Source organism: Vitis riparia, chromosome 9 (assembly GCF_004353265.1).
Source record: "Vitis riparia cultivar Riparia Gloire de Montpellier isolate 1030 chromosome 9, EGFV_Vit.rip_1.0, whole genome shotgun sequence".
NCBI classification, from domain to species: Eukaryota; Viridiplantae; Streptophyta; class Magnoliopsida; order Vitales; family Vitaceae; genus Vitis; species Vitis riparia.
Window position 1 is genome coordinate 13,412,851 of NC_048439.1, and position 72,089 is coordinate 13,484,939.

The 72,089-nt window shown below is 33.8% G+C and overlaps 4 protein-coding genes across 8 annotated transcripts; 2 read left to right on the forward strand and 2 right to left on the reverse strand.

Moving 5' to 3' along the window:
- The first annotated feature begins 24,440 nt into the window (after positions 1–24,440).
- Positions 24,441–35,321, forward strand: LOC117922501 (30S ribosomal protein S17-like). Of its 3 annotated transcripts, none has more exons than XM_034840630.1 (5): positions 24,441–24,679; positions 26,639–26,728; positions 28,057–28,246; positions 28,339–28,477; positions 34,929–35,321. In XM_034840630.1, exons 3-4 carry the CDS (start codon positions 28,085–28,087, stop codon positions 28,474–28,476), a joined length of 300 nt encoding a protein of 99 aa, XP_034696521.1. In that variant the 5' UTR covers positions 24,441–24,679; positions 26,639–26,728; positions 28,057–28,084; the 3' UTR covers position 28,477; positions 34,929–35,321. The 3 variants fall into 3 exon arrangements, with proteins under 3 accessions (XP_034696521.1, XP_034696520.1, XP_034696522.1); XM_034840629.1 differs by having other exon boundaries at positions 28,062–28,246; XM_034840631.1 differs by having other exon boundaries at positions 28,065–28,246.
- A 927-nt stretch (positions 35,322–36,248) lies between these two features.
- LOC117922068 (pentatricopeptide repeat-containing protein At4g31070, mitochondrial) lies at positions 36,249–40,382 on the reverse strand. 2 transcript variants are annotated; one of them, XM_034840069.1, is made up of 3 exons: positions 39,440–40,382; positions 39,158–39,294; positions 36,249–38,916 (listed from the first exon to the last, which is right to left on the reverse strand). In XM_034840069.1, exon 3 carries the CDS (start codon positions 38,655–38,657, stop codon positions 36,696–36,698), a length of 1,962 nt encoding a protein of 653 aa, XP_034695960.1. In that variant the 5' UTR covers positions 38,658–38,916; positions 39,158–39,294; positions 39,440–40,382; the 3' UTR covers positions 36,249–36,695. The 2 variants fall into 2 exon arrangements, with proteins under 2 accessions (XP_034695960.1, XP_034695959.1); XM_034840068.1 differs by having other exon boundaries at positions 39,417–40,382.
- On the forward strand, positions 40,343–42,255 carry LOC117922069 (3-ketoacyl-CoA synthase 15-like). Its single transcript, XM_034840070.1, has 3 exons — positions 40,343–40,768; positions 40,909–41,493; positions 41,607–42,255. The coding sequence occupies exons 1-3, from the start codon at positions 40,373–40,375 to the stop codon at positions 42,144–42,146; spliced, it is 1,521 nt and encodes a 506-aa protein (XP_034695961.1). The 5' UTR covers positions 40,343–40,372; the 3' UTR covers positions 42,147–42,255.
- A 693-nt stretch (positions 42,256–42,948) lies between these two features.
- Positions 42,949–47,645, reverse strand: LOC117922071 (glucan endo-1,3-beta-glucosidase 6). Of its 2 annotated transcripts, XM_034840072.1 has the most exons (3): positions 47,084–47,645; positions 46,423–46,959; positions 42,949–44,585 (listed from the first exon to the last, which is right to left on the reverse strand). In XM_034840072.1, the coding sequence occupies exons 2-3, from the start codon at positions 46,755–46,757 to the stop codon at positions 43,469–43,471; spliced, it is 1,452 nt and encodes a 483-aa protein (XP_034695963.1). In that variant the 5' UTR covers positions 46,758–46,959; positions 47,084–47,645; the 3' UTR covers positions 42,949–43,468. The 2 variants fall into 2 exon arrangements, with proteins under 2 accessions (XP_034695963.1, XP_034695962.1); XM_034840071.1 differs by having other exon boundaries at positions 46,423–47,645.
- Positions 47,646–72,089: the final 24,444 nt, after the last annotated feature.

The window sequence follows — 72,089 nt, forward strand, 5'->3', positions numbered from 1 at the left end:
AATTATGAGAAATATTTTTAACCCTAGCTATGGTGCTAACTAAGAGAGAATTTGGCTTGGGGTAGGGCAGTATCAAAATTCTTTTAATATAAGTTTAGGCTATCAAAAAAGTAGATGGGACAGGAAGCTTTAGGATAAATATAATAACTTCTCATACTTGTTATGTTATGTTTCATTTTAGTTTTTAATTTTTAAAAAAATTATATTAAATATAAATATATTTTATAATTAAATTGATATTGTAAATTTTATACCTTAGCTTTTTCACAAGTGAATTTGCTATAATTCTATATACATATTAAAAATAAAAAATAGAAAGAAAAAATATTAAAAAATGTAATATCTAACTCTGGCCTAAATTTGTCCTGAGTTCCAAAAAAATCTAAAACCTAACTCTAATAGATGTATTTTCATTCTAAAATATATAAATCTATTCTCATTTTTGTCCCAACAAAAAATTAGATGGGACAAGACGTGGTAGGACAAGTATAATAACTTCTCATACTTGTTATGTCATATTCCATTTTAGTTTTTTTTTTAAATTTAAATTATATTAAACATAAATATATTTTATAATTAAATTGATATTATAAATTTTATAACTTATTTTTTCACAAGTGAATTTTCTATAATTTTATATAGCTATTAAAAACAAAAAATAGAAAAAAAAAATTAAAAAGGCAATATCTAACTCTGCCCTAAATTCGATCTGATTTCCAAAAAAATCTCAAACATAACTCTAATAAATGTAATTTTATTCTAAAATATATAAATCTATTATCATTTTTGTCCCAACAAAAAATTTGATGGGACAGTGCGCAGTAGGACAAGTATAATAACTTCTCATACTTGTTATGTCATGTTCCATTTTAGTTTTTTAAAAAAATTTAATTATATTAAAAATAAATATATATTATAATTAAATTGATATTATGAATTTTATAACTTATTTTTATCACAAGTGAATTTTCTATAATTCTATATAGATATTAAAAACAAAAAATAGAAAAAAAAAATTAAAAAGGCAATATCTAACTCTGTCCTAAATTCGGACCGATTTAAAAAAAAATCTTAAACCTGACTCTAATAAATGTATTTTCATTATAAAATATATAAATCTATTCTCATTTTCGTGCCAACAAAAAATTAGATGAGAGAGGACGTGGTAGGACAAGTATAATAACTTCTCATATTTGTTATGTCATGTTCCATTTTAGTTTTTTTTTTTTAATTTTAAATTATATTAAATGTAAATATATTTTATAATTAAATTGATATTATAAATTTTATAACTTATTTTTTTCACAACTGAATTAGCTATAATTCTATATACACATTAAAAACAAAAAATAGAAAAAAAAAATTATAAAGGCAATATCTAACTCTGTCCTAAATTCAACCTGATTTCCAAAAAAATCTCAAACATGACTCTAATAAATGTATTTTCATTCTAAATTCATTTAATTAGAGGAAATGTGACCATATGAACAAAGTTCCTCATTAAAAATGTAGATTTAAGAATAAGTTAATTATTTTTACTTATTACTTAAAGTTGTTTTTTACTTTAAGTTATATTATTGAGTTATTTTTATTAAACATACTTAATTTACTTAATAACTGAAATTAAATTATTATATCACTTTAAATTATTAAGTTGGTTTACCAAATATCCACTAAGATTAGGTACAAACATTGACTTAGAGCATGTGATCAATTTTAGAGCAAATTTCCACTATTATATGTATGTATGCATATGCAAAATCGGAAAGCAATTGGGAGGCAAAGATGGATCATGGACCATGCATTAATCAAAACCTTGCCAAGACAACCTTCATATGCCTAAATTTTCTTTCAATTCATGGACTACCAATTCCTAGCCATCAAACTCAATATCATGAGAGAGTAGAGTGAATTAATAGTACTAACAATTAAAGGAAGACTAATAAGGCGAGACATAAGACATGGAGACCAACAAATTAAGCCAAATAAGCAACATGGGAGTACAACTCGGCCTCTACTTAATTTTAAATCAATTGGCATCCACCACCATTGACCTTTGCTTCCCTTTGCTTTTTCGTGTTATCTTCAATGCCAAAAAGGATGGAAACTAGTAAAAACGCCAACACAAGTTCCCATTTTCAACATTTCTCTTAGTAGGCTATGGTGCTAACTAAGAGAGAATTTGGCTTGGGGTAGGGTAGTATCAAAATTCTTTTAATATAAGTTTAGGATATCAAAAAAGTAGATGGGACAGGACGCCGTGGAATAAATATAATAACATCTCATACTTGTTATGTTATGTTCCATTTTAGTTTTTAATTTTTTTAAAAATTATATTAAATATAAATATATTTTATAATTAAATTGATATTGTAAATTTTATACCTGAGCTTTTTCACAAGTGAATTTGCTATAATTCTATATACATATTAAAAATAAAAAATAGAAAGAAAAAATATTCAAAAATGCAATATCTAACTCTGGCCTAAATTTGTCTTGAGTTCTAAAAAAATCTAAAACATAACTCTAATAGATGTATTTTCATTCTAAAATATATAAATCTATTCTCATTTTTGTCCTAACAAAAAATTAGATGGGACAGGACGTGGTAGGACAAGTATAATAATTTCTCATACTTGTTATGTCATATTCCATTTTAGTTTTTTTTTTTTAATTTTAAATTATATTAAACATAAATATATTTTATAATTAAATTGATATTATAAATTTTATAACTTATTTTTTCACAAGTGAATTTGCTATAATTCTATATAGATATTAAAAACAAAAAATAGAAAAAAAAAATTAAAAAGGCAATATCTAACTCTGCCCTAAATTTGATCGGATTTCCAAAAAAATCTCAGACATAACTCTAATAAATGTAATTTTATTCTAAAATATATAAATCTATTATCATTATTGTCCTAACAAAAAATTAGATGGGACAGTACGCAGTAGGACAAGTATAATAACTTCTCATACTTGTTATGTCATGTTCCATTTTAGTTTTTTTAAAAAAATTAATTATATTAAATATAAATATATATTATAATTAAATTGATATTATGAATTTTATAACTTATTTTTATCACAAGTGAATTTGCTATAATTCTATATACATATTAAAAACAAAAAATAGAAAAAAAAATTAAAAAGGCAATATCTAACTCTGTCCTAAATTCGAACCGATTTAAAAAAAAAAATCTGAAACCTATCTCTAATAAATGTATTTTCATTATAAAATATATAAATCTATTCTCATTTTCGTGCCATCCTAAATTCGAACCGATTTAAAAAAAAAAATCTCAAACCTAACTCGAATAAATGTATTTTCATTATAAAATATATAAATATTCTCATTTTCGTGCCAACAAAAAATTAGATGAGAGAGGACGTGGTAGGACAAGTATAATAACTTCTCATATTTGTTATGTCATGTTCCATTTTAGTTTTTTTTTTAATTTTAAATTATATTAAATGTAAATATATTTTATAATTAAATTGATATTATAAATTTTATAACTTATTTTTTTCACAATTGAATTAGCTATAATTCTATATACACATTAAAAACAAAAATAGAAAAAAATATTATAAAGGCAATATCTAACTCTGTCCTAAATTCAACCTGATTTCCAAAAAAATCTCAAACATAACTCTAATAAATGTATTTTCATTCTAAATTCATTTAATTAGAGGAAATGTGACCATATGAACAAAGTTCCTCATTAAAAATGTAGATTTAAGAATAAGTTAATTATTTTTACTTATTGCCTAAAGTTGTTTTTTACTTTAAGTTATATTATTGAGTTATTTTTATTAAACATACTTAATTTACTTAATAACTTAAATAAAATTATTATATCACTTTAAATTATTAAGTTGATTTACCAAATATCCACTAAGATCAGGTACAAACATTAACTTAGAGCATGTGATCAATTTTAGAGCAAATTTCCACTATTATATGTGTGTATGCATATGCAAAATCGGAAAGCAATTGGGAGGCAAAGATGGATCATGGACCATGCATTAATCAAAACCTTGCCAAGACAACTTTCATATGCCTAAATTTTCTTTCAATTCATGGACTACCAATTCCTAGCCATCAAACTCAATATCATGAGAGAGTAGAGTGAATTAATAGTACTAACAATTTAAGGAAGACTAATAAGGCGAGACATAAGACATGGAGACCAACAAATTAAGCCAAATAAGCAACATGGGAGTACAACTCGGCCTCTACTTAATTTTAAATCAATTGGCATCCACCACCATTGACCTTTGCTTTTTTCGTGTTATCTTCAATGCCAAAAAGGATGGAAACTAGTAAAAACGCCAACACAAGTTCCCATTTTCAACATTTCTCTTAGTAGGCTATGGTGCTAACTAAGAGAGAATTTGGCTTGGGGTAGGGCAGTATCAAAATTCTTTTAATATAAGTTTAGGCTATCAAAAAAGTAGATGGGACAGTACGCTGTGGAATAAATATAATAACTTCTCATACTTGCTATGTATATGTTATGTTTCATTTTAGTTTTTATTTTTAAAAAAAATTATATTAAATATAAATATATTTTATAATTAAATTGATATTGTAAATTTTATACCTTAGCTTTGTCACAAGTGAATTTGCTATAATTCTATATACATATTAAAAATAAAAAATAGAAAGAAAAAATATTCAAAAATGCAATATCTAACTCTGGCCTAAATTTGTCTTGAGTTCTAAAAAAATCTAGAACATAACTCTAATAGATGTATTTTCATTCTAAAATATATAAATCTATTCTCATTTTTGTCCTAACAAAAAATTAGATGGGACAGGACGTGGTAGGACAAGTATAATAACTTCTCATACTTGTTATGTCATATTCCATTTTAGTTTTTTTAAAAAAAATTAAATTATATTAAACATAAATATATTTTATAATTAAATTGATATTATAAATTTTATAACTTATTTTTTCACAAGTGAATTTGCTATAATTCTATATAGATATTAAAAGCAAAAAATAGAAAAAAAAATTAAAAAGGCAATATCTAACTCTGCCCTAAATTCGATGGGATTTCCAAAAAAATCTCAAACATAACTCTAATAAATGTAATTTTATTCTAAAATATATAAATCTATTATCATTATTGTCCCAACAAAAAATTAGATGGGACAGTACGCAGTAAGACAAGTATAATAACTTTTCATACTTGTTATGTCATGTTCCATTTTAGTTTTTCTAAAAAAATTTAATTTTATTAAATATAAATATATATTATAATTAAATTGATATTATGAATTTTATAACTTATTTTTATCACAAGTGAATTTGCTATAATTCTATATACATATTAAAAACAAAAAATAGAAAGAAAAAAATTAAAAAGGCAATATCTAACTCTATCCTAAATTCGAACCGATTTAAAAAAAAAATCTCAAACCTAACTCGAATAAATGTATTTTCATTATAAAATATATAAATATTCTCATTTTCGTGCCAACAAAAAATTAGATGAGAGAGGACGTGGTAAGACAAGTATAATAACTTCTCATATTTGTTATATCATTTTCCATTTTAGTTTTTTTTTTTTAATTTTAAATTATATTAAATGTAAATATATTTTATAATTAAATTGATATTATAAATTTTATAACTTATTTTTTTCACAACTGAATTTGCTATAATTCTATATACACATTAGAAACAAAAAATAGAAAAAAAAATTATAAAGGCAATATCTAACTCTGTCCGAAATTCAACTTGATTTTAAAAAATAATCTCAAACATAACTCTAATAAATGTATTTTCATTCTAAATTCATTTAATTAGAGGAAATGTGACCATATGAACAAAGTTCCTCATTAAAGATGTAGATTTAAGAATAAATTAATTGTTTTTACTTATTACTTAAAGTTGTTTTTTACTTTAAATTATCTGATTAAGTTATTTTATCAAACATACTTAATTTACTTAATAACTTAAATAAAATTATTAAATCACTTTAAATTATTAAGTTGGTTTACCAAATACCCATTAAGACTTGGTGCAAACATTAACTCAAAGCATGTGATAAGTTTTAGAGCAAATTTTCACTATTATATCTATGTATGCATGCAAAATCCGAAAGCAATTGGGAGGCAAAGATAGATCATGGATCATGCATTAATTAAAACCTTGCCAAAACAACTTTGATATACCTAAATTTTCCTTCAATTCATGGACTACCAATTCTTAGCCATCAAACTCAGATATCATGAGAGAGTAGAGTGAATTAATAGTACTAACAATTTAAGGAAGACTAATAAGGCGAGACATGTGACATGGAGACCAACAAATTAAGCCAAATAAGCAACATGGGAGTACAACTCGGCCTCTACTTAATTTTAAATCGATTGGCATCCACCACCATTGACCTTTGCTTCCCTTTGCTTTTTCATGTTATCTTCAATGCCAAAAAGGATGGAAACTAGTAAAAGCGCCAACACAAGTTCCCATTTTCAACATTTCTCTTAGTAGGCTATGGTGCTAAGCAAGAGAGAATTTGGCTTTGGGTAGGGCAGTTAAGGGCGCTTAGGGCGCTTAGGGCTTAAAAATTTAGACCCTCCTTGGTTGTTTTAAGTTTTTAACTTCTACTAGGTTGGTTCCATGCGCAAGGCACGTGGGCAAGTTAGGTAATAAAATTAATGTTATATAAATAGGATTTATTTGATAAGTTTTTTTTAATTATTAATTTTGTTTGAATGGGTTTTTTTTTCAACACAACATTTCATAAATTTGTAGAAAACTAAAATAGTAATTTTATTTATATGAGAAATCTAACTATTATTAAATTAAAATATAAAGACTATATTTTAATTTGTATTTATAAACGTTGCAAAAAGATAAATCCCACTTTTATGACATTGTCATAATTATAAAATAACTAAATCTTGAATTTCTAATTAATTTATCTTTATTTATAATTCTATATAAATAAATAAATTATTTATATAAAACAAAGGAAAAAATAATTGGATAAAATTTTTAAAATTTTATTACATTTGCATAGGAATAGAAGATAAAATATGAGAATTAATTCTTTATTCTAAAGCATGTATTAAAAAGCCATACCTTTAGAGAGAGAGAGAGAGAGAGAGAGATGTTTGTAGGACACTAAATAAACTTTTTGCCTTCAATGTTTGATCTCTGTAGTGAAAACTTCTAAATTTTATTTATAGAACTTGTCCCATAGTAGTAAAAAAAATGGTAAACATATGAGAGAACAAATGTATAGTTTTGAGGTAAAGGGTATTTCTGTCTGTTTTTTCTTTTCTTTTCTTTTCTGCTTTAGTTATTTAGAAAGCAACCTTATTTTGGAATTTGAAAATTTTGATAAGATTAATAATATTTATTTATTTGAAATATATTAATAAAATATAATTTTAATTTTTTTTTTTAACAGAATTCATGACTATAATATTTAAAGATCACGACCCCAATAAATTTCGTAAATATTAAAGTTATGTTTGGTTCCAGAAAATTCATATAACTTATTACAAAAGTCTATGTTCAAAAAATTATTAAACTATGGAAAGAAAAAGATTAAAAAAAAAACTTTAAACTTTTTATTTTATAATAATAAAAAATAAACTTTAAAATAATTTTTAGTATAAAAGAAAAAAAATAGTAAATATATTTATTTTAAATAGTGTTTTAATCATTAAATTATTTACTTGTAAAATGTAAAAAATAATTTTTATTCATTTAAATTAATATTTTTTTCAAAAGTATGTTCCAAAATAATTTTTGAATCATTAATATAATTTTTATTTATTTATAATTTAAAAATAGAAAATAATGTTGATTTTTCAATTATTTTTAAAGGAGTTTAAAAAATAAAAAAAATGATTAAATAAAAGAGAATTTTATGGATGGGGCATGTAAAGAGTGGTGGTATAAAGACAAAATGATGGGTGTAAGTAAAAAGGGGTATTTTTGTCTATTCCAATCTTATATCCTTATAATCAATTATAAGTGTTTGAAGGATCTTTTATTAATTTTTGGGCCTAGGCCCAAAACACAATTCTCCCTAAAATTAATGTTATATAAATAGGATTTATTTGATAAGTTTTTTTTTAATTATTAATTTTGTTTGAATAGGTTTTTTTTCAACACAACGTTTCATAAATTTGTAGAAAACTAAAATAGTAATTTTATTTATATGAGAAATCTATCTGTTATTAAATTAAAATATAAAGACTATATTTTAATCTGTATTTATAAACGTTGCAAAAAGATAAATCCCACTTTTATGACATTGTCATAATTATAAAATAACTAAATCTTGAATTTCTAATTAATTTATCTTTATTTATAATTCTATATAAATAAATAAATAAATTATTTATATAAAACAAAGGAAAAAATAATTGGATAAAATTTTTAAAATTTTATTACATTTGCATAGGAATAGAAGATAAAATATGAGAATTAATTCTTTATTCTAAAGCATGTATTAAAAAGCCATACCTTTATAGAGAGAGAGAGAGAGAGAGAGAGAGAGAGAGAGAGAGAGAGAGAGAGAGAGAGAGAGAGAGAGAGAGAGAGAGAGAGAGAGAGAGAGAGATGTTTGTAGGACACTAAATAAACTTTTTGCCTTCAACGTTTGATCTCTGTAGTGAAAACTTCTAAATTTTATTTATAGAACTTGTCCCATAGTAGTAAAAAAAAATGGTAAACATATGAGAGAACAAATGTATGGTTTTGAGGTAAAGGGTATTTCTGTCTGTTTTTTCTTTTCTTTTCTTTTCTGCTTTAGTTATTTAGAAAGCAACCTTATTTTGGAATTTGAAAATTTTGATAAGATTAATAATATTTATTTATTTGAAATATATTAATAAAATATAATTAAATTTTTTTTTTAACAGAATTCATGACTATAATATTTAAAGATCACGACCCCAATAAATTTCGTAAATATTAAAGTTATGTTTGGTTCCAAAAAATTTAAAGGAAAATGTAAGGGAAAGAAAATACAAAGGAAAAGTAGAAAGAAAGAAAAAGTGAAAGAAAATAAAAAAAAAAATAGATTAAAAATTGATAAATTATTTTTTTTGTTACTCCAAACTTATTTTCTTTATTTTAACTCATTAGTAGAAAGATTAAATAATTTAAAAATATATAAGTTTCTAATTAATTTTAATTATATTTCATTTTCTTTAATATTTTTTATAGGACAATTAAACATGAAAAAATTATTTTTCTTTATATTTTTTTTTTCCTTAGTATTTTTTGGAACCAAACATAACTTAAAAGTATCATTAATTCCGATATGCAAATAAATGAGATTAGGTATGAAAAATGGACTATGATGCAAGATGACGGGCTGTAAGTCGAGTATGATTATAATTGACTCATTTTTATGCATCTATTTAGTAATATAGTTGACCCTAATGGGAAAACAATTTTCTCGGTAACCAAACAAATTGGAGAGAGCTGATGTCAATGGCTTAACAAAACAAACAGAGGTGTGTAACAGCAGATATGGTCAATATTGTTGTAACTTTGTAACTACTTTGATTTGATTTGTATTTGAATAAGTTTGAATTTCTGTTACTGTATTTTAGGAATAGTTTGTTTCCTTTGTTTCAAACTGATATTATGTACTCTATAAATATTCGATAATATCAATAACAAAGCATGCAATATTATTCATATCTGCATCTCTTTCATGGTATCAGAGCAATCTTAACTCTAGTCTCTTCCTCATTTTTTTTTTATTTCTTCTTTTTCTCCTCTATAAGCTATCAACATGACAACCAACTCTGCCACCATCCATAATACCAATGATCCCCATCACACACTGATCACCATTAATATTACAGCTCAAGCTCCCCTCAAACTCACTGCCAACAACTACGTGTCATGGAAACTCCAGTTTCAGACGTTGTTCATAGGTTATGACCTCCTTGGCTACATTGATGGATCAACGCCATGTCCATCACGCACCATCTCTCATAACGGCGCCACAATACCGAATCCAGCCCATATCGTTTGGATCCGACAGGATCAATTAATTCTCAATGCACTTATTGGCTCCTTATCTCCCACCATTATTCCGTTCATTGCTCAGGCTACAACTTCACGAGAAGCTTGGACCATTTTAGCCAACACCTATGCCAAACCGTCTCGCGGACACATCAAGCAAATAAAGACACATCTCAAACACATCACCAAAGGGTCACAAAGCATCTCTGAGTATTTACAAGCAATCAAATCCTGTGCTGATGAACTCGCCATTCTTGGAGCATCGCTTGATGAAGATGATCTGACTGATAAAATTCTAGACAACCTCGGAGATGATTACAAGGAATTGGTACGGGCTGTTCAGGCTCATGATTCTTCCATCTCTTTCGATGAACTTCACAAGAAGTTTTTGAACTTTGAAGCTTCTCTTCAAGCTGGAAAACCAGATCCAGTTTACTTTCTTGCCTCAACTAATATAGCACATCGACACAGTGGCAATAGGAATGCACCAGGTCGGCGTCCCTCATCAAACAATCACAACAGCAATACAGGTTGGCGCCAATCACAACAATCAATGGATTCTTCTCCTACACCAACCACCGTTGGATCCACTCCTCCGGGAAATCAACCTCCTTCACGACCTTATCTTGGTTACTGTCAAATCTGTGGCATTCAAGGTCACATAGCGAAGCGGTGTCCATCATTTCGTCTTGTTCCAAATCAACCTCCGCTTCTTCCAAATGTCCCACAGCCTAACACCGCCACTTCATGGCAGCCCTGGGCTCATTTTGCTGCAAACACTGCTTCTAATACTTCGTGGCTCTTGGATAGTGGTGCTTCTCACCACGTTACTTCCGACTTGAGTAACCTGTCACTTCATGCTCCATACATTGGCACCGACGACATTATGATCGGCGATGGCTCGGGTCTTCCCATTACTCATACTGGTTCCACTTCACTCAAAACTCCTCAAACAACTTTTCACTTAAACAATGTTCTTTGTGTTCCCAGCATGAAAAAGAATTTAATTTCCATTTCTCAATTCTGTATATCAAATAATGTTTCCATCGAATTCTTACCATCTTCTTTTCTTGTGAAGGACCTTCACACAGGGACAACACTTCTGAGGGGCTCCACTAAAGATGGAGTATATGAGTGGCCTATATCTTCTCCATTGCTCGCTTTCTCGAGTCTCAAAGCTTCGTCATTTGAGTGGCATCATCGGTTGGGACATCTAGCATTTCCAATTCTAAAACACATTATTTCCAATCATAAATTATGTTTATCCTCAACTTTGTCGTCTGAGTATTCATGTAATGTATGTCTTTCCAATAAAAGCCACAAATTGTCTTTTTCCACTTCGACCATTGTCTCATTTCAACCGCTTGAAATAGTATTTTCTGATGTTTGGACTTCCCCAATAATTTCTCCTGATGGCTTTCACTACTATGTCATCTTCATCGATCACTTCACAAAATATATGTGGTTTTACCCTCTCAAACAAAAATCAGAAGTTAAAGATGTTTTCATTAGATTCAAAGCCATTGTTGAAAACTATTTTGATACAAACATCAAAACTCTTTACTCTGATAATGGTGGTGAATACATATCTCTTGCTACATTTCTGGCCACAAATGGTATATCTCATAAGACTACACCACCTCACACTCCTGAACACAATGGGTTTTCTGAACGCCGTCACCTTCACATAGTCGAAACAGGTTTAGCATTACTCACTCATGCATCACTTCCTACAGTTTATTGGCCTCATGCTTTTGCCACTGCTGTATATTTAATCAATCGCATGCCAACTCCGTCCCTCAGTCTCTCCTCTCCTTATGAATTTTTTTTTGGTTTTGCTCCCAATTACTCCAAACTACGAGTCTTTGGTTGTCTTTGTTACCCTTGGCTTAGACCATACACCTCTCACAAACTTGAATCACTCTCCAAACCTTGTATCTTTCTTGGATACTCTTTAACTCAAAGTGCCTACTATTGTCTTGATCCTTCCACGTCAAAAATATATGTATCTAGGCATGTCAAGTTTGTTGAATCCTTGTTTCCCTTCACTTCTCTTACTCAAAAGTCTGATTGTTCCCAACCCAACACCATTAACTCTTGGCTTCCACCGCAACTTTGTGTCACCACTAATCCCTCAATATCACCACTCAATACGTCAACTGAAGTAGAGGCTCCTCAGCAGTCCCCATGTGAAGTTCTATCACCCTCCACCATATCCATGCCCTCACCTATTCCATCTCCCACTCCTAACCCACCCTTACCCACACCCACTTTAACCTCTCCTCATTCACACCAAAATTCCCATCCTCCTCCATTGAACCCCCCACCTCCTTCTCACCCTATGACCACCCGAGCTAAGAATAATATCCACAAACCAATCCAAAAGTTAACCCTCCATACACAACTCTCAACAACAATTGCCCTTGAACCAACCACAGTGACCCAAGCTCTCAAAGATCCACAATGGCGTCGGGCCATGTCTGAAGAATATGATGCTCTTGTTCGGAATGGGACTTGGGAGCTCGTACTTGCTGATCCTAGTCACAATGTTGTTGGTTGTAAATGGATTTTTCGTATTAAACGACACTCTGATGGTTCTGTTGACAGGTTTAAAGCTCGCTTGGTTGCCAAAGGCTTTCATCAATGTCGGGGAGTCGATTATCATGATACTTTTAGTCCTGTTGTTAAACCCATAACTATTCGTCTTATTCTAAGCCTAGCTGTGAGTCAAGGATGGAAGCTTCGCCAACTTGATGTTAATAATGCATTCCTACAACCACAAGGTTTTCTTGATAAAGATCATCCATTCCATGTGTGCAAACTCACCAAAGCAATTTATGGCTTAAAACAAGCTCCTCGCGCCTGGTATCAAGAACTTCGTACTTTTTTACTCCACTCTGGCTTTCGGAACTCTCATGCTGATACTTCATTATTTGTTCTTCACTCTAATGGGCATTTACTCTATCTACTTGTGTATGTGGATGACTTGATTATTACTAGAGATAGTACTTCTTTGGTGGACTGGTTTGTTAACCTTTTAGCTAACAGATTTTCTCTCAAAGATCTTGGTTTGCTATCTTATTTTCTTGGTGTGGAAGTTGTTCCCAACACCAACGGTCTCTTCCTCTCTCAACGCCGTTATCTGCTGGATATCCTTGCTCGAACTAATATGACTCAAGCTAAACCAGTGGCCACTCCTCTCCCGACAGGTTCCTCCAGTCTAACACTGCATTCTGGCACTACTCTTTCCAATCCTACTGAATTTCGGGCAGTACTTGGGACTCTTCAATATCTCCTCCTTACTCGTCCTGATATTGCATTTGCGGTCAATAAGTTGTCTCAATTTATGCATAGGCCTATATCTGAACACTGGGCTCTTGTTAAGCGACTCCTTCGTTATCTTTGCAGCACTATAGATGATGGTCTTCAGCTATTTAAAAATTCTCCTTTCACTTTACATGCCTTTTCTGATGCTGATTGGGTTGGTAATCAAGATGATTTTTCCTCCACAAGTGCTCACATTGTTTATCTTGGTCGAAATGCCATTTCTTGGAGTTCAAAGAAGCAGCGCACGATTGCTCGTTCCTCTACTAAGGTAGAGTATCGCTCTGTTGCTACCACCACAGCAGAACTTAACTGGATTTGCCTCTTATTACATGATCTTGGTATCTCTCTCTCTACAAGTCCTGTTGTTTATTGTGATAATGTCGGCGCTACTCAGCTTTGTTCCAATCCACTCTTCCATTCCAGAATGAAACATGTAGCCATTGATTTTCATTTCATTCGTGATCAAGTTCAACGTGGTTCTCTTCGAGTTGCTCATGTTGCCTCTGCTGATCAACTCGCTGATGCTCTTACCAAACCACTTCCCCAACCTCGGTTTCTTCTTCTAAAGGCCAAGATTGGACTTCTCTCCCGAACTCCAACTTGAGGGGGCGTAACAGCAGATATGGTCAATATTGTTGTAACTTTGTAACTACTTTGATTTGATTTGTATTTGAATAAGTTTGAATTTCTATTACTGTGTTTTAGGAATAGTTTGTTTCCTTTGTTTCAAACTGATATTATGTACTCTATAAATATTCGATAATATCAATAACAAAGCATGCAATATTATTCATATCTGCATCTCTGTCAGTGTGTAGAACCAGAATAGAAATATTATTATTTTTTATTAGTCTTTCACAAATCAGCTATTGACCTATGTAGGAGAGACTGTTATTTCATGGGACTTGATGCTCCTATTGATATTCATATTCAATACTTGTTATTTAAATTTATATATTTTTAATTTAAAAATAAGTTTTTTTTTTGAAGTATGGTGTCATAAAATTGGATTTACCTTATTATTATTATTATTATTATTATTATTATAAATACTACTACTTTCATGCCTAGTTTTAATACCTTTTTAAAGAAAATTATGATTAAAGTATAATTTCTTTTTATTTTAATTTGAGAAGAGTTGAAAATCTCATCCAAATATGATTATTATTTTACTTTTTTAAAAAGTTTAGAAAATACTGTGTGATTAATATTTTATTATTTTTTTGAAGTTTGAAAAAAAAATCTTAACAAGCAAATTTTATTTAATTAGATCATACTCATCAACAAACACTTCGAAAAATAATAAAATATACTTGTTTATTAAATAATAAACAATTAATTAGATATATTTATATTAGTTATAATTAATTAAATTAATTAAAAATAATTAATTACTTTTTATTTGATATGTAAATTTTTATTAGAAAATAAATATGCGCATATAGCTATCATTATACAATATATTTTTAAACTTGAATATTTTAGAGTTTACAAGTTTGATTTCATTTTTTACTAGAATATGTTTTAAAAAATTTATTAGATGGTCCTATTTGAGCTGATGCTAGCTTTAATACTTTTTTAGAGAAAATTATGATTAAAGTATAATTTATTTTTATTCTAATTTGGCAAGAGTTGAAAATTTCACCTAAATATGATTATTATTTACTTTTATAAAAGTTTTTTTTTCTTTTTCTTTTTCATATTGCATGAAGTAATATTTCATTCTTCTCAAATATGCGTGTGATTGGCTTACCTTATTTTAATTGTATAATTCTGTTTTTGAATTTTCAATTATATCATTCTTACTTTAATTTTAATTATATGTTTTTGCATGAGATCATGGATTGTGCATGAACTGAATCTGAGCACTCCTATGGGTCGATTTTTAATAAAGAAATATCGCGGTTGTATGAGAGATTCTTTGGGAGGATAGAATCAAAGACGTCATACATAGGTAGCCATGATTGGAAAATTTGGATACAATTGAGAAAAGAAACACTCACTTTGATACAATAAAACTCTCAAAGTTACAAAATAAGAACAAGAAGAAGAAGAACATAAGAAAGACTCAAACAAGTTCTTGGAACTTTGTCCAAAAACTCTATTTCCTTCCACCCCTAGAAATCTTTAGGGAACTAATGGAAATAGTCTTGGGATTGATCAAGCCTTTTCACTTTTCTGCATAAGATTTCAAAACGAAGAAAAGTCATATAAAGCACTCTTAGGGTTGAAAAATGGTTACAAGGATGAGAAAAAAACCCATTGTCTTCCTCAATCTCTTCATCTTTGTAGCATTCAAAAAATTAAATCATATGTTTAATTCACACATTAAACATGATTTAATCTCAAATGTGTAACTCTCTTACACTTAACCTCTTAAGTTTTATAAAGTTACAAAGATAAGAAGACTCATTGTCTTCCTTAACCTTTCAAGTTTTGTAACATTTCAAAACTTAATCATATGTGTAAATACCTCTTAAGTTTTGTAACATTCCAAAACTTAATCATGTGTTTAATTCATACATTAAAAGTGTAACCCTTCTTACACTTTATTTTCAAAAGTTATTTTTCAAAAAGTGTAACTCTTCTTACACTTTATTTTTAACCAACAATATATATATATATATATATATATATATATATATATATATATATATATATATATATATATATATATATATATAAATATAAATATAACAATCCCCCACTTGGTTAAAAATAAACATCAACCCTTATAACCTCAACAGTGAAAATACATAAAATAAAATATCTTTCGATTTGAATTTTACCTTAGTGTAATTGTCACAAAGCTCCGTTGAAATCCCAGGTTGCTTGTAGCATTGAACCAGTTATTCCTTGTAACGAAACCGGTAACAACACACACACTTCCACTAACCACACGAGTGCCCATTATTTTCTTGCTTAGCACTTTTATGGCCATGTGCTCTATCCATTCATGAACTTTCTTGAAAGAAACTCCAACTCTCATGAGAGGCGGCACCACCCCTAAGTTCACATAGGTGAACTTCTTCCAGCATCCTTGTTACCTTTAAGATGCTTGTCACACATAGACTGAATTTCATTAAAAGCTTTAAGCTTAGCCCTCCAATGGTAACAACCAGCATTAAACATCACAGATGGAACTCACATGTTCTAATGCTGCCACAACCCACTTATCAATGACTTGTTTTTACCTATTGAACTTAAGACTAGTCATTTCGTAGTATTAAGTTGGGTTACCATCATTGGTGAATTTTATTTAAGGAGTTTTAGTCCCATCCCTCTAGATGTTATCCTTACTAAATCTCTTGTAAGAGGTTTAGTAAAAGGATCCGCCAAGTTTCCACTTGACCTCACAAATGAGATTGAGATGATTCCATTTTGAATCAATTGTCTCACATACTCATGTCTAATGCTTATATGTCTAGACTTCCCATTGTACACTCCATTGTACGCACGAGCTAGAGTGGCTTGACTGTCACAATGTATTGACACTGTTGACACATTATTTGCAGTAAAATGGATGTCCATCATGAGATCCCTAAGCCACTCAACTTCTTTTCCAGTTGCAGCTAGAGCTATAAACTCTGCCTCCATGGTTGAGTGTGATATACAAGTCTGTTTCTTGGATCCCCAAGAGACAGCCCCACCACCAAGTGTAAACACCCAACCTATGGTAGATAAATTATCTCCCACACTTGATATCCAGCTTGCATCTGAATACCCTTCAAGTATAGCAGGAAACTTTGAATATTGGAGGCTTAGTTCTTTGGTATTCTTTAGGTAACCAAGAACTCTACCAATAGCTTTCCAATGTTCCACGCTTGGATTGCTAATAAACCTACTTAGTTTACTAACTGCAAATGAAATGTCAGCCCTAGTACACTGAGCAGCATACATAAGACTTCCAATAGCACTTGCATACTCAAGTTGAGCCACCGATCTACCATCATTCTTTTCAAGTTTTATACTTGAATCAAATGGAGTATTAGCATCTTTAATCTTGAGATGACTAAATTTGCTAACTACTTTCTCAATATAGTGGGTTTGGTTCAAAGCATAACCCCCACTATTTCTTTTCACTTTGATACCCAATATAGTATCAACTTTTCCAAGATTTTTCATCTTGAAGGTTGAGGATAGAAACCTTTTCGTTTTTATTATTCCTTTCATGTCATCACTCAAGATTAACATGTCATCCACATATAGACACACTATGACCATATAGTCATCACAAGTCTTAGAATATAAGCACTTGTCCACATTGTTGTGTCTAAATCCATCCGAAAAAATAGCATGATCAAATTTTCGTGCCATTGTTTGGGAGCTTGTTTTAAACCATATAATGATTTGACAAGCTTACACACTTTGTTTTCATTCCCCAGTAGAACAAAACCTTCCGGTTGTTCCATGTAGACCTCCTCATTGAGATCCCCATTCAAGAATGCCGTTTTGACATCCATTTGATGAACAAATAGATTATGAATTGATGTCAAAGCAAACAATATCCTAATCGATGTTGTTCTAGCCACCGGCGCATATGTATCAAAATAATCAATACATTCTCTTTGTTTAAACCCCTTAGCTACTAATCTAGCCTTAAAGGTTTGAATCATGCCATCGGTGTGATATTTCCTTCGAAATACCCACTTGCAACCTATTGGTTTAGATCCTGGTGGAAGGTCTACCAATTCCCATGTTTGGTTGGACATAATTGAATCCATTTCATCATTGATAGCCCCTTTCCAAAAAGCAACATCTCTAGAAGCCATAGCTTCTTTGTATGTTTTGGGATCCTCCTCTATTTGAAGTACTATAGGAATTTTTCTTTTAATATCTTCTCTATTTCCTTCTACTAAGTAAAAGGAAATTCTTTGAGAATCAATCTCATCTGATCCCAACACTTTCTCTTTTCTAGCTCTTTGGCTTTTCCGAGGCACAATGGGTTGCTCAACAACCTTTGAAGGTGTCTCCTCTTGAGACTCTCCAACACTAGTAGGCACTTGAGAATTGCTATCACTCAACAAATTCTCAAAGAACTCTACTTCTCTTGATTCAATTATCACATTAGACTCCAAGTCTAATAGCCTATAAGCTTTGTTATTTGAGGCATAGCCTACAAATGCACACTTAATGGCTCTTGGACCCAATTTTGTTTTATTTGGATTCTTTTTCTTGCAATAAGCAAGACACCCCCACACTTTGAAGTAACCTATATTAGGCTTCCTTCCTTTCCATAACTCATATGGAGATATCTCATTTTTCTTCATAGGAATTCTATTCAAAATATGGCAAGCAGTCAACAAAGCTTCACCCCACAAATTGAAATTCAATTTAGCATGCAATAACATAGCATTCACCATTTCCAAGAATGTTATATTCTTTCTCTCCGCTATGCCATTGTGTTGAGGTGTATAGGGTGCGGTGCACTCATGTATTATGCCATATTCTTCACAAAAAGAATTGAATTCACTAGAGAAATATTCACCACCTCTATCACTTCTAAGCACCTTAATATTTTTTCCTAGTTGATTTTCAACTTCGGCTTTGTAAACTTTAAAGGCATTGAAAGTTTCACTTTTGTTTTTCAACAAAAATACATAGGTAAATCTAGAACAATCATCTATGAATGTAAGAAAATACCTATTTCCACCTCTTGTTAACATGCCATTAAGTTCACAAAGATCACTATGTATTAAATCAAGCAAATTAGATGATCTCTCAACACTATGAAAAGGCTTTTTAATCATCTTTGATTTAACACATATTTCACACTTTTCAAATTTCTTGGTATCACAAGCAATCAAACCACATTTCACAATCCTTTTAATAGTGCTTAAACCAACATGTGCAAGCCTATTATGCCACAAAAATAAAGAATTTGAATCACATATAAGCGGAAGTAGACGCCATTTTATTGATATTGTCATTGGTACAAAGTTTGATCATCCCATCACAAGAATACCCCTTTCCCACAAAGTTCCCCGATTTGGATAAAATTAGCTTACCGGATTCAAACACCGCTTTGATACCCGGTTTGCCAAGGAAATCCCCACTAACCAAATTTTTATTCATATCGGTGACATACAATACATTTATAAGGGTAACCTTTTTGCCGGAGGTAAAAACAACTTCAATAGTGCCCTTGCCAAGCACCTTGGATCTTCCTTCATTGCCCATTTGAACCTCTTGATCTCCCTTTGCATCTTCAAAGGTCTTGAAAAGAGATTTGTCATAGGTAACATGAACTATGGCACAAGTATCATACCACCATCCTTGTACATTTCCTTGGACAATGCACACATCGCTTAGTGTTGCAATGATCTCCTCATCAATTGCATTCACCACAGCCCCTTTTAGGTCTTTTCGGTACCTACACTCCCTAGCATAATGCCCGGGTTTTCCACACACAAAACAAAGACCTTTCTTGCCCTTAAATTGCTCTTGATTTTTCTTGGGGCTCATATAATTTCCAGAATTCCTTTTGTCGTTGTTATTTTTACCTCTAGAATGATTGGCCTTTGAAACCACATTGGCTTTGTTAGTCCCACCATTGGACTCTTCCACCATTTTGTCTCTTGATCTCGATTCTTCCTCAATGCGAAGATGTTTTTGAATCTCTTCCAAGGAGTAATCTTCACTCTTGTGGAGAATCCTCTTCCGGTAACCTTTCCAACTTGATGGTAATTTAGCCACAATAGCACCAACTTGGAAGGCATCCGGAAGTTCAATTTTGAGAACTTTCAACTTATTCACAATTACTTGCAACTCATGAATTTGTGGTAAGAGAGGCTTTTCATCAAAAAATTTGAAATCTATATATTGAGAAATAAGAAACTTTTTGGTACCTTCTTCCTCGGCTTTGTACTTGTTTTCAAGAACCTCCCAAATCTCCCTCGCGGAATTGGTGTTGGTGTAGAGATCATATAGCCTATTGGATAAGGCGTTCAAAATATGACCCCTACATATGAGCTGATCCTCCTCCTTCTTCTTTCTTGCCGCCACCACTTGAGGTGTGTCATTTTCCTTTGGTTCCGGTAATGGTGCCAAGGTAGGATCAAGGATGTAGAAAATCTTGAGTACTGTGAGAAGGAATCTTACCTTGTCTTGCCACTTAGTGAAGTTGGAACCATCAAAACGATCCAACCTCACAAGGTTTTGGTTCATAATCTTGATAGTCTCTCCTTCCATTGAAGTTAGAGTCTTTGATTGATTGGAAAATTTGGATACAATGGAGAAAAGAACTCTCAAACACTCACTTTGATACAATAAAACTCTTAAAGTTACAAAATAAGAACAAGAAGAAGAAGAACACAAGAAAGGCTCAAACAAGTTCTTGGAACTTTGTCCAAAGACTCTATTTCCTTCCACCTCCAGAAATCTTTAGGGAACTAATGGAAATAGTCTTGGGATTGATCAAGCCTTTTCACTTTTCTGCATAAGATTTCAAAAAGAAGAAAAGTCATATAAAGCACTCTTAGGGTTGAAAAATGGTTACAAGGATGAGAAAAAAAACCCATTGTCTTCCTCAATCTCTTCATCTTTGTAACATTCAAAAAATTAAATCATATGTTTAATTCACACATTAAACATGATTTAATCTCAAATGTGTAACTCTCTTACACTTAACCTCTTAAGTTTTATAAAGTTACAAAGATGAGAAGACTCATTGTCTTCCTTAACCTTTCAAGTTTTGTAACATTTCAAAACTTAATCATGTGTAAATATCTCTTAAGTTTTGTAACATTCCAAAACTTAATCATGTGTTTAATTCACACATTAAAAGTGTAACCCTTCTTACACTTTATTTTCAAAAGTTATTTTTCAAAAAGTGTAACTCTTCTTACACTTTATTTTTAACCAACAATATATATATATATATATATATATATATAACAAGCCATGCATTCCATATTGGCAGCCATACTTTCCATTCTGGAAAGGCCATCACACGCATAATTAAAAAGGTAAGGCATCGAAGAAAAACAAAAACAAAAAAAATGCAGAGGGGGAGCAAGATATGGGGGGCGGAGAGAGGTTTTGGGCAAAAAAATGAAGGAAAATGGAAAAAGAAAATAAAGGGGATTTTCCTTCAACATAAAGGGTTTTTTTTTTTTAGGGATTCGGGAAGAGATGAGAGAAAAAGAGGAACATGGTATTTGACGGATTTTGGGGGAAGTACACAAGAGGGGGGAAGTAGCAATTACAACCAAGACTGTCTAGGTATGCTTCTTGTTACTCTCGGTGTTCTTACCCATATTTGATTCCTTCATTTGGTCGTTTCTTAATGTTCAGTTTTTGCTGTTTGGTGTGGACACAGGTTGTTCTGTTGAGATTGGTTGTTTATTTGCTTGCCCTGTTTTGATTTCAATTCTTTTATATGTCATTGATGTCTTCTGAAATATATGACTTCATGCCTGAATTTGATCATACTTTGTTTTCGTTTAAATCCTATTCTGCATTTTTCCCTCTGTCCAACCCATGGATTAATATTTGAAGTGGGGTTATTTATGTTTATTGATCGACATCTTCTACTCTTTCCTTCTTCGAGTTTTACTTCGTTTTTATTTGTTCTCTATTCCTTTTCCTGCACGATGTTCGAATCCCTGTCTTTGTATTTGTGTATACATTGGGGAATGACGAAAGTGTTGATATGAGGGATGAAGCGTGCAACAATCTCAATATGCTCGCTCAAACATTGGATAGTTGATTCCAAGGTATTGTAGTGAATTGGAGGAACTGAAGGTAGCATTCCATTGGCAACAAATTTACCCATTGGCCAGAAAACAAAGGAAGATAGTGTTTGATTAAGCCCCATCAAGCTGACTTTAAGCTTTTCCCAGCAATTCATGGTTGCTCTTTTGCAACCCGATTACACCTGTATACATTCCCAATCACCCTACTGAGGGATCTCATATCTTATGGTCTATTATTTTCTTGGTGCAAGTGGGCAGAATAGCAATGGGAGGAAGTGGATCAGGAAGATTTAGTAAGTTTGGAGCATTCTTCAAGTCCTAATTTTACTCCAGAAATGGTGCCTGATATGAAGATGGTGGTTTGGAACGGGAATCACTACTTTCTGATACTAGTGAACCATTAAGAAGAAAAACATTGGTAAACAGAGATTAATAGTGTTAAATATTAAGTTGTTTGTTTTTGTAGTATTTTATTTTTATTAAGTATTAAAAAGTAAAAAAAAAAAACTAATATATTATTTCTTTTATTTAGAAAAAACTACATATTTTGATTTTTTTTATTTAGTAAAAAGTTTACAATATGTCATGAAAAAGTAGAAAAATAAACAATCTAAATTTTGAAAACAAATTGCTTTCAACAAAAAATCAAAAAAATAAGAGACTAACTTTTTTTTTCTTTTTTTAACTCCAAAGATATTTGGATGGCTAGGATCAAAACTTTTAAATCTAATGGCCCATATGTATTTTTGGTATAACATCGCTTAGGTATCGGAGGATTTTCCTAAAAATAATTCCGTTGAACACTTTCCCCTTGGAGGCATGATAATCAAATAAATACAAGACTAAACAAGTGATATAATAAGGGGTAGTTTGGGAAAATAAGTTTACAAGCTCTTCGTAATTTTATTTGTAATGAATATATAAATAGATTATGACTCACAATAAATTTAGAAATGTATATTTTGATATGCATTTTTAAAAAAGAAATACAAAAGAAATCCAATCCAAACTTTGTAAATTTAATTATTATAAGTAATTTGTATACATTTTTTAATCAAAAGTAGTACTTTTGATTGTTCGAATACTACTTTGACTTAAATTACTAGTAGTTTTAACATGAAAGTACATAAAATTTAAATTATTTTTAGTAATCACTTTTGTCATTCTTATGTGTTAAGATACCGCAACTTTATTTATTTTTCATTCTCAAAATGTCAAATAATGTATATATGAGGAAGTAATTTAAAATTAAGGCTATGTTTAGTTACGAGAAAGTTTGAATGAAAATTTGGTTCTCGGAAAATGATAAGGAAAGAAAAAAATTGTTAAGGAAAATAATTTTCTCATGTTTGGTTTCAACATGAAAAGTTGGAAAGAAAATTAAATATAATTAAAATTAGATAGAAATTTTTATATTTTAAAATTATTTAGAGTGTATTTGGTAATGATTTTATGAAATATTTCTAACCTTTATAACACTTGAAAATTTTAATTCTTCAAGTACTAAAAATACTAGAAATACTTCATATAATCATTGTTAAACGCACTCTTAATCTTTATATAGAAAAAGAAAAATAAGTGAAGTGAGTTTGAAGTAGTATATAAATTTTTTTTATTGATTCTTCTACATTTTTTTTTTTGTTTTTTTTTTACTTTTCCTCTCTAATTTTTCCCTTATATTTTCCTTCAAATATTTCGGGATCAAACATAACATAAAAATTAAGGTTATGTTTAATTCTTAAAAGGTTTGAAAAGAAATAATAGGAAAAGAAAATAGATTGAAAAAGTATATAAAAAATAAAAAAAATAAAAAAATTTAAAGTGAAATAACATCATTGACATCAATCTCTAACAAGATATTTAATTTTGGTGAGTAGGATTGTGTTTGGTTAATGAAGGGAAAACTTGTTATGGGCTTTTGATCCCAAAAAATTAGGATTTTCATCAGGAAAATCAAGAAGTCCACGCTGATGCCAAAAATATTTGCGATTCCATACACTTTGCACTGAGGTGTGCTTTCATTCCCAAAATGCCCTCCCCTTTCGTCCAACTGAGCCTCCACATCTGAATACCCAAAAAACCTTAAAAGCCAAAAAAAAAAAAAAAAAATGTCTCACGTTTTTCATCCGATAATAAGGTGGTATTTATTTTTTACTTAATTCTAAATACAACCTTAATACTTAATAATGTTAAATATTAAGTTATTTATTTTTATAATATTTTATTTTTATTAAATATTAAAAAGTAAAGAAAAATCAATATATTATTTTTTATTTAGAAAAAGTTATATATTTTGATTTTTTTTTATTTAGTAAAAAATTTATAATAAAGTAGAAAAAAAAAACTAGCTTAATGAAAAACAAATTGCTTTTAAAAAAAATTAACACCACCTAGCTCTCTTAACGGAAACCCAAAACTCCGTTTGCACTTGTCCCTCCCGGAACCCTAAAGTGTTGGAACCCTAACCTCTGCCTCGTCTTTCTCTTCATCTTGGAAACCCAAATCCTTGAAAGCCTAACCTCATTTGCGTAAATATCATTTCGTGGAGTTCCATTCTTTTCGTTGGGTTAATCAATGGCTTGGTACAGTATGTAATCTGTTACAATTTTCAAGAATTTCAGAGGTAGCTTTCAGGTTCGTGAGCCTTTTGTTCTTTGATTTCTTGCAATTGAACTGGTCTCCCTTGTTTATATATATATATTGCTTTGAAATTATAGTTTCCTGAACCGGTGTCTCCCTTGTTTATTTCATTTTTTTTAATTATAGTTTTTTGAGGAGACATTTTGTGGGTAGGATTTAGTTCTTATGTAGGCATTGCCTGCATTGTAGCAGAGAGCGATTCTACCTAAACGTGTGGCCTTCTCATTTTTCAAAAAGAAAGGGGTGATTGACTAAAAATCAAACTAATGGATGGTTGATGTTGCTTCAAGTATTCAGTTCGTTTTATGTTTCTATAGAAGAAATTTGATATATTTTTGACATTTTAATTTTGAGGTGTTTCAATTTATTGAGTTGGATGTTGGGATAATTGGTGATTTTCAATTTATGCTCTCCTGGTAAGAATCAAGTTTTCTACTTTGTTCTCCTACTCGGATAGGTCTTTGTTTTTGCCTTTAGCTCAAGGAAGAAGCCATAATTCTCAAAGCGCAATATTGATCTTATAACATAAGATAGTTTCCCATATAAGCTAAAATAAAGCTTCTACGAGAAATTAACATTTTCCCGGATTTCAATTATGTAGCTTTTAACTCTTTTTAAAAAAATTAGTTAAGCTCTTATTCAGTTTAAAAAGAGTTTTTGGCTTCTTAAAGGCCTTTTCAAAGAAGGAATTAATTTGGTTGTTTCACCTATGGACTTATTTACTAATACAATGATCTAAACATTTATTAGGTCAAATGATTTACCCAATTGTTAGAAAGGTAATTACATATCAAAACAAACTGCAAAGCATTTTGTTTCCTTCGTTTAGGGAGGGAAAGCGAGATATGAATAATTAATATATTATATTTTCTTTTTCCATCTCTGTGATAATATGGATTTATCATCCTTTGGTATCTACTAATTTTGTTCCCATTATGCATTATATTTCATCCATAAAATTAGCAAGTTTTTACTAAGTGCTATGTTCATCGAACCCAATCTAAGAGCAGTTGTTTCTCATACTGAAACTACAGTTTTAAATCATTAAGCTGTGTAATAATCATGGTTTTAAGGATTGTTTTTATTCAGAGTGTGAGGCCTCCTCAGTTCAACTCAATATTGGTGATATGACTGTATCAATTAATATCCTTCCAATCCAGTCGGTTAATCCATCTTTTTTGATCCCTTATCATATGCGAAATGAATTTGCATGAGCAATTATTATTGCATTGCAGGCATACCTGATTTAGTAGTTTAGTTTTGTCATAGAATGCAGAGACCAGGTTGAACTGGAAGGATCAAATATGTGGTTGCTTCATGTTTGCCTGCCAGCAATGGTTGTCTGATGCATTTTAATTATAAATGGTGCTTTACATCCCCATATTCTATTTTTTCTTTTTTCAGATGAACCACCTTTTGTTGGAATCATTTATTACCCGATATCTCAATTTAAATGTCGATGGAGTTGGACATGCTTATTATTATTTGGTTGATGGATGCATTGCTCTGTTTTATTCTGCTGAATTTTTTTACTGTCTTGACCAAGTAGGCATTGGGAAATGTCTTTGGGAAAATAGGTTTAATTTAAGATAGTTTTCATTCATTGTGTTTCTTCATCTTTTGTTGATCATCTCTTTTCCGATGTTTCAAGTATCTTAGTTGATTTGGACAAGATTTATATTATGAAACATCAAATAGTGGTTTACAGCTTATGTTCTATTTGAAGTGCTTGGCTTGAAGTTTGATGGAGTTTTTTTGTCTTTTGAAGAGTTCATATCTAGTTATTTTAGTGATGTGCAGACCCCCCACCCCACAAAAGTAGGAACCAGATAACCTCATAAGTCCTAATAGTGAAACTTAAACTAATAATATTTTCATCTTGAGGTTAAATTTAGAGATTTTTTCAAGTTCATTACTTTCTTCTTGAAGATTGACTTTCTGGGGGTTGTCTAGGATTTAACAAGACACAGCCTGGAGGTTTCTGGAGTTACTAGTGATTTTTGCTCGCCTCTCAACCTTCCATTGATAAAACAGAACAAAGAGGTATTTTTTCCATTTTATTTTGTCATACTTCCACTTAGATGATCATCGTGGATTCTTTTGGCTAATAAACTGTCATTCTGGACTTCTTTAATCATAGAAGAATGATGAGATTTGGTTCTTTATTTATTTTTATTGCTTTGGCTAAGAAATAAAATATTCATATAGAGCACTTGTTTAATTTTATCTGCATAATCTTGTTTAGCAAGTGTCTTAGCTTTGAGGAGATTTTGATTCAATATTCAGGGTCTTTTTCTGGCCTGGGTTTTCTATCATTGTACTTATTTGGAATATACGAGCATTTGACAATAGAGGCCATGTTGCAAAACTTTGCATTGTGTTTCTTCCCCTACTCATTGCATCTCTTGTTGGCATTTCTCGAGTGAAGCCTACTAGCAGAGACTATCATTAAATGCAAAATAATCCACCAACATTATGAATAACCAACTCTTCAAATTTAAAATTTCAAAATGAGAAGCACAGTCAAGAATATCAATTACTTGAAATGGGATCAAATCAACAAAACTTTGTCTAGTCTCTCCATGCAACATCGAATTGTACTCCTCCACCGATTCAAGCAATCTTGGCTGTGCGAACTCCATTTACATCCTACAAAAAGGATTGACTTGAAGATGACTGACATCCATTAAAAAAATACAGAAGGATGAAAAAAAAAGAAGAAGAAAAAACTTGAGAGAAAAGCATTGATCCAAAGAGCTGAATGAGAAAGAAAAGAGACCATGAGAGGAAGAGATGCGGCAACCCTAACTTGGCCAAACACCTTTTCCCTTGCCTTTCATCCACGGTTTCTTCAAATTTTCTCGCACTTTCTCCCTGTTTATCATTGTTTCTGGTCTCTATAGATTGAAAAAATGGCAATAGTGGGAGTTCTTCTATTCAATAATGTTGCATTGACTTTTGAAAATGTCGGAAAGATGTTTGACACTTCCATTTTAGGTCATCTTTCCTTCTGGGTCTGTTTGGTTGCCCAGAAAATAATATCACAATCCTCTAAATCTTCATAAACATTGGGGTAAAAGCCAAAATATTAATTAAAAAAAAGAAAGAGATATTGGTATTTGGAGATTTTTTCTCTTTTCTATTTTCAGATGCGCAAGGCTTGGCTGGCAAGGTGGAGGGCATTTTTGGTTTTAAAGTACACATCAGCTCAAAGAGCATAATTCTCCAAATATTTTCCAATTGAATTATAAACTTTAAAATATGGAAAGTAGGGTTTCTATTTTGCTGATATTTTTTTTACTATCAAAAAAATTTTGCTGATATTTTTATATCAGCATATCAAAACATAAGTTTCCCTTATATATCATCAGTATAGAAGTTTAGGGTTTCGGTAGCGAGATGAAGCCAGTGGTGGGGATGGTGGTGTCAAACAAGATGCAGAAATCAGTAGTGGTGGCAGTGGACCGTCTCTTCCACAACAAGCTCTTCAACCGCTATGTCAAACGAACCAGCAAGTTCATGGCTCATGACGAACACAACCTCTGCAACATTGGTGACCGAGTCAGTTGTTAAAGCAATTGGTTCCTTCCTTTCTCCACTTCTGCTTTTTCATAATGGATAAAATAACTTGTGAAACAACATTATCATTCCAGGTTAGGTTGGATCCTTCTAGGCCCTTGAGCAAGCACAAGCATTGGGTTGTTGCTGAAATTCTGAAGAAAGCTCGAATCTATGTGCCACCTGAACCTATTGCCAAGACTCAAGGTCCAGCACCACCATCATCATCTTAAGGTTTGACTTCTGTTAATGTGACTCCTTTCTCTGGAATATAATGTTATATGTGTAAAGTGTGTCCTAGCATGACTTAAATCATTCCTTTCACCCTGCTAATGATTTGGGTTTTCTAACTTTACATGACAAAAATAGGTGACTGCAATTTAAAGCATGCATGATTTAAGACAAATCTAAACCTTTCAGTAGCTTGCATAATTGTAACATTAATTGGGGATGCATACCGAGAAACTTATTAACAGTAAGCTGATACAGTGTTGATTTCTGTTATGCCAATTCACATTTCTTGTTGTTTTCTTTTATTTATTTTTGGTGGATGAAATACATAATAATTCAAATACTACCATACTTGTTAGTATTAGACCACACGGGAATAGGAAGGGGGAAGGAAAAGAGAAAGCCTTCGACAGGGAGGGAGGACCAACAGACCAACAAGTTTGTTTTTTGGACCTATATCCTATATGAGCTTTAAAACCTAGATTAGGAAGAAGACGAAAAATGGAAGACATACCTGATTTATGATCTATGAAATGATGCTTAAGTTCAGGGGAGTGAATCAGATACATCAGATAAGGTGTACCTTATGGGGAATGGATAGAATGCTTGAGTTTAGTTAGGTTTGTCCATCATGAATATTGGGCTTGTTAAGTATAGTGAGAATTTTATTTCCATGAGTCGTGGTAGTGTAAAGCCTTTGGATAAGGCATGCTTCAAGAGAAAGCTTAAACCAAGATTCAAAGTTCTTAGTGACATGTAGAATCTAGTTTATAGGTTAATGAGGCTAAAGAGTTCGTATAAAGATCATTAGTTGGAATATTTGAGGGTTGGACTCTAGAAAGAAAAGAAGGGTTGTTCAGGATTTCCTTTGTCATGAATCTCTAGACATTGTAATGCTTCAAGAAACAAAAAGAGAGATGTGTGATAGGAGGTTCATGAGAAGTGTGTGATCATCTAGGACAAGGAGTGGGCTTATCTTACGACATGTGGGACATCAGGAGGGAGTTTGATTATTTGAGACTCAAATAAGTATAGTTGCACAAAGGTGGAAGTAGGATCCTTTTTAGTTATGGTCAAATTGTTTTTAGACGAAGTTGGGATTTTCTAGCCCACCTTAGTGTATGGACCCAATTTTTCCTCCCTTATAAAGGATTTTTAGATGGAGCTTCTAGATCTTTTTGGTTTAACCTTTATGAAATGGTGTGTGAGAGTGGATTTTAACTTTATAGGACTTTCAAAGAAGTTAGGTGTTTCTAGATTAACCCTTAGTATGAGGGAATGCTTTGTTTACTTGGCCAAATATGCAAGGATCCCCCCCTATATGCAAAAAATTTGGTAGATTTTTGTTTTCAAACGAGTGGTAGCAAAGCTTCCCACAAAGTCTCCATGAAGTTCTACCTTGGTTGACCTTTGATTGTTGCCCAATTGTTCTGGACGCCAACCCTTTCAAGTGGGTTCTAACCCTTTTTGAAAATATGTGGTTGCTCCACCTAAACTTGAAGGAAAAATTTAGCATTTGGTGGAGAGAGTTTCAAAGTGAAGGGTAGGAAGGACATAAATTCATGAAGAGGCTTCAATTTGTTAAATCAAATCTGAAAGAATGGAATAAGGTGTCTTTTGGAGATATAAAAGGGAGAAAGAAGAATATTCTTGAAGATATTGTTCAAATTGATGTTTCTAAGCAGCAGGGGAGTTTGACTTCTGAACTTGCAGCATTGAGGGCTTTAAGGAAAAGGTAATTGGAGGAGCTATTGCTACAGGAAGAGGTGCATTAGAGTCAAAAGAGCTAGGTTGAGATGGGTAAAAGAATGAGATTGTGACTCTTTAAGTATTTTCATAAGGTGGCCAATGGAAGGAGGAATAGGAAGTTCATCAAGACCTTGGTGAGTGAAGAAGGGACAACTCTAGATAATTTTGAAAGCATTTTAGAGGAGATTGTGCATTTTTTTTGAAAAGTTATACTCTAGACCCTTTGCAAATTCGTGGAGGTTAGAAGTCTTGGATTGACCCCTAATCTTGGCAGAGAGTGCTAATTGGCTAGACGATCTCCTCTTTATATAAGAGGAGATTTACAAAGCTGTTTTTCAATTAGACAAGGAAAAAGCTCTCGAGTTTAATGGCTTCACTTTTGCAGTGTTTTAGGAATGTTGGGATGTTCAAGGATGACTTAGTAAAGTTGTTCTTGGAGTGTTATAGTAATGGGTAATAAAAAAAGGCACCAACACTACCTTAATTGACCTTGTGCTAAAAAAGAGTCAGGCTAACAAAATCTTGGATTATAGACTCATTAGCTTAGTCACTAGTTTGTATAAGATCATAGCTAAAGTGTTAGCAAGGTGGTTTCCAGTAGTCCTTCATGAAACCATCCACTCCACCCAAGGAGGCAAATTATGAAATGGTAGATGAGAAAAATTGCTTAGGAGAGGAAGGAGTAGTTTTCAAAATTGATTTTGAAAAGACTTATGATCATGTGGAATGAGGTTTTTTTGGATCATGTACTAAAAAGGAAGGGATTTAGTACGAGATAGAGGTCTTAGATGAGGGGTCTACTACAAATTTTATGGTCTTAGTGCATGGAAGTGCTAAAGGTTGTTTTAAAGTAACTAGGGGATTAGGACAAGGAAATTCTCTTTCCCTTTTCCTTTTCACTATAGCAGCAAATGTTTTAAGCAAGTTGATGTTGAGAGCAGAGGAGACTAGTTTGTTGGAAGGCTTCGTAGTGTGTAGAAGTAGTTTTAGAGTTTCTCATTTGCAATTTGTAGGTGACACCATCTTTTTTTCTAGAGCCTATATGGAAGAGTTGCATAATCTTAATATAATCTTGTTGGTTTTTGGGCAGATTTCTAGTCTTAATATTAATTTAAACAAAACACTCTATTGGGTATCAACATGAATGAGGATCAAAATATCTAGGTTGGTATTGGCCTTTATTGTACTTAGGCCTTCTATTAGGTGGTAATCCGAAGGCAATCACTTTTTAGGATCTAGTGATTGGTAGAATCTCATGGAGACTAGATGGGTGGAAATAAGCTTTTTTGTCATTAAGTAGAAGAATAACTCTAATTTAGTCCTATTTGTCTTACATTCCTAGCTATTTTCTCTCTTTTCAAGATTCCATTTTTAGATGAGTTTAGATTGAGAAATTACAAAGGAACTTTCTTTGGTCAGGGGTGGGAGAGTGTAGGAGAGATCACCTCATTAACTAGGAGCTAGTATGCAAGCCAAAGATGGAAAGGGTTTGGGCTTTGGGATGACTTTCTTTGAGGAATCGAGCTCTTTTAGGGAAACGACTTTGGAAGTTTTGAAATGGAAGTTCTACTCGTTGGCACCGGGTTATTTCAACGGATGGGATACTGATATTCTAGTCAGGTAGTCACACCAATCTTCCTGGAAAGCTATTGTATTGGTTTTTCAAGATTTTTCCATATTTACTCATTTTATTATGGTTGATATGGCAAGAATTTGTCTTTTGGGAAAATTTGTGGTGGGGGACCAACCATCATGCTCCTAGTTTAGTCGACTTTTCAAAGTTGCTGCAATTAGAAATCTTCCTATCTTAGCTATCCTTGGTTCCTCTTCCCTTTTTCCTTAGAATCTAATTTTTTGCTGCAACCTTAATGACTTGGAGATTGAGGATCTTGAAAGTCTCATGTCTTGTCTCACCGTATACACTTATCATTTGTTCTAGACGTGATAGCTTGGTCATGGTCTTTCACTGGTTTATTTTCGATAGTCTTTTTAATTAGCTTTTGTCCAATCCTTTAGACACAATTCCTTTATTTGCAATTAATTTTATATGAAAATCTAAAGTCCCTTCTAAGGTCAAAGCCTTTGCATGGTTCATGACACATTGAATGCTAATGACATGCTGCAATTAGGAAGACCTTACAACACCCTTAAGCTCTGAATGGTGCATTTTGTGCTCTAGGAGTGAAGAAACAGACGACCATTTTTTATGTTGCTTGATGACTCTCAGCCTATGGCAAAGGCTATTCAGATTAGCTAGTTTGGATTGCATTCCTCCTTGGAGCATTTATGATATGATGATCATCTCATGTAGCGTTTTGAGGAGCTCCATTAGAGGCAAAGCCTTGTGGCAAATAACTTGTCTTTTGTTGATATTACTTGTGTGGAGGGAAAGAAATTCTAGGATTTTCAAAGACAAGTGGAGGAATGCCAAGAGAATTTGAGATCTAATTCATTTCTATTCATCTTTTTAGGCCTCCTGTATCATGGCATTCAAGGGCATTCCTCTCAATATTATTCAGCTCAACTGGCATTCATTGTGTAGGCCATGAGGGTTTGAATAATAAGAAGAGGAGATTTGTAATGATCCTATCCAATTGAGATGTTGTTGTGCCTCATGGTGGTTAAGATGTTTAAAATCTCATTTGATTGAAAGGTTTTATACTGTGTTCTCTCTTTTGGTTCTACCTTGATGTATAGGTTATCTTAGTATACCAGATTAGGTCCTTTCTTTTTTGTTTCCTTTTGTTTCCCTTTTGTAAATCTTGGGAGGATACCTCATCCTTCTCATGCATTCACTTTGATCATTCTAATACATTCTTGTTTCTGATTTTTTATTAGGAAAAAAAAAAAAAAAAAAACAAAGGAATACTTCAGATAAGGGGCTAAGAAGAGACTTTGCAGAGCACAATCCCCTGTTAAAGCTGTTAAATTGTGGTCTTGGACTGTCCTAGAGACCCAAGACAGGTTCTCAATATATCTTTTTAAGATGGCATAAAATGTTTTGATCAAAACAGCCTGAATGAACTGAACTCTATAATTTTGTTCAATAGTTCTCATAAATAATATTGCATGTAACAGTCATACTCAACCTTTGACACAAGCTGGTTGCTTGGCTCAGTGGAATTTAGCATCCTCCTTTTTAGGGAGTGATGGGTATCAATTCATTTAGTCCCTCTAGAATCTTTTTGGGTAGGTTGAGAGGATAGTCTATGAGTTAAGCTCTTATACACAAGTTTTGAAAAGGAAGTAATGAGGGAATCTGAACTTTGGGATCTGAAGTTGGTAGAAGAGATCTGGTGCAACAAGCCATCTCTCAAACAATCAAGTGGAAAGCACAAATATCCATTACTCTGTCCTCAAGATACTTTTGTAGACTTGAGTTCTACTGCAAGTCACAATAGTCCAATAAAGCTAATGGATGATAGATATACTAACTTGTTTCTAAAGAAGCCAGCTATTCATATGAACACTGCATACTCTGCTTCTTTTTTCTTCTTACAACACCCCACTACCGCCACCCCACTTGTTAGTTATGAAAATTAATTCCTGGGTGGCAAGATTGCATGTTTAGTAAAGGGTCTTGTGCTGATAATCAAGAAATATAGGGCCTTTTGAAAGTTTCCTTTTGATAAAAGGTTTAACATCTTGGATGAGTAGCAACTGGTCTATGATGTCTTGGTTTGGTGTTCTATAATAAAAGTGCCATAGTTGAGTAATTTGGCTAATTTTTTGGCAATTCTTAAAAAAACTTGATAACAATCAGCTGACAATAGTCAGTTAGTAAATTGACTAAGGAAGGCTTCTTAATCAAATCTTATTAACCATTATGCCAAAGTTCCTTCAAACTTTATCTACAGCAGTGTATTTTTTAAAAAGAAATTTAAATGTAAATTTTATTTTTTCAAATCGATATATCTGAAAATGTGTGAATGATGAGCTAGAAGTTTAACAATCCTCTGCTCTTTGCTGTGGTGATTTTTTAAAATGTTTTTATTCATGAAATTCTATTTGGTAATGTCTTTTCATTTGTAAGTTCGGTGTTCTTAAGAAGAAAACAATATGATCAAAAGATGCTTGGGTGCATGATTCATTTGAAACCAAGCGTTTTTTGTTCATAGAAAATCTCTTATCAAACTATGGGCTCTGCTGACATAAATAGGCATCATTAGTGGTAAAAAAGGAGAGGAAGCTTGTTCTGTTCATCATTCATTTGGTTGCATCAACTCATCATTGTTGATTGGACGGCCACTATTTAATCTGTAGCACAAAGTGGTTGAACAATGTAAAAAAGAAGAAGAAGAAGAAGAAGAAATTATTCAAATATTTTAATTGGATGATGAATTTTGCCTTGAATTTCTGTTGGCAAAATGTTTTTTATAATTGTACCGGAAATGAAACAGAAAATAGGGTCTTACATTGCATATTGCATTTGGAATTCATTATTGTAGATCTGCAACTGTTGCAATATTTTTTTTCTTGTATTTTCTCGTGCAATGCTTGTAATTTGCAATCATAGAATGACATGGATCCTTGGGGATTTTTTTAGAGATATGGTTTATTGTGGTACAGCACAAAGGTGGTAAGTTGGTAACTGCTGAAATTACTGCAAAATTTATGCAAGGTGGTTTAACCCTAAGCAGGTGGTCACTTGCTTCTATCATCTGAGACTAGATTGTAAATATGCTGCTTTTCTTCTTTTGGCCAGTTGAAGCATAACTTGGAGCACATTCAAAAGGCTGTGAAGATGGGCCTAGGCAGCAGCTTCAGAGAACTGATGACAGCATTGCCAAACCACAAGAGCCCTTTTGGTGTTTTGTTTGAATTGTTGTTTGCCTCCAGACAAGTGAATATTTTATAGATTTTACCTATTTGAAATAAGGGATTTATCTATATCGACCTCATTGGCCAGATTTTAGAAAAATTCTTTCAAATACTTTGTAAGGATTAGTAGGATTTACATATTTGATGGCCTGTGGATATTGTCTCCATCTTCAAATGTCTAAGTAGGAGTGAAGGTGCAACTAGGTTCATATTGTAAAATTTAAAAGAGAGAATACTTCCTGAAATAGAGAGTCCCAAGAGCCTGCTTTGGTTTGGACAGGTTGGATATAGTGACCTAGCAAGAGAACCTGCTGCAGTCATTCATGTACATGAAAATCTTGCCTTCATCTTTAGATCATGAACTCCACAGCATGCATTCAACTACTCAAAACCAAGTTGAAAATGGGCTAGGTTTTTTCTGGACTTGTGCGAAAGAGGGAGATGATAATAAAAGGGACTTCCTCCTGGCTGTGAATGCTGCCCAATTCTTTTGAGTTTGTTTGTTGCCTACTCTAGGGCATTTTCACTCATCACAAAATGATTAAGTAAAATCTATCCAAAACAAATTAAACCCTGGAAGCCCTAGAAGCTCTCTGTTCCCATTTGATGTCTTGAAGATCTTCTTGGTAAAGAAGGAAGAAGTCGTTCTTAGAAAAACAAGAAAAAGTTGTCAAATTTATCCTTTTGTTCTTTATATCTATGGGGTGTGGTTTCCATCTTTTTCTTATCTTTGTTTTGAACTTCCTTCTGGTTCAGTGTTTCATCCTGGTGTTCTTTTCAATGAGAAATGAAAGCAGAGAAAATGAAAATTCTGAATTGGATGTAAGATATCAAGATGCAGAGCAGCGGAAGCAAAGTTTTAAGCGGTTGTGGGATGATGTTATTAAAGCTTTCCTCCTCTGGAAAGAACAACCTATCATTTAGTTTGTATGCCATGGGATCAGCCAAAGAGATTAACCTCTTTCTTTCTTTCTTTCTTTCTTTTTTCTCTTTTTAAGGTTTGGAAAGATGGAAGGATGCTTGATGAGACCCACTTGAATATGGCAATCTTCCAACAACCATTCTGTCACAATTTATTATTTCTTTTTACAAGTTGTTTTCTTCCTTTTCTTTTATAGGTCTGGCCCTTCCCGCACTCAGCTTTACCTACAAATGCACCTTTAATCTTATCATATTTCCTTACTCAACTAGATTTTGCCTGAATTTTACTTGATAGACATGTGTGTTTTAGATTTTTTTTTCTAAATGGATAATTCTTCCTTAAAGTTACAGACACTAGTTGATCCTAAGAATTAGACCACGCAGCAAACTTGGAGTTCCTCGGTGGAAGGTCCTGCAGCTCACACTACTAGTCTTATGATCTCACATCTTATATGTTGTAGTCCCCTCCCCAGACAGCAAGTTGTGTATGATGAAAATAATTGGCACCCTGAATTCTTCCAAAAAAAAAGAAAACCTCATCATATCAGCCTGAGGTATCAATGTGGAAGCAAATCAAGCATGAAGCACTTGCAAAATCTATCTCATTTGTGGCCATATGCAAATCACATCACTTTCTGCGGCAAACAACTGCTAGTTTGCTTTCAAGTGGAGGTGGTGGCTACCGTTTAGAGATATAATGATAGCTCCTCAGTAGAATTCTGCCCTGCTATCAACTTTTATTCTCTAGTTCAATTTGGCTGAAGCCATAGTTTTTCCTTAATCCTCTGTCTCTCATCACTTTCCTCACTTCTTCCACACCCATCCAGTTACTGGATTCAGCATAAACCATGCTTAACAATGTATAGTTGGCAGCATTCCCAGGTTCTAGCTTAACAAGCTGATGTGCCAACATTTCTGCAAACTGCAATCTTCCATGGACCTTACAAGCTGATACGAAAGAGCTCCAAATTCTGGTGCTCGGTTTCATTGGCATTGTGTTTATCATATCACAAGCATCTTGGAGCTTTCCTGATCTTCCAAGAAGATCAATATAGCAAGCATAATGCTCCATAGTTAATGATATCTTATTATCCTTCATTGCATCATTGAAGAGCTCCTGTCCCTCTTTGACAAGTCCTGTATGGTTGCAAGCCGATAAAACAGCTAGAAATGTGATTGCGTCTACATCAACCCCTCTCTCTTGCATCTCACGAAAGAGTTGTAAAGCCTTTTCACCCTGCCCATGAAGGCCATGTGCGCTGATAAGTGTGCTCCATGAAACAGAGTCCCTTCTGGGCATTTCTTGGAAAATTTGATGAGAAGCCATGAGGCAGCCACACTTGGAATACATATTTATAAGGGAATTTCCAATGACAACTTGTGAACTTAATCCTGACTTGAAGGCATAGCCATGGACTCCACGCCCGTGGTTATGTGAAGACAGATTGGTGCAGGCAGAGATTATTGGCAACAGAGTTACAGAGTTGGGGGAAATGCCCTCCAGTTGCATCTCCCGGAAAAGCCTTATTGCTTCACTGTAGTTCCCACCTGCAGAATAGCTTCTGATGATTGTACTCCACATCACAACATCTTTATGTGTCATTCTCTCAAAAATTAGCTTGGCAGAACGCAGTGCCTCCCCGCATTCCCCGTAAAAGTGTACAAGAGCTGCTGAAAAATGAAAATCCGATTCAAACCCATGACGGAAGGCATAGCCATGAAGCTGTTTAGCATGTTTAGGCCCACCCAAATTGGCACAGGCTGGTAAAAGGGCAAGCAGCGTTACTCGGTTGGGTCTAATCCCTTCAACCAGCATTGCTCGAAAACAATGGAGTGCCATATCATAATTCCTATTAGCACAGCACCCCGAAACCATGGCGGTCCAGGACACATGATTTTTCAACTTTATTCTATCAAATACACGAAACGCCATGAGACAGTCCCCACATCTCAAGTACATGTCCAGCAGAGCTGTCGATAAAAAAACTGACCCCTGCTCCGATTCCAACTCCAACTCCTCCTTGATCCTTTGATCAGCAATGACAAGAGCATGAATTTGTCTTCCTAATCTCAACTCTCCGGACCTACCACAAATGGATATAATGCTAGCAATGAGTTGGGGCTTTGGTAAAAAACCAGCCGTATACATCTCCTTGAGCATTTCCGAAGCTTCCTTGCAATACCCATTCTGTGCATAACAATTTACCAATGAACTCCATGTGACGGTGTCTCTGTGAGTCATTGTGTTGAACACTAGAAGTGCAGCTTCAACTTGTGAGAACTTGGCGTACATGGAGAGGAGAGAATTGGATATAATTGAGTGAGAGTGAGAACCCATTTTGAGGACCAGGCAGTGAAGTTGGAGGCCAAAGTCCAAGGACGGGGCAAGAGAAGTGGCTTTGATGAGGGAAGGAAAAATGGGGATGATGCCATGGAGGGCTGAGGGTGTGGAAGGGTGGAGGTGCTGCTTGTAGAATACAAGTGTTTGATCATATGCTCCTCTCACTACCATTTCTTTCACTTTTGATAACGTGGGGTCGGCATTGGATGTGAGCCCTTTTCTCATCACAATATGCATTGTCAACTCTTTAGTTGCGGTATCTAAAACCGGAATTTGGCTAAATTTCTCTTGTTCATGCTTCCTACCAACATATTTATTATAACGTAAAATAGGAAAAAACTTGCTTAACATGGAGAGAAATATGTGTCTGAATTCCTGTTCTTTGTTGCGATGAAAGAAAATGATGAGGGAAAGGCTACATATTAGTACAAGTTTAGAAGCCCCGTTTAGGAATGATACAAGGAAAACTTGTAAGGGAGGAGTCCTGATGAGGACCAGAGCTCTGCTCTTGTACCAGTTCTGCGAATCACTTTTAGGATGCGCTTGGAGTCCACATAGCCCATAACCGAAATCTTGTTCAATACCACATCTATTTCCACGCACGTTACTTCTGCATACCAAGTTCATAGTTAAGTTTCCCAGCTCTATTGCTATATAAGGATTTCTGTATGCGTATCAGGCAAGTACCACAAAGCAATTTAGAAAATCAAGCATTTTCTGCAACTTTAGAACTAAATTTTGGAAAACCCAAAATGCATTTATCCCTACATTTCATTAGATACTGACTGGAAATGCTAACCATGTGGCTAGCACAGACAGTGTGAATTGATTCAGATGTACAAAATGAATACCTTTGGTCTTGCACAAGGCTTTGCGAACAGCCTTCTCACAGGCCTTGCAGTGTAGACGGACTCTTAACTCAATAACCTCTAAACATGGCAATATGCATATATTGCGTCCAAATTCCCTAGCGATCACTTTGAGAGCCCTGCAGTGAATTTGAATGGACTAATTAAGCAGAGATTAAACCTCCTTGTGTGGAGAGAATGTGAACATGCATGATAGAGAAAGAGTTCTATATATAGAGTAGCACTGAAATAAGAAATTAACGTGTAGATGATAAGAGTTGGCACAAGGTGGGTGTGGGCGACATGATTGTTAGTTTCATGATAGCTGATGATGATGAATAGTATAGCATGCGGGGATGTGGCCCATCGTCCCCTGCACATTTTAACACAAACCGAGTGTAGCCTTCTTGTTTCTCCACTGACACTGCTGTACCCATTCCACCCTCATAACATATTCTGTTTAAGACTATATATAATACCATTTTACATGATTAAAACTTGAAGTCGAGTCCTCCATCAAAGGTTACCCAACCGAGCAATCATCAAACCTTCAAGTTTCAACTAGGTTTAGGGTGAGTCTGAATTGAAGTAGTTGATGTTACCAAATACCAAAATGCAAGAGGATTTTTCAGGGGTCTTTTGATGGAGAATTAATCCAAGATCATGCACACATGGTTGCAGAAAATGGAGTTGCCTGCCTTTAACTACCTACAATACTACTAGTCATGGTTTTCTGATAGCTGGGTAGAATGACTTGCCCAATTTTTCTATTCTTTGATTCGGAATGCCACACCCTAGTGCTACTGAAATTAATTAGACTTAAGTACATATATGGTGGTTGGGATTAATTTGAAATATAATTGTTGTTCCCATCAAATGAAGCTCATTGAGAGTGCAGAGATACAATGAGCATGGGAGTCACATGAATCCCCATCACACACATATTTGCTTGCAGCTGAAAAAGCATTTCCACACGCACAGGTTGTCTAGTGCTACAAACCAGCTGCTCCTAGGCTTTCATGCACATAAAGCCTCCATTCTGTTACCACCCCCATTATTTTTATTATTTTCTTTTCTAGTAATATATAGCTTCTTTTGCATCCATACTCATTCAGAACTCCTCTTGTCCTTTGCATCATCATCATCATCATCCCATGGTTGTGCTTCTGAAATTTTTGGTCCTATTCTTGACCAAGTAATTAGGATCATTTCAATTTCATGGCAAGTCATAACCAGGAGCATCTTTCCACTGAGATTGTGAACCGGGGCATCGCTGATTCTGGTCCATATGCAGGGTCCCTGAGCTTCTCAGTGACAGTCAGGCGTGGCTTGCCAGATTTCCTTAATTCAGTTAACCTGAAATATGTGAAGCTTGGTTATGCTTACCTTATCAGCCATGGCTTTTACTTTCTAACTGCACCTGTTGTCCTTGTCATTTTTGGTGCCCAAATAGGAAAGCTCACATGGGATGATTTTTGCTTGAAATGTGACCTTATGAATGCCCTCTTCATGATGGGTTTACTGAGCTTAATACTCTACATTCATCTAGATTTAAAGCCTCGCTCTACTTATTTGGTGGATTTTGCTTGTTATCGCCCACCTGATGAGCTTAAGGTAACCTGCCTTTTTTCTTTATTTAACGTCAAATAGGATATTCTTGTGCCAGCAGTTTCCAAGTCATGATCATTTTGTGTAAATGCAGAGTTGCAACTGCCATACATGTAATCAATTTTCTTGTGATTTAATGCACACAGACCTCAAAAGAGAAATTCATCGAATTGGCCAGAAAATCTGGCAACTTTGATGATGCTGCCATTGAATTTCAGCAGCGAGTGCTCAAGAATTCTGGCATTGGAGATGAAACCTACTTGCCGACAGGAATATTTCGTGCCAGTCACAGGAGAACCCTCAAGGATGGCAGGGAAGAAGCCGCAATGGTCATGTTTGGAGCTGTAAATGAGCTCCTTGCTGCCACTAAAATCAAGATCAAGGACATTAGAATCCTCATTGTAAACTGCGGAATACTGAATACGACTCCATCGCTCTCTGCCATGTTGGTGAACCACTTTAAGCTGGGGCATTATGTTCAAAGCTTCAATCTTGGGGGCATGGGCTGTGCTGCAGGAGTAATAGCCATAGATCTAGCAAGAGACCTTTTGAATGCCTACCGGGGCTCATATGCACTAGTTGTGAGCACGGAAGCTGTGAGCTACTCTTGGTACAGAGGGAAGGACATCCACATGCTTCTTCCTAATTGCTTCTTCCGAATGGGGGCTGCCGCCATGTTGCTCTCCAATTGCCACCTAGACCGATGGCGCTCCAAGTACGAACTCAAACAGGTATAGAGGAGGAACACAGCTAGTTTTTCCTCCATGCATGGGCTATGCTACATGAATATATGTAATCCATCTATTTTTGAGTGTTGTTGAATTGAATGCATGTATGCATGCAGTTGGTCAGAACTCACAAAGGCATGGATAACAGAAGCTTCAAAAGCATACATCTCAAGGAAGATGGTGAAGGGAAACAAGGGCTGTCAGTGAGCAAAGATGTGGTTGAAGTGGGAAGCCATGCACTTAAGGACAACATCACAACCTTGGGACCTCTAGTTCTTCCCTTTTCTGAACAACTCCATTTCTTCACCACTCTGCTCTTCCACAACTCCAAGCCTTATATTCCTAACTACAAGCTCGCCTTCGAGCATGTTTGCATCCTGGCCACCAGCAAGCAGGTCCTAGATGAGATACAGAAGAACTTAGAGCTCACTGAGGAGTACATGGAGGCATCAAGAAGAACTTTGGAGCGTTTTGGGAACACTTCTAGTAGTAGCATTTGGTACGAATTATCCTACTTGGAGGCAAACCGAAGGGTGAAGAGAGGAGATAGGATTTGGCAAATCGCATTTGGGTCGGGTTTTAAGTGCAATAGTGTTGTTTGGAAGGCTCTTAGGAATGTTGGGATGCCCAAGCACAGCCCATGGTTTGAGAACTGAGAATTGAGAATCCTGTCAAGACAGGGAAGAGGGTGAAAAGGAAAACCAAAAATCTGTGGAATTGTTTGATAGATAATACAAATGTCTGGCTAATAAATGTGCACCTCAATCTATATCCATGTCTGGCACTTTTGGAAAGTGCATTGCTTAAAATAATGTTAGTAATGCCTTCTTTCCCCAAAAGAACAGTACACCAAAGAGCTTTATTTGAAGCCACGGCTGGGCCCAAATGTTACTATCACCATTGGAATCTTGGATTCACTTATAACAATTGAGGAAGCATATTCAACACCAGACAAAATGGTCACTTGGCTGTAACACATTGATTCTCCAAAGCGTTGCCAGCTACAATCGCCCATAAATAAAGGGACCATCCTTAAAATGCTATTCAAAGTGACATCCACAGGAAAACCATAACCATCCCCATCTGCTGATTTAATACACATTAATTTGCAGTCTCAGGTTTTTCTTGTGTGCTCTCCAGATACGACTACTTGCTTTTGGACTACTTACAGTGGGCCACGATGGTTTTCACACCAACGTGTAAGCCACGTTGAGGGTGGCGTGGGGTGGGAAGAATCAGTTGATGGCGAGAAATAAGCTCTCTGAAACATGTGGGAAGACAAACCCATCCAAAAATTACAGAAGCCTGCCAGTCACCAGGGCATTTGAAGCCTTTACATGCTTAGTACACTAGTCATTGGAGTCCAGTAATGCATACTTGAGCTGTCGTATGGCATTCAGATATGAAACATTTTGAGATTTATATGCAACACTAAAAATTATTCTTTGGATACACAAATTGAAACAATATGTTTTCTCTTCAACTCATGAGTTCAATCAAGAAGTATCCAAATGAGAGACAGGTGGTTTATACACCAGATAGGGTTATGGGCAAGTGACGCTACAATGATGGGCTTTAGCATCTACAACTTACCAGCAGAAAAACACAATAAAGGAAATATGCCTGGGCACAAACATGGGTGGGCGCCACTTGCTAGCAAAACAAAATGTGAGAGAGGAACCACTAACTAATCATATTTGGGACCTACAGAGCCATGTGGGCTGATCCATTATCGACTCCGTAGTCCACATTTCAACCCTGTTCCATTACAGCCTCCCAAATCACAAAATTTCATGCACTTCATAACATAAAAAACATCCAAGCAATTAAATTTTACATGTTTGCCTTCTAGATTGCAAAATTTGAACTAAGCTTATGCTATTCGTGGAATTGCTCTAAGCTTCTAACAAACTAGTCTAGAAAGCATTGAAAATGATGGAGACAAAATGATACCTGACAAACTAAAATTCCTCCAAGTTCACAGAACGGTCAACAAAAAGAGAATGAGATGCCCAACCAAAATCAATGGGCTTTGGAGACCCCCCTTTTTTCTATCAGCACTTCCATAATACGGCTGTATCCCGATCCTAAATATGCAAGTTCCAGTTGATGGGTCTGTTTTGACAATCTTTGAAACATTTGGGAACTGGCAGGCGGTGTCAAGCTGATTGTGTGTCTGGTAGTAACTGTTAAATGCATAAGAAATGTTCCCCCGAGCATCTAAACCTCCACAAGATGTCTGATACCCAAGACTAGTGCAGTCAGCTTTTTCACAAGCATATTGCACACTTGGTGCCACTTGCGGATCATCAAGGCCAGCTGATGGCTTCATCACACACCATTTTTGCTCCAGATGTTTCACATTTCTTGCTGGAATCAAAGACCCTGAGTTTGTGGTACCAAGGTTGAATTGGTACTTCGGTGACCCATCAAAATAAAATACCCCCCAATGGCGCTCAAAACTCCCTGGCTGAATGCTCTTGCCATCCTCATCAATCAAACTAAATAAATAAGCATCTACAGGTCCAGCTCTCTTTGGGGTTCCTTTCCCACCAGAAATATGGGTCATGAACCCTTGGTTGAACCGCTGAGCATAATCTAAGTTTGCATTTTGATCCCCATCAGTGGGCCATCCAATTTCTCCTACTATGATGGGTAGGTTCCCAAACCCATTTTTTTCAAGGGCCCAAACAAGAGTATCGTAGTTTGCATCAAACATGTTGTAATAGTATGTCCCACCATCATTTAACGGGGATGCATTGCCATCAAAGAATGCATACTCAACAGGGAAGTTGGAATCAATATAGAGGCTTATGAAGGGGTAGATGTTGACAGTAAAGGGCGCATTATTGTCCATCAAGAACTTGACAATAGGAATCATATAATCATGGATGTCAGTCCGAAAGTCACCACCAGATGGAAGGCTAGTTGAGCTTGCATAGACATCAGCATTAAGGGGGACAGTGACCTTCACTTGGTTGCCAAGGCCAGCTTTTATCAGGGCAGATTGAATATTCTGGAGGGCAGGGAAGGTTGTCCTGAGAAAACTCCCATTATATGTTTCCAAGAAAGGTTCATTTCCAACTGCAACATACCTGTGAAATCATGAGGATGACTAATTACATGAACAACTCAATAAAGTTTGGATTCACACACAGACATGCCCCCCATGTGCAAGCGCACACATTTTATCAATCAAAACCAAATGAGTTTATAGTAACATTATGCAATTAATAGAAAATCTATTAATAGGAAAATGGCAGAGCATCTTACCTAAGCAGTTTGGTACCACCTTAACCCTATATGAGTTATCACTAACCCATGAACTTCAGAGAAAACAATTTCACTCACAAGAATACATGGAATAAATATTGAAAGAAAGAAGTAACAAACGCATTCAGGTAGCATTCAAATTTAGATACAAAAAAAGCCCCAGTGAATTATTAAGAGTAAGGCAGGGCAAGAGTCCCATGGAGACAGTCAGACAAAATTGAAGAGAAGGCACAGATGCAAATTGGAATTTGTTAGGAAATTGACCAAAATATCTCTATATAAAAAATTTAAATATAAAAGATAAATAGAAATATGAACACTCTTCATATGAAATATAAACTTAGAACTAAGAACAAACCATTATGATACATAGTTACTCTTTATAGAAAATGCATCTTTCAGTAAAAAAAAAAATGATTAATAACAATCCGGTTGAATAGAAGCATGTGGAAGAGAAGAAATTAGAAGAGAAGAATCAGTTATTCTTCAAACAAACCAAATATGATATGGAAACTGGCAATGCAGCCATCCAGCTCCCAAAAGCCCAATAACACCCAATAAAAACCCCCCTATGGTGAAGGAATTCAGGGGGAATACGATCCTTAACAAACATCTCTAAGAAATTAGTTCAGCACCTATGGTTGTACAATGTTTTTGTCCAATCTAGACTTCCAACCAGAGGAGCATCTGAACCTCTAAAAAGCAAACTATTCTGCAAATCCATGAATTGTATCCCCAGTGGCCTCCAGCTAAAACCCAATTAGCTTAGAGGCTAGAAATCTCCACTTCAATAGCCAAACCAAGCCCACCTAGCTTAGGGGAGGCTTTAAAACACAGGTCCAACTCGTAAATGTAAAAGTTCAGTGTAAATGTGAAGACACAATTTGATACCTTGGATTTTGGAAGATCTTTTTGAATTTTGAAGATATAAAGCATTGAAAAAGTCAGTGCTTTGTGATATCACTCATCCTCTCCCATTTCCTGTTTGTTGATTATTATTTGCCAACTACATTTAAATGCATAAACAGGTTTTGCACACTAATAATATACGTACCCACCAAAGAGTGTTAAGATCCATCCAATGGATAAAAGAATAAAGATAATATACAGTTCCTTACGGCTGTACACACCATGGAAACCCCATCAAGCCTTTTCAGGCTTCATGGAATATAAGAAACGGTTGCTAGCAACAGCAGGGCTTAAATTTTGCCAGGATCCAAAAAATACGTAACTCCAGGGAAATGGAATTCAAGAAATCAACTATTCAAAAGTGATAATAAAAACAAAACAAAACAAAACCTTGACCAACTGATTACCGTGTGCACTAAGATCAGCTAAACTTAGTGGAATATGAAGTAAAAGAAAAGGTAGGGGTGGGAGTGTATACACCCATTTATCTATCATATGAAGAAATGAAGCTATTTGGTTGTTCAAGCAGAGTAATCACGGTTTCAGAATCCCAATAGCAATTATTCATGATTCAAGATTCAAGAATCCCATATTTCCTTGCATAAGAAACTCCACCATACATACATTGGAGAGGAGTTAGAAAGTAAACATGAGAAAAAGAAATAATCTAGATGCTGTTTTCAACAATTAATCCTAGCATCAAAAAGGGATCAAGCTCAAAGATGAGAAAGGTTGGTAAAGAGAAGTGACCTGATGTTAACATTATTGGTGGTCATATGTTCAGAGACATTTTTAGCAACCCATTTCTCAGCAGACTTGACACTGCCAGCCAGAGATGCAAGCATCTCGTTGGGGATGCCCACCATAACCTCAATCCGAGTCTTACCGAGAGCTTTCAAGTTTCCATAATCAGCATCGAAAAGCTTAACCTTGTCAATCCCATTGTCCCTCAGCAGATCCACTACAGTTTCAGGAGGCAAAGGGTGGGTTGCCTGTGTCCCCCAGTTGGCACCAATGCCACTCACTGAATGCACCACCAATGAAAACACTGAAACCAACCCATATGCCACTGACAACCACCCCATGTTCTTGATCAAATCTGCTTTTCCAGCTTTATATGCCTCAAAAGCACCAAATCAAAGACCTAATTAAATGGTTCTGAAACTATAACCCTAAAAGAAACTTGGCAACAACCAGATTTTTTTCTTCTTCTTTTAAAAGGCGGCTTGGTATGATTAAAAAAAGGGGGTCTGAGGCCAGACTCTCTATCTGCTGTTAGATCATTACCTAATAATCCCAGAAAAAGAAAAAGAAAAAGAAAAAAAAGAATAAATGAGAGCTGATTGCAAAAATAACAATAACAGTAAGAACCCAACAAGAAAAAGGAAAGAGCTGATCTGAAATCACTAACAACTACAAATAAACAGCTTTTTCAGATGAACCCCCACATCAAATCCAGAACAGGGTGAGAAACATGTTTAAGGTTGGGGCTGTAAAATTCAAACACAGACAGAAACCAAGAAGATAAAACTGAAGCTAAAGGAAGAAAAAGAAAGAAAATAAAGAAGAAGAAAAAAAGAAAGAAATAAAAAAGAGAGAAAATAAGGGGTGGGTTAATGCGCAGTGATGGTGCAGATAAAGAAGAATCCAGCAACACTAGGATTCAGTTGTAGAGCACAAAAGAAAAGAAATGGAATAAATGGAGTAGCAGTGAGGGAAAGTAGAGTGAGAGAGAGAGATAGAGGCGGTGGGCAGGCAGATAGATTGATGGATGTTGAAAGGAAATCCAAAAAAGGAAAGAAAATGAATATAGGCTCAAAGAGATTTAGATTGAAGGGGCAGGTGTATGAACAAGTTAAGCATCCTGTTCTTGAGCAAGAAATGTGTTCAAGAATCCACTTATCTCATCCCACCAACATCAAAACAAAATACAGAAGAAAGCAAAAAGCAGCAGAACAAGGAAGGTGTGTGTTGTCTCATAAACAAGAGAATAAATAATGAATAAATTAATGAAAAGATGGTTGTCTTGATAGCTCTTCTGGCATCTTTTTACAGGACACTGTCCCAAAGCGGCAGTGTTGTTTACGACGTTAGAATCGTGACGTCCGTTAGTGTCACCGTACCGGTTTAGCCGCTTATAATGTTATGAATCATAACCTGCTTTACTGACACGTGGGTGATACTCACTTAACACTTAACCTTTTTCACTTGATTTTTCTTTTTTGATATTAGGATGGACGGAAAAATGTTGACTTTTATTGAGCATTTAATGACGGTTTATTGTTTTGAAGTTAATCTTATCTGGTTTTATTTAAAATTTTAAAACAAAAGAAGAAAAGCGGATGTTCGGGTTCTTTAATGTTTCGTTGTTTAAGGCTAAGCCCACTAGCCCACTACCATCCACATTAAAAAATTCTTTAATTTTTTAATTAACAAAAATTTAAAAATTATTACTAGGAGAACTTGTTTCGCCTAACAATAATATTCTTGCTTTAAAAATTAAAAGACTTAACTTTATTGATCTTCCCAATATTTTGGTTAAATACACGCGATCTCCATTAATTTGAAATTTTATTAAATATTTTCCCTCTCTTTCTCATTTATTATTTTCACTCATATCTCCTCTAATTTAAAATAAGTAAGGTATTTAACGAATTTTCAAACAAGTGGGGACTTATTGTATTTAACTAAAACCTATACTAAATGCATTGTTTCGTCCATGTTAATGAGCACTTGTATTATTATTTTGAGTTCAATAATCCTCTATGCAATTCTATTTTTTAATTAATTTTATTTTGGAAATTTGAGTTTCAATTCACTAGGTATTTTTATCCTATAGATATAATGCCTAAATGGTTTTGTTATTTTGATTTTGTTCCTTTGATAGAAATATTGGAAATATCGTATTAGCCTTCTTTGCATCCAAAACTCTCAAGAAGTTTTTCTTCATGTTCCTTAGGTTGAGAGAGAGATAATGCATCTCATGAGGTGTTAAGGTAGAGTCCATGGGCATCATGTAGTGTTGCATCAGGTACATAAAGTTCAATACAGGTATTGGACAATAAGACTTAGGATAACATTTGTTAGGTAAAACTATGTATTATTCTTTTGATAATGGAATAATGACGAGATCTTTGACCTCGTGGTTCTTATAGCCACACAGTCTTTCAGAGACTGCATGGGTGGTTTTTTAGGTAAAGATTGTTGCCTTATGTATTGTTTATTTTTTCCATTTCTCTATATCAAAGGAGGAGGTTAAAAACAATAAATTTTGGGCTAAAAAGAATTATACACCTATTCACCCCCTATATGTGTTTCCTAATTCAAATCTAAAAACTTTTAATTGGCAATAGAGTAGGAGGAAAAAAAATTCAAAATCAAAATTGTTTCAATCATGCTACATCTAAGTTATGGAATCATAGAGAATTGGATCTTCTATTAATATCTTTCCCTATTTTGATAATAACAATTATCCACATTAGAAGGCTCTATTGGAGTTTTTCTAGAAAATACAAGGAGAATAGGTACGAAACTTAGTGGGATTTAGATGGGGGCTGCCAATGAAATTGGATGGTATTGAGAAATCTACCAGAGAACTCAAGGTTAAATAGGAATGAGATAAACCGGATAACAAGGGCAATGATGTGACTGTTTAAGCTTTCTATAATATCTTTAATGGGGTTAGTCTTGATGAATTTCCTAAGATAGCCACATACAAGTGTGCCAAAGAAGCTAGTGATATTCTCTCAGTCACTCAAAGGGGTACTTCAGCTATGAAGTTTTCCAAAATTCAAATGTTCACTATCAAGTTTGAGAGCATATGGATGCAAGAGGATGGGACCTTCTCTGCATTCTATTATGAGCCAAGAGACATAGTCAACTCAAGCTTTAACCATGGGGAGAACATTTCATAGTCTAAGGTAGTGAGAAAAATTCCAAGATCTTTTAATGGGGTTAGTCTTGATGAATTTCTTAGGATAACCACATGTAAGTGTGCCAAAGAAGTTAGGGATATTCTCCCAGTCACTTATATGGGCGCTTTAGCTATGAAGTTTTCGAAAATTCAAATGGTTACTATCAAGTTTGAGAGCATACGAATGCAAGAGAATAAGACTTTCCCTACATTCTACTTTGAGCTAAGAGACATAGCAACTCAAGCTTTAACCTTAGGGAGAAAATTCCATAGTCTAAAGTATTAAGAAAAATTCTAAGATGTCTCCTAAAGAGATTTAGACCTAAGGTTATTGGTATAGAGGAAAGCAATGAGACGACTCTATGAAAATTGATGAACTTGTGAGATCCCTTCAAACTTATGAGATAGCCATTCTTGATATTCAAAAGCCATGAGAAAGCTTTCAAGGATTCTAAGAATAAAGGAAAAAGGTCTGAAAGCTTTTACTAAGTAGGTAGAGAAGAGTTTGCTTTATTGTCAAAATGAATTAAAGATACCATGAGATTTCAAAAAAACTTTTCCAAAAACACAACTCAAAGAGAGAAAGAGAGTTGACAATTCCTTTAAGAAAATGGATAAGGTCACCTCTATGGGAAAAAAATATTGAATCTTTTAATTGTGCAGGGATAGGACATGTGTCATCTAACCATCCTTATCCCAAAGATATTAAAAAGGTCACGCAAGTTACTTAGATCGACACGAAATCAAGTTAGAGCGAGCCTTTGAGCCTCAAAGATTACAAGTATGAACAAAAAAAAAACCTTTCTTAATTTCATTACATCTGTTGTGTCTAATAAAGATGATACTAGTGATAGTGACAACAATATCAATTATTATTAAACAAATGCATCAAGATAACTATTGCTTAAGAATTTCTAAAAATTGAGCATGATGTGTTAAAAGAAGAGAAAGTAAATTATGTTGAAAAAAATTATTTTTTTAGAGAATGAACACAAATCTTTACTTGAGAGAAATAATGTTCTACCTTAAGAAATTGAACAACAAAGAAAAAAAAGTCTTATCTATGTAAGGAACCTCATATCACTCCGTTCTCGATCCTAGGATTAGGTTAGACGCATGATTTTATTCCTAGGTTTTTCTAAATCCTATGCATAGTGGAAAATATGCAATTGAAAACCTTTAATAGGATTTAGATATCAAAAGAGAAAACTTTACCTAGATTTGGACATTCCTAAATCAAATTTGTGCGGTGAAGAATCTGAACGAAGTCGTAGAATGCCTAGTAGACCCACGATATTCCATTGCGATGACTCATCCTTGCATTTGGCACAAAACCGATGGGAGGTATGGAGGGTGAAGACTATGACTCTTTTCTCTTTGGATGGTGGAAGATGGCTAACATAAAACCTTAACCCCTAAAGGGGTATTTATTGGGTTCTTTAACTGGGCTTAAGTGACTTGAGCCCACCAAGGGCTTAGGTCACTTAATCTAACCCAAAATGAGTTCTAATTGATTAATTAACTACATAAAGTCATCTAATGAATCAATTAGCCCAATCCAAAGACTTTGTTGACTAACCCTTGTGCAACCTTACTTAATTGCCAAAATGCCCTTGTGCGCAAAAGTAAACCAAGAACCAATCTAATCCTCATAGACCGTGCTAACAAGGTATATGAGCTCAATTAGGGACCATTATGATCCATAACACAATATTGGCTTCCTCATAATCCACTTTTAAAGTTAATTCAACATCCCATTACATAGAATTAATTGCATTCCAATACCTTATGTAAATAACAACGAGACACTAAGTGCTTAGGTCTGTGACCTATTATCCATTGCGCTCAATCTCCTCATGAACTAATATCCGAAGTTTAATAAAGTGAAAGTTATTGACCTTTCAAGATTACCTCTACTATTCTTGAGTTATAGATCCTCCTATTGTGTGTTTAATTGATTGATCTTATTTATTTAAGAGCTTATGTTAAGTTGTACTTAAACAACTACTATGACCATAATTTACATGAGTACACCTCCTTAGGATCACCTAAGGGAACACTGTTAAGAACCTTGGATTACTTCGTTTCCATATCTTGGATCTTGTAAGGCACATGCATCTTTCCCTAGGCATTTCTTAATCTATCATAGCATAATAAAATGGCAATAAAAACCATTATTAACTATAGATTTAGAGATATAGTACTCATAATTAGATTTGGATGTGCCTAGATCAGTTACTCGCGGTGAAGAACATGTTTGAATAGTCTGGAGGTCTCATACACTTAAGATTTTCAGTCCGATGACTCGAACCATGATCTTGGCACTCCAAAGTGTGGGGTTTGAAAGGGTGAAAACATTGACGCTCTCTCTTTCTTTGGAGGTGGAAAATGATTAACTAAAGTCATTAGGAAACCCTAACCCTAAGAGGGTATTTATAGGGTTGTCCACTAGGCTTAAGTGACTTGAGTCCATCAAGCCTTGAGTCATTTAATCTAACCTAAAATGGGTCATAATTGATTAATTAATCATATAGGAACATCTAATTAATCAATTAACCCAATTTAGAGACCTTGTTCATTATCCCCTAAGCAATTTTGTGTAATGACCAAAATACCCTTATGCACAAGAGTGAACCTAGAGTCAATCCAACCCTCATAAATTGTATCATTACGGGATATGAGCTTAGAGTGGGGACCATTGGGACTCCTAGGAGTACTAGCTCTCTCAGAATTCAATTCTGAACTTGATTTAACATTCCACTAAAGAGAATCAATTGCACTTCAGTACCCTATGTAAATAACAATGAGAAGAAGTTTGGGTCTATGACTTACTATCCATTGCATACAAACTCCTCTTGAACTAATGTTTGTAATCTAACAAGGTCGTGCTATCATCTATCAAGAATACCTCTCAAATCCTTAAGTTATAGATTTCACTTATTATGTAATTAATTGACAAACTTTAGCTCCAATGAATATATGTCAAATTCCACTAAAGGAATTACTACGACCATAAATTTCATGATCATATGTCTTTTGGATCACCCAATGGGACATATTATCTCAATCCATGAGATATCATAATGCTTCTATTGAGAATACTTATTGTCACCAACCTCTATTAATAGTGACTCAATCTATAAGGATATATGACCATTTTAAGATCTCACTCATAGGTTAAAGCATTCTATTGATTTTGACACATGCTCAATATCTTCTCAAGGTTGAGAGTCCATGTAATATAGTAGTTTAGTGAATCATGACAATTGATAGCCTTGTGTCATGATTCACTATAGGTCATGTCCAGTGTACATTACATACACTAGTGCACTCACCATAAGAAACTCATCTTGATGACCAAGATAAGTCATCCCTCTAATTAGGAAGTGATGCACTACAGTCTCTACTATGCACTACCATCCTTAAAGACACACTTGTTTTATATCCCTTCCTATATTTGTTACATCCCACCAATCACACTTAAATAAGAAGATTGCGTTTTCACCAATATAATGTAGTTCAACTATATGAGTTAGCACACAATAATAAGAAACACTACCATAAATTAGATGTACATCTCTTGTACTTGCATAATTTGATATCTCTACGATTACAACTCCATTATTCTAAGTCTTTGTTCCTGACTTTTATAGCATGTAATTGATTGATGTGGTCCATGGGATGGTTTTTGTGTTCACTAGAATCCATTAAACTTTGATGAGTGTTAGATATAATATATTTAATATATATTTTTAATAAATTATCAGTTGTACTTTTAATTTGGGATTTGTATGTAAATTAAGCTAATTCATTAATGGCTAAGGGTATGTTTAGGAACATTTTTTAGAATAGTTCCAAAAAATGATTTTTGGGAATAATTTTCAAAAAATAATTCTTTATGTTTTTTAAAACAAAAATCTGTTTAGGAACATGAAATATTGTCAATCTATTTTCTATTTTTCACATGTTTCTTAAAAATAACTTTTATTGATCGTGTTTTATTTTCAAATATTCTTCATATTTGTATAATTAATGTTTAAAATAGCATCATAAAATAAGCGAAAATAACTTAAAATAATTTAAATATATTTTTTTAAAATAATTTTTTTTTAAAAAAAGAATCTTAAAAACTTGTTTTGAGAATAATTGAAAACCACGCATGCTTTTATTTATTTATTTTATCTCAAAAGCAAAAAAAAACCGTTTAAATATAGCCTAAGTTTTTCAATTGCAACTTTTAAGCATTACATGTTTGAATTAATAAAAATAGTTAATGGAAAAAATATAATAGATATTCATAAAGATGAAGGCTATGTTTGATTCCAGAAAATTTGAGGGAAAATATGGGGGAAAAAGAAAAGTGGAAAAAAAAGAAAAAATAAATTCAAAATTAATAAATTATTTTATATGTTTCTTCAAACTCATTTCACTTAGTTTCCTCTATTATATAAAGATCAAATAATTTTAAAATATATAAATTTCTAATTAATTTTAATTATATTTATTTTTTTAAAAAAATAATGATGAAACCAAATATGAGAAAATAATTTTTCTTATCATTATTTTTTCCTTAGTTAATACTTTTTGGAAACTAAACAGAGGCGAAAGGAAAAATCAAAGAAGCAAAAGATGTGAAAAAAGAAAAGGGATATTGTTGAAAAATAAAAAAGTGTTTAAAAAATTTTAAATTGTTTTAATTTCTTATTATTTCAAATGTAGTTTTACCTTTACTTGGGCTGATAGTGAAGGGCGTATGACGATGGTGGTTGGAATGATGAAGATATTATTGTCAAATCATTGTATAAATCACTTGATAAAGATATGTTTTCCACTTTAGGTGATATATAACCATTTGAAAATTCACTTTCAACTTCCCCATGAACGATTAGTCAAAGATTAAATTCTTCAAGGAATAAGAGTAGTAGCTTTCACATTTCCAGCATTACAAGGGACCTTGTATGCTCAGATAAGCTTACTGTTAGTGACAAGGCTGAATTACTTACTGGGAAAACTAGTTTTCACATGAAACTTAACATTAACATTATGTTTGGTTATCGAAAAGTATTTATACTATGTGTTTTTCCTATAAAATAATAAGAAAAAAAAACATGTTAAGGAAAATGACTCTCATGTTTGGTTTAACAAAGAAAAATATAATTAATTTTTTTTTTCAAAAATTTATATATTTTAAAATTATTTAATTTTTATATAATAAAGGGAAATAAGTAAAATGAGTTTGAAAAAATGTATAAAAAAAAATTTATTGAGGTTAAACTTGTTTTTCATTTTCATTCACTTTTTATTTTTCCTTTTACTTTTTCTCTTTATTCTTTTTTTTTTTTTTCTGGAAATTTTCCAAGAGCCAAACATAGCGTAAAAGAAGAAAAAAATATTAAGGAAAATGATTTTTTCGTGTTTGGTTATAGTGTAAAAAATATGAAAAGAAAATCAAATATAATTATAATTAGTTAGAAACTGATATATTTTTAAAATATTTAATCTTAATATTAAAGAGTTAAAATTAGTGAAATGATTTTGAAGTAATATTTAAAAATTTTAAATCTAATTTTTATTTATTTTTCATTATTTCTTCTATTTTTTCGGTCTATTTTCTTTCTTCTATTTTTTCTATTTATTTTCTTTCTTCTACATTTTTTCTCCGAATTTTTAAGAACCAAACATATTCTAAGTGATATATATTTTGTGTTGATTTTCAAACACTTGATATATATGAAGCTAACTTTTTTACTTTTCATTAATAAGCTCTCTAATTTGCTCCAATGTTAATACATCACATTATAAGTAAAAGAAAAAAAAAAAAATCATTTGACACTATTAATATAATATTCATTTTAATAAAAATTATAAAATAAAAAAAATTATTTAAAAATAATAATATTTCCTTAGAACAAATAAACACAGACCTAATAAAAAAACACAATTATATAAAGTATTTTTTTTTTAATTTCTATTAATAAGATTTGATTTGATTTTTTTTTAATTCTATTAAATATAATTTTTAAGTAGATAATTCTCAAACCAATTGGGCCAATTTTTAAGTCGACAGCAAGCCCCTCTCAAAGCCGACACGCTCAGAGTCGACAAACAACCTTAAGACGAATTGTTGAGGCATCTTACCCCGGGGGCATAAAGTTTTCCTTTGGTAGCTGCTTGAGACAATCTGAGGAGGAATCCTCGCCAACTCACCAAGCCCAGTCGAACGAGGACACCAGCTTTACTTGGGCGTCAAGGAAGAGGAGGCGCGATAGAAGGTCATATTTATCTGACACGATGCGAGCTCGACTGGGACCTTCAACACTAGGTATGGAGGTATAACCACGTATGTTAGAAACTTTAAGGGCCCATCTAAGTCCCCTAGTCGTAGCAAATATGTCAGAACAACCCTCTTAGCTACCAAGGCAGTAGATAGAAGTACTATTGACGCGAGCTCCGCCCAACTCTATCAATCGATAGTTGGATGACATGCTTTCCACATCGTTCAACCCCCATATTATTAACTATGAGTCGCCCAAAGGGTTTGTAGTGCCAAAATTCACGATGTACGACGAAATGAGTAACCCATTTGATCACATCATGCACTCTAGACAACTCATGACCTTTGACATGGGGAACGATGCACTGATGTGCAAGGTTTTTTCGGCCAGCCTGCACGACCAAGCTTTCTCTTGGTTCCACCGTTTCCCGTAGAATTCCGTGAACACTTTCCAGGATATCTCAAAAGCCTTTGTGGGCCACAACCTATGTTCTGCTCACCAAAGCAGAATATAAGCATCTTGCAGAATATCAAGCTATAGGAGAACGAGTCGCTTAGAGACTTCATGAAGCGGTTCGGGCAAGCAGTGCTCCAAGTGGAATCTTATAGTATGAATGTCATCTTGTAGATTTTCAAGTGAAGCATCAGCACGGGCACACCATTTTTTGAGTCCCTCGCAAAGAAGCCGCCTGCAATGAAGGATGACCTATTCAGACAAGTGGAAAAATATTATATGCTCGAAGACGATGTCCGATCAACTTCTCAACAAGTCTTGGTCACCAATCGTCCAACTAAGAATAACGAGACGGGGAGTTCTAGGCCATCAAATCAATCGAGGCAAGCTAGCAAAAGGCGAAATAGCCGATAACAGTAGCAAATGAGACTCACCCTCATCAATATCTCCTATGAAAGACTTCTCCCACTGATCCACAGTCTGTCAGACTTCAAATGACAAGAGCCAATCAAGATAGATCTGACTAGACAAGATCGGAATAGAAGGTGCTCCTATCATAAGGATCACCGCCACACCACCAAGCAATGCATGAGTCTACATTACTTGGTGGAGAAACTTATTAAGACCGAGCACCTAAAACAATATGTCCACATAACCAGCGGGCAAAGAGAGATGACGCAAAAGACGGTTGTCCAAACCCCTGCATCATTGACAACTCTAGAGCTGTCATTAACTGCATACATGGAGGCCCCATAGATGATAGACACAACTTTAAGCGGAAAAGGCAAAGGTTGCTCCATGCGACCTCTGTAAGAAAACAGATTAACTCCATTCAGCGCACCTTTTTAGAAGGAAGTTTGTGCCCCATCGATGACACAATCACTTTCACTCCAATAGATGTTAATCGGGTGTTGTAACCACACAAAGACGCCCTGATCTTAACACTGGGGGTAGACAGATTTGACATAACGAAAATCCTAGTTGACCGAAGTAGCTTAGTTGACCTCTTGCAAATGTCAGCCTACAAGCAAATGGGCTACTCACTACCTGTCTTAGAAAACCTAGGATATTTGTTGTCTGGTTTCAATGGAGCTATAATGACTTCACTAAGCAATGTTGTGCTGCCCGTCTAAGCTAGCCCAGTCACCTTGAATGTATGGTTCTCAATGGTCGACGATTTGTCCCCACACAATGCCATTATAGGGTGTGTATGACTTCACAGAATGAAAGTCATTCCTTACATACCATTAGATGGTGAGCTACCTCACAGAAGAAAGATAAGTTGATCTCATTGGTAGCCAGTTAGCCGCGTGCTAATGCTATCAGGTGACATTAGAGTTCGGACATCCAACCGATGAGGAAACATGTCTAGAATAGTCAAACGCAAGGGAGCAGTAGCAATTATTGAGCCTGATGAAGAAAGATCCATCCGCAACTGATCCACTCCAACCACTGTGCCTCTCACATGACACAGATCAAATCACCTATACCGACTCTCTACTTACCCAGGGGGAATTAGAACCGCTAAAGAGTATGCTTAAGCGCAACAAAGACATCTTTGCTTGGACTCACTCGGATATGCCGGGAATTTATCCATCAGTGGTTTCCCATAAACTTAACGTCTCACTCACCTCACAGCCTATCTAGCAAAAGGTCCGACATTTTCATTCGGACAGACAAAAATAGACAAATTATTGGTAGCCAGATTTATCAGAGAACTTAAATATCCAGACTGGTTCACGAACGTGGTGGTAGTTCCGAAGAATGATGGAAAGTGATGAGTCTGTGTTGATTACACCAACTTGAATGACGTCTGCCTAAAGGATAGCTTTCCCTTACCCTAGATAGATCAGATAGTTGATGTCACCGCTAAGCATGGGATGTTCTCCTTTCTAGACGCCTTCTACGGCTACCACAAAATCCCTATGTTCCAGCTAGATGAGGAGAATACAGTCTTTCTTACACCACAAGAGCTATACTATTACAGAGTTATGCCATTCGGGCTTAAGAACGTTGACGTTACCTACTAGAGACTGATGAGGAAAATCTTCAAGCCCTTGATCGGCTGAACTATGGAAGTCTATATTGACGACATTATTGTAAAGAGCGAAATCGAGTTGAGCACTTCCAGCACCTGGAAGAAGCATTCTGTCTGATGCGGGCATACAACATGAAGCTTAATCTAGTTAAGTGTGTCTTTGGCGTTAGTGTAGGGAAGTTTTTAGGGTTTATGGCAACCTAAAGAGGAATTGAAGTTAATTCGACTCAAATGAAATACGTCCCTGAAACACCCACTCCAAACAACAAGAAAGAGTTACAATGCCTCACAAACGATCTCGTAGCTTTGGGTCATTTCATAGCCTATTTCACATATAAGCTGAGGTCTTTCTTCCTCATACTTAGAAGAGCAACCACGTTTGGCTAGATAAATGAATGTAAGCAAACATTTTGAGTAATCAAGCGCTACCTTACTAAACCGTCCATTCTAAGCAACTCCAAGTTCGACGAAGAACTCTATATGTATTTAGCTGTATCTGACTATGTTGTCAGCGTCGTCTTGTTTCGGCAGATACGAGACAAATAATAAATGCTTGTCTATTATGTGAGCAAGACAATGGTAGGCGCTGAGACTTAGTATTCCCAGATAGAGCAGACTACTTTAACACTAAAGGATGTCGCTTGAAAGCTTCGCCCATATTTCCAGGCTCATCAAGTGACTGTATTTACAAACCAGCCATTCCGAGTTTCCTTGCACAAACCAGACCTATCCAGATGAATGTTGAAATGGGAAATTGAGTTGAGTGAGTACAAGATCAAGTATCTGTCGTGGTTATCCTTGAAGTGACAAGTTATGACCGACTTTGTAGCTGAACTCCATAAAAAACAAACACATCCGACTGATCACCCTAGAGAGCAATGGTGGACACTTCATGTACATGAAGCGTGTGGAGTGTCCGAATTCGAAGTAGGCCTGATCCTATAATCACCAACTGGAAAACTAATGGGGCAAGCTATTCGTCTCAGCTTTTTTGCCTCCAACAATGAGGCAGAATATGAAGCTGTCTTAGCTGGGCTAGATCTTGCCCTAATATTAGCTGCAACCAAGTTGGAAATTAGGAGCGACTCTCAACTAATTTTTGAACAAATTCAATGGGAGTATGAAACAAAGGACGAATATATGACTTGTTATTTCACTATGGTGGAAGATCACCTAAAAAAGCTAGATGAGTGAATCATTAAACGAGTGCCACAAAAGGAGAACGGGAAGGCAAACGCACTAGTTGGAATAATTACCACTCTCCTCATAAAAGATGTAGTGATGTTGCCTGTCTACCTCAAAGTCACGCACTCAATCACACCCGAGCCAATGTGCAATACCAATCAAGCGGACTCGGGTTGGATGCATGACATCGTGAAATACCTCTAGATTGGGGAAGTACCAGAAGATGGGAAGAAAGCACACAAACTCCGCATATAGGTAGCATGCTTCACTTTAATTAATGATCTGTTATATAGACAATCATTTGGAGGTTCTTACCTAAAGTGTTTGAGTGAGCCAAAAGCCAAATATGTCATGGCCAAACTCCATAAAGGCATATGCAGTAATCACCCAGGCGGATGAACTTTGGCATACTACGCCTACATGTAAGGATACAATTGGCCCACCATGAAGTGGGACACTGAAAGCTATGTTAAAAGATGTGATCGGTGTCAACGATACTCCCATCTCCCGTGTACCTTCAGAAGCTCTCAACTCGGTCACAAGTCTTTGGCCATTTGCACAATGGAGAATGGACATAGTCAACCCCTTGTCTTTTGCAACAACATAAAAGAAATTTTTGCTCGTTGCAACCGATTATTTTAGTAAGTGGGTAAAGACGAAGCCTATGCTAGCATCAAATATAAAGATGTCTCCAAGTTCGCTTAGAAAAACATCGTATGTCGATTCCGGATTCCATGAGCGATTGTTACGAATAATGGACCATAGTTTGACAATACTATCTTCCGAACGCTCTGCTCGGAGTTAAACATCAAAAATTTATACTCAACATCATGCTATCCACAAAGCAACTGACAAGCGAATGCGACAAACAAAACCCTGATGAATGCACTAAAGAGAAGATTGAAAAAAACATTAGGAAAATAGGTGGATGAGCTGCTCGAAGTCTTATGGGCTTACCGAACAACATCCAAACAACCAACATGAACCACTCCTTTCGCCCTTACTTATAGGGTGGAAGCCATTATTCCAATTGAAATTGGCATGCCTACTACCAAAATAGTTGTGCAAGATTAAAAGGACATGATGAAGAGCTCATAAGACAATTGGATTGGGTAGATGAAATATGAGAAGACGTAGCTATCTGGATAGCTTCTTACCATCAAAGGACAATCGTTCAGTACAACAAAAGGGCACGACCATGGTTTTTTTGGTTAGGATCACTAATCCTTAGAAGAATCTTCGAGAACAAAACCGAAGTAGGAGCCGAAAAGCTACAAGCAAATTGAGAAGGGTCATATATTGTAACTAAGGTAAGAGACTCAGGGACATACCATCTTCAAATTCTAGATGACATACTACTGTTTCGCCCATGGAATGTAACCAACTTAAAACAATACTATCAATAAAGATTGCTTATGAAAATAATGCAGCAAAGACAAACGACTAAAACAAATATACTTAAATTAATAAGTGCATCCATTTTATTTACAAATTTGGAAGTTTAGGCCATAGCCGACCAAAGTAAAGAAATACAAAATATCAAGCTTGCTCATTAGAGGAACTGCTTCTTGAAGCATGACTGCTTTTCTGGGCAGGGTCGCTTAAAAACTTGTCTTCATCATCGGAGAGGAAGCTGGGAGTATCCTGAGCGATGCCATGCTTTTTCATACAACATCGATAGCCATAGAAGAACATATCATCTACCTGTTTATGGTAATATGCCTTCAAGTCTTCCTTCTGAGCGGCAAACCCTGCCCGAAGATCCTGCATCTTTTGCCTCAGTCGAGTAGCTTCTTTTTCAACCTTCTCATTATCAGCGGCCATAGCCACTTTCTCATAAGTCAGTTGACACTCTTCAACTTGAGACACTTCCTTCTCTTCCTCGGCCTTCTTCACAAACCAACACCTTCTTCAGCCAATTTCTGGGCAACAGCAGACTCGCTCTTCGCTATCTCCAAGTTGGCAAGGAGATTCTCATTCTCGTCCACGTTATGGGCAACGTATGCCCTCATGGTTTTGGCTGCTTCTAGCCGTTGGAAAATGTGAAAATTTTCGCATAAGGTTATGGACTTTGGCTATCACCTAGGGGCAACAAAGAAATCGTTATAAGATGAGAGACTAAGGCGAAAATGAAAAAAAATCACAAGAGAAAAAAAGGAAGACGACCTACCACTTTTATTGTCTCAAAAGTTGTGTAGTCCTGCATATGGAGAATACGGGCAATAACGGTGTTTGGAGTACTGCACGAAAACCATGCCATGAATGATTGACTAGGATTTTTATCTATCTCGACTGGAATCTGCTGAGTAGCTGGAAAGAACACCCTCCATGTTTTGAACTAGAGGCTTTCTTTCGATGAAAGAAGGAATACGACTCAGAAGCTCATACATCTTCTCCCAGCTGGGAATATAGACTGGCTTTGGATAGAGAAGAGGAGAATGCATGCACTCGAATGATTCCTCATTGAAGTTCCCTGGGACGATAAAGGGTCTTCTCATCTCATGATAAGAAATTTCATCAGCAAATGAGGGTTTCTCATTTGGCTCCAAAGTGACGGCCACAACAGTGGTCAATGGTGTTGGCATGGACGGAGGATCTGGGGCAGGTTTTGAGCAACCTTTCTTCGAAGGGGAAAGGTTGATAATAATGGATTTAGACAAGCACTTACGCTACCTCTCCCGGAATCCGGCCCTCAAGTTGGAAGCCACTTCCTCATCATTTTCTTATTCCTCACAAATAATAAAGGGCACCAGTCGACCAACCCCTGTTTTGGTTCGTTGTTAGAGGACAAAGAAGATGAAGATAACGAAACTGACAATGAAGATGGGGAGACGGGGATACAAAATGTGGATTTCTTGCCCTTTGGACAAGACGAGCAGCAAACTTCTTTTTCTTTTGAGTATTAGGGTAGATAGCGGAACTGGAAGACGGACGGTTAACAGCCAAAACTTGCCTGAATGTCCTCTCTTGGATTTTTCTCTCCCGTTCCTCTAGGCGAGCCTAGCGTGCCTCAAAATTTGCCAAACGAGCAACCTCATAGAAAGGCAAATCCTTTAGCACAAAGTGTTCTCCAAGCACCAGAGACGGAGAAGCTAGCCAGGGAAATATAGGGATGATAAACGGCTTGAGATTGTCGATCAATGCTAGTAGGTTCTTGTCTGATAAGAGAACCTTTTGAGGTCGTTCGACAACGTCTATTTCGAACAACTTGTTGAGTTGGGCGAATGAAGCCTTTTCCACCCACTCTACAAGGTGTCTCCATCTCTCCTTGCTTGCATTACACAAACAAAAAGATCATGAGTAGATTCACAACAAGAAAGAAATAACAACAAGATATAAAGAAAGTGACAGAAGCATGGCCTAATCAGAATCTTCAATGAACGTTGTAGAGAAAAAACTCCATCTAAACCCTCAAATGAATCATTCCAAAGGTCGGACACTAAAACATGCCCCTTGGCCTAGCCTTTGCATGAATCCAGAAGACCGGTCACCAATTGGAGAGAAGAAATATGGGCAGACAAACTGAACCTTTCCTTTTGGCTCATCTTAATAATATAAATGAATAAGACTTCTAGCAGGGAAAGATCTAGCTAGAATAGCATGTCTAACATGCTACACCCCATCAATACCCGGACAACATTCGGATGAAGAAAAGTTGGAGGAATTTGTTAGAAATGAAGGAATTGTTTGAAGAGAGAAGGAATAGGAAGACAGAGCCCAACAACGAACTGCTTCTTAGTAAAATACATCATGTTATTCAGAAGGTCAATGGAGGATGGAGCCTTGCCATCTATTAGTTGAATCGGGATATTATCTGGAATATGAAAACGAGCTTGGAATTCCCGCTTGGATAGGACACCAATTGGACACTCCAGTCTGAGGTGCCTGTCTCTAACATTTTTCCATCCACTTTTCTAAGGCCTTCCGCTTGTAGAAATGATTCTTCCCCTTGCCATTAGACTAAGTGGATCTGGGCTGAGTAGAAACCTACGTGGGTCAACGTAGTTATTGGAATGAATCACTCGACTTATCCTCCATTCAGCATTGCCTCAACAATACAAAAAGAGCCTAGATGGACCATAGTTCGAAGCTAGACGGATTTGGCTATCAAAACTTGCAGAGCAAGTCTTTTAGCCAATGATAGAGGAAGAATCGTGCTTATCGCCCCAACGCAATGGTAGCGAAAAACATGAATCAATGACAAAAACACAAATACATTGACAACACACCAATAGAGGATACATAAAAGCCCCAAATCTGGCCATCGACACGTCCATCATCTCTCAAACAAAGCATAAAAAACGAGCAAAGAAACTAAGAAACCCTAAATCTAGACATCGATGTGTCCATTTCTCTCTAAATAAACAACAATCAATGCAATCCAAAGAAGAATAACAAGCATTGAAAAAAAAAGAGTGAGCGATGGAAAACTTACTAGAGTCAGGATTGAACATTCTCTAGCGGAGAAGAAATCCACCAGAAGCAAGTCCAAAGTTAGTGACAAAAAAAGGGAAAGGCAGCAATTGGTGGCAAGTGCAACAACGACGAAAGAACAACGCGGGTAGGAGAATTCCAAAGCGGGAGAAAGCCAAAAGGTGACCCAAAAGTATGGAGCCCACTATTCACAGAGATAAAAAAACCTTGGTAATCCAAGGGACAAGCCGCTTGGCAACGCTTTCCAAAGCCAAATGAAGAGATACACTGTTTGACAACTAACCTCGATTGATGTGACCCATCATTATAACCCCAAATGACACGCATCCCTAGGCTCCCAAAAAACTTGAAACATATAATTCGTCCTACCTCAACTTGCTATCTACCCAACCGGATAGAAGCAGACGAATTAAGAGGACATTGTGAGGGGTTTCCCTCCATGTGTCCTTCCCTAAATTTAAAACCCCTTAGTCTGTCCAAGGTAAGCAAATGATCCGTCTGTCTGGCGTAAGAAGAGAGAGATTTCTTTCTTTCTTAATTCCAGACGGAATTGACAAATCAAGCTGACTAAGGCTTCCAGACGAACCAACCAACACAATTGGAGATTCCAAACATTGAACAAATGGTTAGTCACACCTAGTGCCTGAGTGACGGCCTAGACGACATTTACGCCTAAAAATCAGTGTCTCCCAATTGCTACATGCAATCAACAACATTGACATACATAAATGCATAGTCAACTACATGGTCTGAGACTCTTACTTGACAGCCAGAAAATGACACCAGTTAGCAACTCTTGCTTGCTATGATTGCCCAATCTACGCAGAGATTATGGCGTTGACTGTCTTGCTAAGGCTTGATTTTCGCTCTGATGGCAATCATCATTGTAAGAAAGGCATGAATGCACAATCAGCGTTATGATGATGGTGTCATCTGCTCTATAAAAACCCCTCGAGAAGCATGAAAAAGATACGCATGCACAAAGCCATTCAAAATGTTTGGACTCATCCTCATTGATTTCTGACTTGAGCTTCGGAGGGGCATGCCCGGACCACATGTTCGGACATCCTTTTGTGTAGGGAAAAAGTATGTCTAACTCCAGTGAAACTAGACGGACCCAATTTTGGTTGGCACTACAACACCTAAACTATGTTTGGTTCCCAAAAAGTAAAATGGGGGAAAAAAAGTATTAAGGAAAATGGTTTTCTTGTATTTGCTTTCATCATGAAAAATACAAAAGAAAATCAAATATAATTAAAATTTGTTAAAAAATTATATATTTTTAAATTATTTAATCTTTATATAATAGAGATAAATAAGTAAAATAGGTTTAAAGAAACATACGAAAGTAATTTATTGAGTTTAAACTATTTTTTATTTTCTTTCCTTATACTTTTCCTTATATTTTCTTTCTCTCACATTTTCCCTCAATTTTTTTTTTTTTGGAAACCAAACATAGCCCTAAAAAAGTTGAAAAAAAATTTAAATGCAATTAAAACAAATTCAGTTTCATTGTTATTTCAGATTATATTTTTATTAATTTATATATCACCTTAATAGAATTTAAATTTGAAACATGTATTTAATTTATTCAAAGTTGAATAAATATTTTAAATAAAATTTGAAAGGTATTAGGTGGTTAAAAAATGAAAAGTAAAATTGCACTATACTTGACAAACCATCCTTCTATTTTAAAATATCATACTATCTTTCATTGTCAAATTTCTTCTAGTTGGAACATAAAATAATTAAAATATTTTCAATTGTGATAAAGCAAAATAATGTGGTTTTGGGTTTTTTTTTTTTTTTTCCTTTCTTCTCATTTTTTTTTATACTCTTTGTAACATGATTTTTTTTCTTCTTTCATAGCTTAGTGGGTGTTAAGTAAACCAATTTAATATCTTAAAGAGACTTAATAACTTAATTTAAGTATTAAGTTAAGTATATTTGGTAAAATAACTTAATGATATAATTTAAAGTAAAAAACAACTTTAAGTAATAAGTGAAAATAATTAACTTATTCTTAAGTTTACATTTTTATTTTATATTTTTACCCTTATTTACCTTAGTTACCTTCACGACCCCTTTTGCTACTTCACAACCTTCATTGTTACTTGACCACTTTTGTCCTAATTATAATTTATGATGATAAATATGTGAATGTAATGATTTAAAATAAATTTTAAGTTAATTTATCAAACAACCTTAATAGTTAAAGTAAAAATGAAGTAATAAGTTTTAAATCAATAATTTAAGTATAATTTAACTTGAAGTCAACTTAAATCATTAAGTAATAAAAATTAAGTTTTACCAAATACCCCCTTAGTTTTGATATATATATATTTTTTCCCATTTCTATCCTACTTCTTTCTTTTGGTGTTTCCTTTAAGGTATGTTTGGTTCTAGGAAAATTTGAAGAAAAATAGGAAGGAAAGAAAATAGAGAGGAAAAGTAGAAAGAAAAAAGAAGTGAAGAAAAATAAAAAATAGATTTAAAGTCAATTAATTATTTTTATATATAAATTTAATTTTTTTTTCATTTATTTAACTCTCTTATATAAATATTACATAATTTTAAAATATAAAAATTTCTTAATAAATTTAATTATATTTAACTTTCTTTCATATTTTTCATAATAAAACTAAATACGAGAAAATCATTTTCCTTATTTTTTTTTTCCTAATACTTCTACCAATAATAGCTTTAATTTTCTTTTTCATTTTCAAAATGTCAATTTGGTTTTCTTTCTTTTGTGCTCAATTTTATTCTGCGTCCTGATTCTTCTTGATCTTCTTTTTCAAAGTCACACTCTAAGGAGCTCGATCCTTCCACAAATCATAATGCTGAAGCTTAATCCTTCTCTTTTGAAAAGAAGGGGAAAAAAATAAGTCATCCCAAAAATAGACAAAAACAAAGTCCCGACTATTTTCGAAGATGGTTTTGAAAAATAACTTTTGAGAATATTTTTTGAAAACTATTCTTCGATGTTGTGTACAACAAAAGCCTATTTGAAACCTAAAATATTTTAAACATATTTTTAATATTTTTAAATATGTTTTAAAATTAATTTTTATGTCTATTGTTTTATTTTTAATCATTGCACATGTTTGTATACTTATTTTTTAAAATAACACTTAGAAAATAAGTGAAAATAGCAAAAAATAACTAAATGCTATTTTTTGAAAACATCATGGCTCGGTTTGGTAATTGTTTTAAAAAATAGTTCTGAAAAACAATTTTTTAGAACAATTTTTGAAAATTATTCTTAATATTTTATAGAACAAAATTCTGTTTGGAACCTGAAATTTTTTTTAATCTATTTTTAATATTTTTAAATATGTTTTAAAAATAATTTTTTTATATCTAATTTTTTATTTTTAATTATTTTGCATGCTTGTATAATATTTTTTAAAACAACCTTTAGAAAACAAGTGAAAACACCTCTAAGATGTTTTATGAAAATACCCTATTTTCTATTTTTAAGAATAAAAAATTAGAAAATAGCTTTCTAATTGTCAAACGTGTTTTCCTCTCTCTCTTTTTTTTTTTTTTTTTTTTTTTTTTTTTTTTTTTGTTCTAAAGAACAAAAAACTGTTATTGAAAACAGTTACCAAATACCCCATGTTTTCTTTTAAGTATAAAATAGAAAATAATTTTTTATTGTCAAACTTGTTTTTCTGATTTTTTTTTTTTTTTTTTTTTTGTTTTGAAGAACAGTTTTTTTTTTTTTTTTTTCAAAACAGTTGTCAAATATACCCAAACTTTAGTTTTGTATTTAACAAAAAATTTCTTTATGAACAAACAAAATGCAACATTAAATTCTCCAAACTCTCAAATTTCTTCTTTGCAACTTCTCCTTCCAGAGCAAACCCTTACTTGTTTTCTTTTTTCTTTTTCTTAAATCTAATTCATCTTCAAACAAAATTAGAATGAATTTAGAAAAAAGAAAGAAAAACTAACATGAGGCTGTTTTGTCGTGGTTAAACTTAGAAAATTAAGATTTCAGCAAATTTTGTATGCAATCATGTTAATCTCCTTTCCAATGAGTATTCAACACGAGTTAAAGCAAGAAACCTAAAAAAAAAAAAAAAAACCTTCAATATTCAAATCTAATTATTTTTGTTTTACTTGAATGATTGTTTCACATGATGTCATCGAATATATTTTTGCAAAATAATCAGAAGGGTCACCAAAAGGAAGACTATAGTATAATAACAAATACACTTATGTAACATTATTGAAAGGCTTACAAGCATACAAACCCATAGAGAAGACTGCAAATCAAAATTTTATTAGATAGCCATTATTCAGTTGGGGTGCTGCATGGATGATAATCGAGGCAGATCCCAAGTTTTACCCTTTTGCTTCATGGCAGCTCCTCATCATTTAGATATTTGGCATATTTGACCCCTTGTTCGTACGCTGCCTTGATTTTGGGATCCTTAATATCCACAATGTCATGAACATCATCCTCAGCATTCTCATTCTTTACCGATTTTGCTTGATTAATCCATTGTTTATAGGCCTTCACCCATTGTTGGTAGGTCTCCTCCTCGCTGTTGCTAATATCATTGACCTCAGCATCATTATTCTTTATCGATTTGGCAATTTCAACCCCTCGCGCATAAGCCGTCAAGGCATTATTAAGCGAGTTATCATCATCAGCAGCAGCAGCAGCAGCAGCAGCATCCTTGATATCCTTACTCATTACCCATTTAGCAATTTTGCCCCCTCGTGCATAAGCCGTCAAGGCATTATTAAGCGAGTTATCACCATCATCATTATTGTCATAATTATTGACGGCCTTGACGCCATAACTATTCATCTTATTCTTTACAAGTTCGGCATATTGGATGCCTTGTCCATAGGCCCTCAAGGATTTTGTTAGCTTCTCATCATCAGCAGCTGCAGCAGCATCCTCGTCATCCTTGATATCCTTACTCGTTGCCGATTTAGCAATTTTGACCCCTCGTGCATAAGCCGTCAAGGCATCATTAAGGGAGTAATCACCATCATCCTTAAAGCCATTGTTGTTGACGGCCTTAACGCCATAACCATTCATCTTATTCTTTACAAGTTCGGCATATTTGATGCCTTGTTCATAGGCCCTCAAGGATATTGTAAGCTTCTCGTCATCACCATTTGAATGATATTCTTGCTTGGAAAGTTGTGAAAATGCTGGCTCGTCGTGGTCGAAGAGATCAGCCACATCATTCTCTTTATCAACACTGTTGGGAGCGACTTTGCTGAAGTAGAAGCTGTCCCTTCCATAACTCCTCCCTACAGAATCAGACAAGAGGACAATAAGCAAGAGCAAGGAAAGGTGTTTGGCAAAGGAAGCCATGTTTCTTACAATCTGATTGGATAAGGTGTTGTGATGGCCCAACACTCCCATTTATTTATCCTACTCATTCACGGCAAATGATGGGCAGTATAAATTGTGGCAATCCATTTTAAGAGAAGATATGCTACACCTTCTTCTCTATTCCATTTTGGTCTCCCCTCCTTTACTATGACCCACCCTGGCTTTACTACTTCGCATGTTCTTACCAAATTTGCTAAGAGTGTCAAATTCGCATGGTGATGTGAATTCATATTTTAGTTTCCCTTCCTTTTATTCCTCTCTTCTTGATTTTTTTTTTTCAAATCTTTTATGAATTTAATGATCAATGTATTTTCAAAATTTTAATGCCATACCTATAACCTAAAATAAAATTTGGAATTACTGATTTGCCGTTTTTTGATACACTCCATGAATATCATGTCTTTCATGACTCGTAAGTTAATACATAATCATTTTTTTTTGTTTCCTTTTTATTCCATATTCTCACCGGCTAGTATACCATATATTATTTATACTTATTAATTAAACCAATTTTTCTTTCCTCGTATTGGCAAGTTATGGTCATTTTCTATATATGTAATAGTAATTCCATTAATAATTCTAGTCTTCATCTTTAGGTGGGCTTGGTAAAACTTAATATTTAAACTGACTTTAAGTTAAATTATACTTAAATTATTGACTTAAAACTTATTACTTAATTCTTATTTTAAATATTAAGATTGTTTAATAAAATTAACTTAAAACTTATTCTAAATCATCAAATTAATATATTTATCCTCATAAATTATAATTAGAACAAAAAAGATCGAGTAACAGTAGGGGTCGTGGAGTAGCAAAGGAGATTATAGAGATAACTAATGAAAATTTAGACTTAAGAATAAGTTAATTGTTTTTACTTATTACTTAAAATTATTTTTGAATTTAAGTAATAACATCAAATTATTTTACCAAACATACTTAATTTACTTAATAACTTATATTATGTTATTAAGTCACTATAAATTATTAAGTTGGTTTACCAAATACCACTAAAAGTTGCTAACTTAAAACTTATTACTTATTTTTTACTTTAAGTATTAAGGTTGCTTGATAAATTAGCTTAAATTTTATTTTAAGTTATCAAATTGACATATTTATTCTCATGAATTTTAATTAATATTTATCATAATTAATTTTAACTAATATTTATTTTATTAATCTTAATGGGTGTTTGACAGAACTTAATACCTATTACTTAATGATTTAAGTTGACATTAAGTTAAATTGTTCTTAAGAAGGTGTTTGATAAAACTTAATATTCATTACTTAATGAATTAAGTTGACTTTAAATTAACTTTACTTTTGACTTAAAACTTATTACTTAACTTACTTTAAGCATTAAGGTTGTTTAATAAAATTAACTTAAAATTTATTTTAAATCATTAAATTGACATATTTATCCTCATAAATTATAATTAAGGTAAAAGAGGTAGAGTAACAATGGAGGTCATGAAGTAGCAAAAGACATTATGGAGGTAATTAAGACAAATGAGGATAAAAAGATAAAATGAAGATGTGACTTAAGAATAAGTTAATTGTTTTTATTTATTACTTAAAGTCATTTTTTACTTTAAGTCACACCATTAAGTTATTTTACTAAACATACTTAATTTACTTAATAACTTAAATTAAGTTATTAAGTCACCTTAAGTTATTAAGTTGGTTTACTAAACACTCACTTAGCTTCTTTTTCTTTAGATTTTACATTAATATCATTTCTATTTTTCCATTTTTAGTGGTAAGGCTCATTATCTTCTTTCTATCTTATATTCTATTTATTCTAGTAAATAAGTTAAACACCTTATGTTTTTCCTTTAAATGTCATGTTTTGATATAGTTTGTTTTCCTTCTTCAATAGTCATGCCTTATTACACTAAAACTATGCACTTGTTTATAATATTACAACTAATCCATATAGAAAAATTTTCTTCTTTGTTAGCCATTTTTTGGGATTGGTTTTATGACCCTTTTAAATAATTTCATTTTACATATTTTTTTGTTTACATATGTTATTTTCTCTTATTCTCTTCTATTTCTTAACTTTTGTCGGTTGGTATTTATATTTTATGCTCCTTATTGTAAAATGTTAAAGAAAAAAAAGGATTTATAAATATATTTACAATAAAAACCCTATAAAATAATACTCCTGGAATAAGAGTGATTATTATCTTAGCTGAATTATTAATCTATCGATAACTACATATTTACTAATTTAGAGAGAGTATTATGTTCCTATTATATTTTTCTCGAATATGTGTGACTTATAAATAAAACAAACAATAGATGTGGTCAAAAGCTAATACATAGAAGTTTAAAGGACTCTGAAAAAGAAGAGATATTTATTAGTTGTAGAAGATAAAAAGACTCTCAAAAGGAAGATATGTGAGGTCTAATCTTATTAGTCTAAAAGATAAAAATATTTCAAGGATGTGATGACTTTGAAAAAAAGTTGAATTAAGATTTTAGTATAGGGAAAAATGCGTTTTGTTTATTATTCAATACTATCTTATGAATTTTTTATTATTATTATTTTTATGTATTTCTTCAATTATTTATTTATATTACCATAGGCCCTTAAATATTTTTAAATAAATTCTTATGTTATGCATTTAATGAGGTTATTAATTTAGTATAGTGAAACTAGTTGGAACTACAAAATTTTATTATTTAAATGAAGATATTAACTTATTAGGATTTTAATATAGGGAAAAGTGTGTTTTTAGCTTATGATATGAA

Excerpts from the sequence above, each read along its gene's own strand:
- LOC117922068 (XM_034840069.1), bottom strand. The coding sequence starts at position 38,657 with ATGTTAAGCAAGTTTTTTCCTATTTTACGTTATAATAAATATGTTGGT.
- LOC117922069 (XM_034840070.1), top strand. The coding sequence starts at position 40,373 with ATGGCAAGTCATAACCAGGAGCATCTTTCCACTGAGATTGTGAACCGG. Across the intron at positions 40,769-40,908 it reads GCCCACCTGATGAGCTTAAG|ACCTCAAAAGAGAAATTCAT; the intron begins GTAACCTGCCTT and ends TAATGCACACAG. Across the intron at positions 41,494-41,606 it reads CCAAGTACGAACTCAAACAG|TTGGTCAGAACTCACAAAGG; the intron begins GTATAGAGGAGG and ends GTATGCATGCAG.
- LOC117922501 (XM_034840630.1), top strand. The coding sequence starts at position 28,085 with ATGAAGCCAGTGGTGGGGATGGTGGTGTCAAACAAGATGCAGAAATCA. Across the intron at positions 28,247-28,338 it reads TCTGCAACATTGGTGACCGA|GTTAGGTTGGATCCTTCTAG; the intron begins GTCAGTTGTTAA and ends TTATCATTCCAG.
- LOC117922071 (XM_034840072.1), bottom strand. The coding sequence starts at position 46,757 with ATGGGGTGGTTGTCAGTGGCATATGGGTTGGTTTCAGTGTTTTCATTG. Across the intron at positions 44,586-46,422 it reads ACCAATAATGTTAACATCAG|GTATGTTGCAGTTGGAAATG; the intron begins GTCACTTCTCTT and ends ATGATTTCACAG.